General features: G+C 47.8%; 1 protein-coding gene across 2 annotated transcripts; it reads right to left on the bottom strand.

Moving 5' to 3' along the window:
• Positions 1-14,143: 14,143 nt before the first annotated feature.
• LOC140387704 (uncharacterized) lies at positions 14,144-59,939 on the bottom strand. Of its 2 annotated transcripts, XM_072470878.1 has the most exons (7): positions 59,826-59,939; positions 54,957-55,018; positions 48,373-48,495; positions 48,208-48,276; positions 45,234-45,329; positions 14,981-15,077; positions 14,144-14,547 (listed from the first exon to the last, which is right to left on the bottom strand). In XM_072470878.1, the coding sequence occupies exons 2-6, from the start codon at positions 55,011-55,013 to the stop codon at positions 14,994-14,996; spliced, it is 429 nt and encodes a 142-aa protein (XP_072326979.1). In that variant the 5' UTR covers positions 55,014-55,018; positions 59,826-59,939; the 3' UTR covers positions 14,144-14,547; positions 14,981-14,993. The 2 variants fall into 2 exon arrangements, with proteins under 2 accessions (XP_072326979.1, XP_072326980.1); XM_072470879.1 differs by lacking the exon at positions 14,981-15,077.
• Between the last annotated feature and the right edge of the window lie 12,150 nt (positions 59,940-72,089).

Below are 72,089 nucleotides of genomic sequence, written 5' to 3'. Positions count from 1 at the left end.
GTGCCGGCAATGAATAGCAAAGACCCTATGGCAAATGTGGCTCCCCATCACCATCCCCACCCAAGTTCTAACCATGCATCTTATTTTTTGTGTTGCAGGATAGCCTAGCAACTATGCAAGTCCATCGGGTGTCCCCTGCCCCGGCTGAAACCCCGTGACCCACCAACTAGTGACCCACGTCCAAGACGCAACCCCGTGACATATCACATATCACAGGCAGCCATGTACAGAGACCACATGGACATTGCTGCGGCGCTCCAGAGCATGACCAAATCACAACAGGCCATGGCATGTCGAGAGCATTGGCTTGGCACTGACTGACCTGGCACAGTCACTGAGTGATGTGACACGGTCTTTGAGTGATGTGGCCCAGGCCCAGAGGGATGTGATACAATCCCTGTGCTCCATGGCTGCGAGCATCGAGACCCAGGTCGGGATGAGTGCAGGCTTCCAGGTCTGGCAGCGCCAGGTGATGACGGAGATGCCAGAGCTCACACCCCATCACAAGGAGTAGCCCGGGGGCCATCAGTCACTCCGTGGGAGGAGGATGTGATGGAGTCCGTGCTGGTGACTCCCGCAGTGAAGGTGCTGGAGCACCTCAGGCCCCATGTCCTGCCCATGTTGGCCTTTCTCCGCAGCCTGGAGCCTGGCATTCATCCTCTTCCTCCAGCATGTTGTCCCACTGCTGCGCAATGTTGTGGAGGACGCAGTAGGCCACCACGATGTGCGGTGGCCTCCTGGGGCTATACTGGGGGACCTCTCCAGAGCGGTTCAGGCACCAGACTGCATCTTCAGGACCCCAAAGCACCGATCAATTATGACCCTGGTCGCTGCATGGACGTTGTGGTAGTGGGATTCCGCGTTGATCTGTGGCCTCAGCCACAACCACAGCGGATAATCCCTGTCGCCCAGGAGCCGACTCCTCACCCAGAGGAGGGCCTCAAAGGTATTGGGTACCGTTGAGTGTGCAAGGGTGAAGGCGTTGTGCACATTGCCTGGGCATCGGGTGCAAACATACATAATGTGCAGCTCGTGATCACACACCAACTGCACGTTCATGGAGTGGAATACCTTGTGGTTCGTGAAGTGCAGCCCCTCATGAGGTGCTGCTCGTAGGGGGACATGTGTCTGTGGCGGCACGGTGGCACAGTGGTTAGCAAAGTGGCTTCACAGCGCCAGGGACCTGGGTTCGATTCTCGGCTTGGGTCACTGTCCAAGTGGAGTCTGCACGTTCTCCCCGTGTCTACGTGGGTTTCCTCCGGGTGCTCCGGTTTCCTCCCACAGTCCAAAGATGTGCAGGTTAGATGGATTGGCCATGATAAATTGCCCTTCGTGTTCAAAAAGGTTGGGTGTGGTTATTGGGGATGGGGTGGAGGTGTGGGCTTAAGTAGGGTGCTCTTTCCAAGGGCCAGTGTAGACTTGATGGGCAGAATGGCCTCCTTCTGCATTCCTTCTGTCGATCATCTCCTGGACCAGGGGCATTCCCACGACCATCACGTTGTCGGCCACTGGGAGCGGGTGTCCTCCCCCATAGCCCCAGGTGCGCCATGATGCGGCAAATATGCCGTATGGTCTCTCTGGCCAGCAGGAGTCTGCGATGATGGTGCGGCAGGTCCTCGAATGGCAGGCGCTGTTGGTACACATGAAGTCTGATGTGATCCTCCATCCAACCTCCTGCTCGGCCTGTTGGGCGGCTGGCGCTCCATCCTCACTGGCTGACCCCTGTTCCTCTGGAGCATGTTTCGCTGCTGCAGGGCCTTCCCTGAGTAGCTCCTGCTCATACAGCTGCATTGCATCACCATGGCTGCAGCGGCTAGGCAGGTGCCAAACATTCCTGGTTGGATACCGAAATTCATTGTCTGCTGGGGGTGAAAGGCAGACAAGTTAGCATGGTGTTTACCCCCATGCACAACCGGGTCTGATTTTAAATGCCACAAGTGAACGTCACCTGGAATCACCAGGTAATTCCTCCTGGTGGAGACGGAGCACCGCGGGAGACCTGGAGAATACCGGGGCGGGCCTATTGATGATATGCCAACTGTCTTTACTGTACAATTTGCATGCCCATGCCGGCATGAGCTGTGGAACGCATTCATGCCGCTGTCAAGGCACCGGAGCATGGCATTCCATTGAGCACCTGGCGCCAACTTTGATTATCGACTCATGCACAATTCTCCGCCAAATCGCATTCCGCGATTGCGCAATTATAAAGGATCCAGGCCGATGTTTTTCATTGTAAAACCGCTATTGTCTTAGCTGTAAAACAGGCATGCAAATGTTATCTATTTTAATTAGTTCTCCCGATAATGAACTCTACTCAAACCTGAAAGTTAAGTTATCGAGCCCGGCCACCAATATGCAACACAACTGCAACAATTGTCCTGAATCATTAACTTTGTTGTTTTCCTCCACACATAACTTTGCTACCTGTTTGTATAGGTTGCAAAGTCATCATAGCCCCAGATGACCATAGGCTGCTTTCCCCTTTGAGGGGGAGAGTTGACTGGTGGTGATTTAACTTGAGATGAGGAGCAAGTTTGAGAAGGCCTCATGATAATCATTAACCTCAGCCAATATGGGAATTGAACCCACACTGTTGGCTTCACTCTGCATCACAAACCAGCTGTCCAGCCAACTGAGCTGAACCAGTTGTATAGATTCTACTTTGGAACTAGATTACCCCGCCTCCCTCCCATTAACTTGTCCATTCACATTGGTATGAGGCCATGTCAACTTGAATCACGGCAGGTCCCCCAAGTCATGGACCTGTGAGCAGGACTTGCCGGAAGCACGCAGATGAGTATAGCCCAGGGGAGAGAGTCATGCCTGGGCAGAGCTAGGGGATTGTTCCGTGGAGGGAGTGTTATTGTGTGGGTGAGTTTACAACAGGAGTGGGGTTCTGTCGGGACGGGCTCCGTGGTGAAAGGGGGGCTCAGTGGTGATGGGGGGGTTCCTTGTGCTGGGGAGGTAGCCTCTGTGAAAGGAGGGGATTCCATGGGTAGGGACTCAGTGTGGAGGGGGAGGGGGCATCCACGAGGTTGGGGGTTGTACTGTTTTTTAAATTCTCCCCAATCGTTTGAAAACCTAAGCTGCCTATCGAGGCCGCCTCGCCAGTGTGTTGTCATGGGACCTGACCCTTAACTTTATTTTTACTAAGAGCCTTAAAATATGGCGGAGGAAGCCGCCCTTGGTGCCGATGACTTCCACCCTGTTTTCATGCCCACTGGGACACTCTACAAAACAATCTGAAATTTCCACCCAATATCTTTTTATATTTGATGCCGGTATCGGCCATGTTATCCAGCATTTCATAACAATGAAGCAAGGATTCATACAATTCACATTGGTACAACTTCAAGCAAACACAAACCCAACAAGACTGGCTGAAAAACAATCAATGGCGGTGGGAAAATGCCACACGGTGATATCGCAAACTCTGTTTTGGTTTACAAAAGAAGGACTATTGGCAAGCCAAATTCCTGTTGCTAATGGGTGACTGGGCAAATGTTAAAGCTGCAATACCTCCAAAGGTTTTATCAATCACTTTACTTTTCCGAAGATGCAGAAAACCTATAGCCCAGAGCTGTAACATGGGAAGAAACGTTGCCAAATGTCTTCAATCAAACACTACTGAATCGACAAAGATGATACTCTTTAAGACTGGCTTGGATTTTCTTGGCCAGGATTTTCTGGCCAGGCAGCAGCCAATGTATGTGCCAGCCAAAAATCCATGGACCTCAGCAGGACTGGAAGATCCCGCTGGTGGTTTGGGCCAGAAAATCCCTCCCTAAATGTTACATATTGGATGGGGGCTAATTACAGGGATTAGGAAAATTCCAGAACTCCAGCATGTTCAGCAGTGGCCCAAATCTTCCGACCTCTCTGCATCACAATGGAGCTCCGAAATTCCAACCGTTTCTCCTGATTTTGCCTTCTTCAGAAAAGTGGAGCAATCTTCCGTTGAACTGCTTTATCGAAGCACCGGATCAGAGTGCGGAAGACAAGTCACATCCCCCTGCTTGCTGCCGTACCCTGGTAAGTATTCACTCACACACTGAATAACTTTGGGACATTTAAACAATTTTTCATTGTGTTCGTGAATGAGTGTATGTGTTGGTGTGTAAGTGGGTGGTTTGTGTGGGTAAGTGGGTCGGGTGGCAGCTGGGTTGGGTGGCAGGTGGCTTTTTGGGCATAGTGGATGAGTAGGTAGGCAGGTCGAGGCGTAGTCGGGTCAGGCTGACAGAGATTGTCAGGTCAGGTTGTGGGGCTGTTGGGTAGTGGGCCTAGCCAAGTAGAGTTGGGAGGTAGTTGGGGGTCAAGAGGGTGACTTCAGGCTGCCAGAGAGAGAGGGGTGGTGGTGCTGGTGGGGGGTTACAGTTGCATAGTTACTACGGAGTTGGTCTTGACTATTCTGACAAACCCCCAGACTACCCACTCCCTGGGTAACTATCCAGGTAAAAACTCGGACGTGTTTGATGTCGCCAACTCTAACTCAGGGACGGAGGTTTCTTCAGAAGGTGTCAGGGAGTGGATAATTACCCATCAGAAGTTCAAAGATCTGGGCCATTCCTATGGAGTCAGTGCGTTGGGATTTCCAGAGGGTTCCAAAGTACATCTTGGAGTTACGTCCGGTCTCCGACAATCCAGAGACCGGAAGATCTGAGGCGAGATTCTCCGACCCCCCATTGGATCGGAGAATCGCCGGGGGCTGGCGTGAATCCCGCCCCCGCCGGTTGCTGAATTCTCCACCACCGGATATTCGGCGGGGGCGGGAATCGCGCCGCGCTGGTTGGCGGGCCCCCCCGCGCGATTCTCCGGCCCGGATGGGCCGAAGTCCTGCCGCTAAAATGCCTGTCCCGCCGGCGTAAATTAAACCACCTACCTTACCGGCGGGACAAGGCAGCTCCGGGGTCCTGGGGGGGGGGGGGCGTGGGGCGATCTGGCCCCGGGGGGTGCCCCCACGGGGGCCTGGCCCGCGATCGGGGCCCACTGATCCACGGCCGGGCCTGTGCCGTGGGGGCACTCTTTCCCTTCCGCCTTCGCCACGGTCTCCACCATGGTGGAGGCAGAAGAGTCTCCCTCCACTGCGCATGCACGGGAATGCCGTCAGCGGCCGCTGACACTCCCGCGCATGCGCCGCCCGGAGATGTCATTTCCGCGCCAGCTGGCGGGCCACCAAAGGCCTTTTCCGCCAGCTGGCGGGGCGGAAATTCGTCCGGCGCCGACCTAGCCCCTTAAGGTTGGGGCTCGGCCCCCAAAGATGCGGAGCATTCCGCACCTTTGGGGCGGCGTGATGCCCGTCTGATTTGCGCCGTTCTGGGCGCCAGTCGGCGGACATCACGCCGTTTTCGGAGAATTTCGCCCTGGGATCGATAGGCCTGGGGTCCAGTCTGGTCTTGCATATGTAAATGAGGTCCAGGAGTGTAAATCCCTCCAGGGTCAACCTGAAAGCTTATCACTCACCATGACACCCAGGTGTTTGTGGGCATGTGTGAGGCCAACCTGGCAACAAAGATTTTGATCACCCTGACTGCCTTCTTTCAACTAAATATCATATAGAGCATGACAGATTGGGATGGTTCTGATGAATGACTGGTCGGGTGCTCATGCAGGAACTGCTTTTTGAGAAGAGCTATGTACAAGGACTTCAAAGTGAGATAAGCTTAGCTCCGTGCAGATATGATTGCAGGTGTTGGGGAAGGGCTCAGAAAGTCTTGTCAAACCCTGACATGCTTCACATTCCTCCATTCTTCCAAACATTTTATTTATTTATTAACGGGATGTAGGCTTCGCCGGCTAGACCAGCATGTATTGCCATCCCTAGTTGCCATTCAGAAGGTGGTGGTAAGTTGTCTTCTTGAACCGCTGCAGTCCCTGAGGTACAGGTACACCCATAGTGCTGTTAGGGAGGACATTCTAGGATTTTGGCCCAGCGACAATGAAGGAACGGCCAATATATTTCCAAGTCAGATGGTGAGTGGTTTGGAGGGGAGCTTCCAGATGGTGATGTTCCAGGGTACCTGTTGCTTTTGTCCTTCTGGATGGTAGTGGTCTTGGGTTTGGAAGATGCTGCCTAAGGAACATGATGCGTTCTTGCAGTGGTCCTGATACACATGGCTACCACTGTTCATCAGTGCTGGAGGGAGTGAATGCTTCTGGAAGGAGTAGCAATCAAGTGGGGTGCTTTGTCCTGCTTGGTGTCAAATTGCTTGAGTATTGCTGGAGATGCACTCATGTAGGCAAGTGGAGAACATTCCATTACAGTCCTGACTTGGTGGACAGGTTTGTCAGGAAGTGAGTTACTCGCCGCAGAATTCCCAGCATTTGACCTGCGCTTGTAGCCACAGTATTTATATAGTTAATCCAATTCAGTTTCTGGTCAATGGTAACCCCCAGGATGTTGCTAGTGGGAGATTCAGCAATGGTAATGCCATTGAATGTCAAGGGGCTAAGGTTAGATCCTCTATTGTTGGAGATGGTCATTGCCTGCCACTTGTCTGGCAAGAATGTTACTTGCTACTTGTCAGCCCAACCCTGGATATTGTTCAAGTCTTGTTGCATTTGGACATGGGCTGCTTCAGTGTCTGAGGAGTCACGAATTGTGCTCATCAGTGAACATCTCCACTTCTGTCCTTAGGGTGTAATGAAGGTCATTGATGAAGCAGCTGAAGATGATTGGGCCAAGGATTCTATCCTGAGAAACTCCGGCAATTATTTCCTGGAGCTGAGATCATTGAACTCCTACCACCACAACTATCTTCTTTCGTGCCAGGTATGATTCCAAACAGCGGGGAGTTTCTCCCCTGATTCCCATTGACTCCAGTTTAGCTGGGGCTCCATGATGCCATGCTCGGTCAAATGCTGCCTTGATGTCAAGGGCAGTCAGCCTCATCTCACTTCTGGCATCCAACTCTTTTGTCCATGTTTGAACCAAGACTGTAATGAGATCAGGAGCTGAGTGACCCTGGCAGGACCAATGCTGAACGTCCATGAGCATGCCAACTTGGAGAGAATCCGTTGGTAATCCAATAACCGGAATGGGAATGTAATACAACTTTAATATTTAATAATTAAATATTTATTAACAGCTGGCACTGTGAGTTATTAACATCAGATTGGAAAAAAGGTAAAAACAAGAAACGGCTGAGAAATAGCTGAAGATCACTCACTATTAAATTATGGACTTTTAAAATAATCCCTCATGGAAGGTCCGCCTCTGGAATTTTGACCCGCAGTGGACTGTGTTTAATGATGTGAGGCTGGTAACTGATCTGTGCTCACCGAGCTTGATTGGTTAAACCTGCATGTGGACTCAGTGATAAATATACCAACACCACAGAAGCTTCTGGAAGTTAGAACTGAGCTGTAGGCATGAGTGCAGAAGTTTTGTGACTGCAGAGATATTTAAAAACTCTTGTAAATTAACCTGTCGCACAATAAGAAACTGGTGTCAACTCTGCATTGCTATGAGATATATGAAATGTACAGCAGACACTCAATTTGCTGGGTGTTCTGTACATTAATATTCCAGAATGCACAACATTCTAGGTTGTAGGGGTGGCACGTGGCACAGTGGTTAGCATTTCTGCCTACGGTTCTGAGGCCCCAGGTTCGAATCCCAGCCCTGGGTCACTGTCCGTGTGGAGTTTGCACATTCTCCCCATGCCTGCGTGGGTTTCACCCCCACAACCCAAAGATGTGCAGGTTAGTTGGATTGGCCACGCTAAATTGCCCCTTAATTGGAAAATAAATAATTGGGTACTCTAAATTTATGAAAAAAAACACCCCAGGCTGTCAAAAGGACAAGGGGTTCTGCAGAAAGTTATCTGGAAAGGATTAATGTTCAGGGTTGAGCCCATATCTTCAGGGGCTGGTGGCCCCTTATGGGGAGAAGATGGGGGACAGGCACAAGATAAATTGCTCATTCGGAGAGCCGGTGCAGATGGAGGGGTGTTCCTGATTGTTAAATCACTGAGCATGGATGCAATGAGGCCCAAGCTTGAACTGAAAAGTCCACAATTGTGAGGTTTTGATAGAAAACTGGAGGACCTTTGTACATTGGAGGACAGCTGGGACACTGAGGAGAAAACAAAATGAATTCCAAAGAGCTGTGGCATAACTTGGTTTAAATCTCAAAGGAGAAGTGCGTGAACCCTCCAAATCTCTTGATGCCTACTCTTGGGTGGAGTTAGGAAGTAAAAGGGAAACTGGATTTCTACTCTCAGACCTGACAAACTATAGTGTTAAGTCAGTAGTGCTTGTTTTGTATAATTTAAAAAAATAAATACAATGAAGTATGTTTTTGTTTAAAAATGTGAAATTTTGTGTTGTTCTTTCAGTTAATCGATGTGAGTTTGACCATATGAATATACCTACAAATATGTGAATTGGGAACAGGAGTAGGTCATTTCACCCCTCAAGCCTGCTCCACCATTCAATAGGATCAAGGCTGATCTTATTGTGGCCTCAACCTTACATTCCACCAACCCATTAACCTTTGACTTCCGTGTACCCCATCCAAAATTATTCAATGACCTTACCTCCACCGCTCTCTGGGAGAGAGAATACCAACTACTCAAGATCTTCTGGGAGGAAAATAATTCTTCTCATCTCCGTCTCAAATGGGAGACCTCTAATTTTTAAACTGGTTCTCGTCTCTCCCACAAGGAGAATCATCCTCCCAGCATCCAACCTGTCAATTCGCCTCAGGATCTCATCTGTTTCAATGAGATCACCTCTCACTCTTCTAAACTCCAGTGGATACAGATATAATTTGCCCAACCTTTCCTCATAAGATAACTCTCAATCCAGGAATAATTTTTGTGAACCATCTCTGGGCTGCTTCTCAAACTATTATATACTTTCTCAAGTAAGGAGACCAAAACCATACACAATACTCCAGATGTGGCCTCACCAACACCTTGTAAAATTGTCCGAAAACGTCCTCATTTTTATATTCTGTTCCCTTGCAATAGACAGCAACATTCTGTTTCCCTTCCTTAATCACTTGCTGTACCTGCAGACTAACCTTTTGTGATTCCTGTACAAGGATACCCAGATCCTCCTGTACCCCATAGTTTTGCAATCCTTTTCCATTTAAATAATATATCGCTATTTTTAGTCTCCCTATCCAAATGGATGAGTTCGCATTTTCCCATATAATGCTCCATCTGCAATTTTTTGCCCATTTACTTAACCAATCTAAATCTGTTTATGGACAGTTTATGCCCTCCTCACAAGTTACTTTCCTACCTATCTTTTTATCGTCAGCAAATATATCAGCCATATTTGAATGAAATTCATTCATTCATCAGTCCTTTCATTCATGCCTTCTCTGCAGATTGTAAATACTTGAATTTCTCCTTTAACATTAACAGAGGTTATGACAATTTGCCTTTTAATAATAATAATCTTTATTGTCACAAGTAGGCTTACATTAACACTGCAATGAAGTTATTGTGAAAATTCCCTCGTCGCCACATTCTGGCGCCTGTTCGGGTACACAGAGGGAGAATTAAGAATGCCCAAATTACCTAACAGCATGTCTTTCGGGACTTGTGGGAGGATACCGGAGCACCCGGAGGAAACCCATGTAGACACAGGGAGAAAGTGCAGACTCCACACAGACAGTGACCCAAGCCGGGAATCGAACCTCGGACCCTGGTGCTGTGAAGCAACAGTGCTAACCACTGTGCTACTGTGCCACCCTTCACGAAATAATTTAATGTATGGTTGATAAATGTGCTGGTGACACAAAGATACGAAGGAAAGTAAGTTGTGAAGAAGACATTAGGGGCGAAAATCTCCGGAAACGGCGCGATGTCCGCCGACTGGCGCCCAAAACGGTGCAAATCAGACCGGCATCGCGCCGCCCCAAAGGTGGGCGGCATCTGTGGGGGCCGAGCCCCAACCTTAAGGGGCTAGGTCGGCGCCGGACGAATTTCCGCCCGCCAGCTGGCGGAAAAGGCCTTTGGTGCCCCGCCAGCTGGCGCGGAAATGACATCTCCGGGCGGCGCATGCGCGGGAGCGTTAGCGACCGCTGACGGCATTCCCGCGCATACGCAGTGGAGGGAGTCTCTTCTGCCTCTGCCATGGTGGAGACCGTGGCGGAGGCGGAAGGGAAAGAGTGCCCCACGGCACAGGCCCGCCCGCGGATCGGTGGGCCCCGATCGCGGGCCAGGCCACCGTGGGGGCATCCCCCAGGGCCAGATCGCCCCGCGCCCCCCCCAGGACCCCGGAGCCCGCCCGCGCCGCCTTGTCCTGCCGGTAAGGTAGGTGATTTAATTTACGCCGGCGGGACAGGCATTTTAGCGGCGGGACTTCGGCTCATCCGGGCCGGAGAGTCGAGCGGGGGGGCCCGCCAACCGGCGTGGCGCGATTCCCGCCCCCGCCGAATATCCGGTGCCGGCGACTTCGGCAACCGACGGGGGCGGGATTCACGCCAGCCCCTGGCGATTCTCCAACCCGGCGGGGGGGTCAGAGGATTTCGCCCACGGAGTCTGCGAAGCGCAATAAATAGGTTAAGTGAGTGGGCAGAAATTGGCAGGTGGAGTATAATGTGGGAAAATGTGAACTTGACCACTTTGGCAGGAAGGAGAGAAAATAAGTTTATTATGTGAACAGAGAGAAATTGCAGAACTCTGATGTACAGAAGGATTTGGGTGTCATCGTAGATTTTAAAAAATGATTGTATGGGATGAGGGCTTCGCCGGTAAGGTCAGCATTTGTTGTCCATCCTTAAACTGAGTCACTAAGCCGTTTCAGAATCAATGACTTTGCTGTTGGTTTGGAGTCACTTTGAGGCCAGTCCCGTTAACGATGACAGATTTCATTTCCTAAAGCGCATTAGGGATCCAGATAGATTTTTGCAACAATCAATGATGGCTGTCATGGTTACGATTAATGAGATGAGCTTTATATTCCAGCTTTATCCACCAGCTGTTATGGTGGAATGTGAGCCCCCCCCCGCTCCCCCTAGAATATTAGTCTGGGCCTCTCGGCTATTAGCCTGGGTCTGGGTCTCTGCATTACTAGACCAGTGAGTGACATTACCACTGTTGCAATCATTTCTCCCTGAATCACAATAGTATAAGGGTACAGTACGTGGTTAGGAAGGTAAATAGAATGGAATATAAAAGTAGGGTTGTTTTGCTACAATTGTACAGGGCATTGATGAGACCACACCTGGACTACTGTGTAAATGTTGGTCCCCTTATTTAGGATGTAACTGAAGTAGAATTAATGATTTTGAAGCAGCTCAGAGACAATTTACTTGACTAATACCTAGGAAGGGGCTGTGGTTATCTTATAGGGAAAGATTGGAGAGGCTGGGCCTGTAACCATTGAAATGAAATGAAAATCGCTTATTGTCACAAGTAGGCTTCAAATGAAGTTACTGTGAAAAGCCCCTAGTCGCCACATTCCGGTGCCTGTTCGGGGAGGCTGGTACGGGAATTGAGCCGTGCTGCTGGCTTGCCTTGGTCTGCTTTCAAAGCCAGCGAATTAAACATTGGAGTTTAGGAGAATGAGAGGTAGTTTTATTAAGATCCTGAGAGGTTTGACAGAGTGGATGCTGACAGGATGTCCCCTCTTGTGGGAGAGGCGAGAACTAGGGACACAGTTTAAAAATAAGAGGTCTCCCATTTAAGTTAGAGATGAGAAGAATTTGTTTCTCACAGAGGGTCGTGAATCTTTGAAACCAGCTCATTGAATATTTTTAACAGGTTTGTTTTGTGAGGGCCACGAAGAACCCAGCACGAGTTTCAAGGATACAAAGAAATAACATTTATTTACAATATATATACACAGCAACCTCGCTTGCTGCTTACTCCTGCCTGCTGGTTCTAAACTGGCCAGCTATATTTATACAGAGAGTCTGCTAATGATTTCTCCGCCCCCCTCATTGGGGAAGCTCATACTCTCACAGGATTGTGGGATTGTCATTAGTCCCCAGCCAATGGTAAGCAGGCAGGTTATAACAGTTTGTTTTGAATCACTAGCTTTCGGAGCACTGCTCCTTCCTCAGGTGAAATCACATTTGACCCCGAGATCAGCTTCTGCCCTCACATTCGTGCCATCACTTAGACTGCCTATTTCCACCTTCTTAACATCGTCCAGCTACCCTTGTCTCATCTGTAGCCGAAACCCTGATTCATGTCATTGTTATCTCTCGGCTCGAATATTCCAACGCATTCCTGGTTGGTCTCCACATTCTACCCTCAGTAAACTTGACGTCATCCAAAACTGATGCCTGTGCCTTCGCTTGCAGCATATCCCCTTGCCCTACCAACCCTCTGCTCACTGACCTAAGTTGCACCTGATCAAGCAGCATCTTGATTTTGAATTCCTTTCCTTGTTTTCAATTCCTATCCTTGAATTCATATCCTTGTTTTCCATGGCCTCACCCCTCCTTGTCTCTGTAAACTCATCCAGCCCCATAACCCTCTGAGATATCTACGCATCTCCAACTCTGGCCTTTTGTGAATCCCTGATATTAAGCAATCCATCATTAATGGCCCTGCCTTCAGTTATTTAGGCCTCAAGCCCAATAGTACCCACCCGACGTGTCTCTGCTTCCCAACTGCATTTCTTCCTTTAAGACACTCCTTAAGACCTACCTCTTTTACCAAGCTTTTTGATCATCTGATCAAATCCCTATTCATGTGGCGCAATGTTATACTTTTATAATGCACCTGTGGAGCACCTTAATTGAGATATTTTATTTCATTAAAGGCCCTATTTAAAACTAAGCTACTGTTGTTGATCTCCCACATTCAGCGGGATTCTCCGATCCCCCGCCGGGTCGGAGAATCCCCGGGGGGGCGGCGCGAATGCGCCCAGCCGCCGCTGCTGTATTCTCCGGCGTCGGTTTTTGGGCGGGGCGGGATTCATGCCACGCCTGTTGGGGACCGCCGCCCGTCTTTGGCCAGTCCCACCTGCGTGGGTTAGACATGTTCCCACACGTCGGGACTTGGCAGGTAAGTCAGCGGGGGCGGTCCTCGGGGGACGCAGGGGGATCCGAACCCGTGGGGGCTCCCACAGTGGCCTGGCCTGCGATCGGGGCCCACCGATCTGTGGGTGGGCCTGTACCGTGGGGGCACTCCTTCCTTCCTCACCGGCCCCTGTAGGGCTCCACCTTGGCCGGCGCGGAGAAGAGAACCCCAGCACATGCACCAAAGCACGCCGGCGGTTCCGCGCATGCGCAAGATCATGCCAGCCCTTTGGCGCATGCACGAACTCGTGCAGTCCCTTTGGCGCCTGGCGCGGCGCCAACCTCTCCGGCATCCACCTAGCCCCCAGAAGTGCGGAGAATTCTATTGACACCGGAGTGGTTCGTGCAGGTTTTCCCTCCGGCGTGAGGACTTAGTCCCCGGAAAGGAGAATCACGCCCAACAAGTAGAATCTTTGGTAGAAGGTTTCTGCCGGCAAGCGGTTAGCAGTGCTAATCGCTGTTGCCTCACAGTGCCAGGGAGCGGGATTCAATTCTGACCTTGGGTGACTGTCTATGTGGAGTTTGCACGTTCTCTCCGTGTCAGCGTGGATTTCCTTCGTGTGCTCCTGTTTCCTCCCACGGTCCAAAGATGTGCAGGTTAGGTGGATTAGCCATGCTAAATTACCCCTTAGTGTCCAAAGATGTGCAGGTTAGGTTACAGGATTACCACAATGGGGTGGTGCAGACTCATAGATCATAGAATTTACAGTGCAGAAGGAGGCCATTCGGCCCATCAAGTCTGCACCGGCTCTTGGAAAGAGCACCCTACCCAAGGTCAACATCTCCACCCTAACCCAGTAACCCCACCCAACACTAAGGGCAATTTTGGACACTAAGGGCAATTTATCATGGCCAATCCACCTAACCTGCACATCTTTGGACTGTGGGAGGAAACCGGAGCACCCGGAGGAAACCCACGCACACACGGGGAGGATGTGCAGACTCTGCACAGACAGTGACCCAAGCCGGATTCGAACCTGGGACCCTGGAGCTGTGAAGCAATTGTGCTATCCACAATGCTACCGTGCTGCTACCGTGACTCAATGGGTGGGATGGCCTCCTTCTGCACTGTAGGGATTCTATGGCTGTTCAAACTCTCCTAATCGCTGCGATCCCTAAACTGAGATAACCAGAAGGAAACATTCACACACCTGATTGTAAAGTGTTTTTTATTGGATACAGCAAACCCTTACAATGTATTGCTGTGGTGTAAACATGGAAACAATCTTCACTGTTTTAAGAGAATAAGTGTGAGCACTCGGCCAAGAAGCAATTGGGTTAAGAATTAAGATTCTAATGCATTAAAATTCTGCAGAGTCAGATTCATCTTGAAGCTGGAGAATATTTCAATGTTTATAATAAGCACATTTTCAGAATAAATCACAATATACTGTAATAAAGATGTTTGTGGTACATAGATGAATAATATGCCAGCTATTCAGTTAATGCTCCAACATCCTTTGAAAAATAATTTGTAAATGATTTCCATTTTTTCAAGGCTTGCAGCCAGTCTCGGGAACAACTGATTCCAGTTTGAGTACTTTTCTTTGGAATTCCTGTGAAGTAAAGTTGGAGGGAACCAACAGTTAAGCTGAAGTATCCCAGGATGGTAGACAATTCAGCACAGAAGGAAGCTATTCAGCACATTACCAATGCAATGTACTCTTCAAAGTACAAGGAAGAAACTTTATTTGGGACTAAACTGAAGGCCATGACATCGTATTGTGCATCGACAGGCGTACCATGTTAAAGATGCTGACAACCAATTTGTTCACTATTTTTCATTTTCCTCTTTGGTAAATCGTACCACCAGACGGGAGAAAGAGCAACTCTGGTAGAAGTGAAGGATTAACCGCAGCTCAAAGAATGCCTTAATCCTCTTCCGGCTAAGACTAATTGTCAAGTAATGTCTTTTTCCTTTGGGGACCAGGGCCACAATTGGGAGAGCAATCCCACAGTCCAGTCAAGCAACTGACATGACATACTCACCACATCATACCTATTAGCCAATGTCCCAGACTCCTCCACGACAATCCATAGGTACGTCTTGGCCCACCGGCAGGACAGACCCACCAGGTTGGTGGCACTGTTGAGAGGGAATGGACCAGGAGGTCTCAACATTAATTTTAGACAGTAATATCCAGGCCAAGCCTCCTGTTGATCATCTACACAGCCTTGCTCTGGTGATGATTCAGTATTCTTCCGCGTTGACCCACTATTGGAAGAAACTCTGAGGGGGACTTCAATGTCTCCAAGAATGGCTTGGTCACACCACTACTGACTGAGCTGTCCAAATACAGAAGGATCAGAGCTACTAAACTGAGTTACTGGTAGGTTAATGAGGGAACCAATACGAGGGGCAAAACCTACTTGATCTCATCCTCTTCAATGTACTTCTGGCAAATGCATTTGTCCATGACAGTACTGATAGGAGGGACCACCACAAGGTTCTTGTGGAGATAAGGACCTGGATACTCCGTTTCTGCGTCTAAGTGCTGACGTCAACAGAGGATCTGTGGTGTTTCACGATGGAAAATTTGGCGCCACACCCACCCCGATTCCGCTAACGATGAGGGGCTAGCACTAGCGACACGTGAAACACCCAAGGAACGCACGGTAAACGGTGGGATAAGGGCAATTAGGGATGGGCAACAAACACTGGCCTAGCCAATTGCACCCACATCCTGTGAAAATTAATTTTTAAAAAGGGATAGATTCAGAACCATTCTAGCAATTAAAACCTGGGCAGCCATGATGCTCTGTTGGCCATGAACAGCAGTTTAACTGTATTCTCCCACAGTCTGTAGCCCCAAGGTCCAGCATTTCCTTCACTTTGACAATACAATTAAGCGAGGGGCCAACCCTGGTTCAATGAGGAATATGAATCTGGTGATGCCACAACACAGCAGAAACATCCTGCTATAGACGGAGCTAAGCGATCTCTGAACCGATGGACCAGATCAGAGTTTAGCAGTCCTGTCACATTCAGTCGTGGATGGTGGTGGACAGTTAAACAAGGATTCAAAGGCAGAGGTTCGACAAACATCCCAATACTCAATGATTACCCATCAGCTTAAAAAAAAAACTTCTACTTATCTGTTTGGTTGTGGCTATTGACCACAGTATGTCCCAAAACCTGAGTGTAGCAATTGGTTCAGGGCTACCCAATTTCTTATAAAGGTCCTTACGCAGCCATGTGGCTACTTGTTAGTATAAACAAGGATCCAAATTCCTCGTTCCGGGCCCTGCCTCAGATGCCTGAGAAATGGTCTGACATTTGAACACAGGACATTGCACCTCAGAATTGACTCTTATGTTGAATTCCTTCAAGTGATAGTTACTGGCTGGTATAGCGAGCACATTGTACAAAGGATAGACACTGTCTGACATTAAACAGGGCCAGAATAATTGCCTGGATTGGTTAGGATCATGTCAGGGAGCCGAGAAAATAAATTCCGGGACTATTCGCCCCAATGGACTTTTTATTCTTATCTTTTTGCGTCTCCTGGGCGATGACATGGTTTGTGAGTGGAATAGTGATTGGCTGTATTGTGGCTGGGTTTCTCCGTTGCAAGTCTGCCTCACTACCGCTGCGAGCGAGGATGGAGAATTTGGGGCGGGATTCTCTGATCCTGTGACGGCGCCAACAGTCCCCCAGGATCAGCGATCCTGCGGCTCACAAGAGCCAGCACAGCACTGGAGCGACTCATGCAGCCCCAGCTGCCGATACCGCTGTCAAACGGGCGGCGCGGGTCTGCGCATGCTCGCTGCGGCTGGCACTAATTCACGCATACGTGTTACGGCTGGCACGAATTCACTCATGCGCGCTAGTTGCCTTCTCCGCACCAGCCCTGACGCAACATGGCGGAGAACTACAGGGGCCCGGCACGGAGTAAAATAGGCCCCCACGAGGAGAAGCCGGCCCATTGATCGGTAGGCCCCGATCGCGGGCCAGGCCACGGTGGAGGCCCCCCTCCGGGGTCGGATCATCCTTCCCACCCACCCACCAGGCCGCCCCGCCCCCCAGATTGAATGCCGAGGTCCGGCCGGGTAGGACCACACGTGAATGGCGCCGGCGGGACTCGGCCCAACGTGCGTGGAGAATTGCCAGGGGGGCTGCGTAGAGCGGCCCCTGACCGGTGCCGATTCTCCGATCACCGGAGAATCGGCGGAACGGCATTGGTGCGGCGTCGTGTGAATCGCCCCCCCCCCCCGGCGATTCTCCGACCCAGCCTGGGGTCGGAGAATCCCGCCCGCGGTGTTCAGCTAAATCTCCCATTCACTGCAGAGGAACCGGAGAATTCTGGATGGATCAGCAATGGCATTGATAAGGGTGTCTACAGTTCAATGCAAAAAAGCTACCTTTCATTATTCCCTTCATGTTAATGAGACAGTTAAAATGAAAAAAAGACGACAATCACGAAAGGTTGTGCTACAAGTTAGCAAGGATATAAGAAAAAAAACAATCCAAGAACAGGCTGAATTTCTAGAGGGATACAATTGAACAATAGGGAAGTTATGATAAACCTCTATCAAGCCTTGGTTAGACCACACATAAAGAATACTGTTTGCAATTCTGGCTGCCATATTAGAAAAGGAGAGAGAGGCACTGATGAGGGTGCAAAGAAGATTTACATGAATTACACCAGAAAAGTGTGAGTGTACATGTCAGGAAAGGGTTTACACATTGGGTTTCTGTAATTCATTGCTTATTCAATGAGCAAAGGGGGAAGGAGGTGTCAGTCTTTCTTTAGCAAAGGTTTATTCCCAAAACCCAAAGCAACTAGACTCATTCCTCCCCCAGCACAGGTGGAAACCGCTTCTTAAATATGCTTCTGAATAATGCCCTAACCTTTCCACAATGGGCAACAGCTGCTCCCACTTACATCTAGAAAATGCATTTCATTGTGACAGGATTGCAACAGTAACTTGGTCTCTTTTCTCATGAGAAAAGAAGGCTGAGGAGTGAACTAATAGAGATTTTTAAAGTTCTGAAAGGTTTTGTTTCATTCTAACATGGGATGTGATGTGTTAGGCAGGTCGGTTCGGTGTGGACTGCACTTGATGCAGCGATGCGAGAAACAGATTCAGCGATGCGAGAAACAGACCTCTAACACTGTAGAAGATCCAACACGGTTTTATTGAACGATAGAACTAACATACATATTTAACTGTGGGTCGACACGATACTGAGCTGACTGGAGACCTTGTGCTAGCCTGACCAGACTTACTGCCGACCGCATGGTGTTTGCACTGTGCTAGCTCGTGGACTCTGACTGTCTCAGTGGCTGGGTCCAGAGAGAGCAGGAAACCTAGTGCCCTCTGGCTTTGGTGGTGTCGTGTCCGATGATTGGCTGCACTGTGTTGTGTGCTTACTGGTCATCCTGTGTGTCAATCACTGCCTGTCTGCACTTCATTATATACATGCATGGATATTATGATAGGATGTGTTTGTTGCTGCCTGGGCAAGCGCTTATTGCACATCCCTAATTGCCTCAGCTCCTGGACTGTATGGATTGCTAGGCCATTTAAAGAGTCAATCACATTTCTGTGGATCTGGAGTCACATGTGGGCCAGACAAGGTAAGGGCAGCAAATTTCCTTCCCTAAAGTACATTAGTGAACCAGATGGGTTTTGAATGACAATTGGCAATGGTTTCATGGTTATCATTAGACTTTCAATTCCAAATTTTTATTGAATGTTTCCTTTTGTAGGGAAGTGCATAACTAGTGGCCATCAATATATGACAGTCACCAAGAAAATTCAACACGGAATTAAGAAGAAACTTTTACCTGCAGAATAATGAAAATGTGGCTGTTACATGGAGTGCTTGAAGTAAATAATATAAATGCATTTAAGTATATGTTGGACAAGCATAGAAGGGAGAAAGGAATAGAGAGTTGTGGTGATAGATTTAGATTAGAAAAGATAAGAGGAGGTTGAGTGGAGCATATGCACAAGTATGGACTGACTGGATTGCAAAGCCTCTTTCTGTGCTCTATATCTTAAACAATGCTATAAAGAATTTGTATTTCCTTCAAACATTAGTGACCAAACCTAACAATATGAATGACCTTCATGGGCAGTACAGCCACTGGCTCAGGCAGAGGACACAGCACTTGTAAATTCCTAGAAGGGGAAAACCATATCACCTGTGTTTAAATTCCCTCAGATCTTTGATTTGCAAGGCTTTCATTCATAACAATGTGAAATTAATTTTATCACGCAGTGATTGACAGCTTGCACACACCCATCTATCTGAACTTAAATCATTAATTCAAAATGTGATTATGTGGTTGATGAAACATTCCAGTCCCCTTGGTGCCCACTGTGCATGGAAGGTGTTGATTGTGCAGACATACATCATGTGCTCCCTCTTCAGGGACACTCAGCTGTGAATATAGCCACGGTAAAGGGTCAGACAGTTTGAAGATGGCCCCTGTAGTGATCTGTACATCTGTACATACATTTGCACATACACCAGGGACTACAGACAGATGTAACAGCCACAGCCTCACTAGAGGGCAGCATCAGAGTTGGGTATAAAGGGTCCAGCCCAAGGGAGGCTCCGCCTCTTTCAGAAGCACAGGGCTAGTGAGCAGCAGCAGACAGAGACAGCTCAGCATAGGCAGTTTACCTTAGCTTCCCTGGTCATACCTCTTGACTGAATTATATCTAGTTAAGCTCTGGAAACAGAACAAACCCACTGAATAACGTATTTGTGTTAACTGGAAGTCTACAATCTTTATTCAGACATAGAGAATAACATAGCCCCCTTGATCGCCTACTGCCTGAACCTGTTGGTGCTGGGCAGGCTCAGGAGCAGGTTTCTGGGGAGGATCAAGAAATATGGGTGAAATAAATTGTAGAGTAATGGGTTAATAGTTATGTTAATGAGACAATGAGCTTGTTGTTGATGTATTCATGACAGTAAGAGTCAGATGACTAGGGGGATCCAAGAGAACAAGGTATGGAACAGTCTGTCTCCTGAAAACCATGTGCTAACCTGAGGTTTTTGTAAAATAGTTCTTCATATATAGTTTCAAGAAAAACTATATCCCGACTATCTCAAGCTAATCATAGAATTAGCAAGGCCTCATCAATGGTCAGATTCTACAAGGGGCGGCAACAGATTGAAAGATGATGGCAGCGTTGGAGGCCACAGATTGTTGTTTGTATAAATCCACCGATTGTCTTTTTGCCCAATGTGCTGGTCGTACCTGAGCCAACCATATGGCAGCGTTTAGTCAGTGAATTTACAAGTAGAGTTGATTTTAATGGGAGCAATTATTTCTGACTTATTGATTCATCCAGCCCATTCTGCAAATTTCTGAGGATAGGTCATCGACCTGGAACTTTAACTCTGTTTCTCACTTCACAGGTGCAGTTTGATGCACTGGGTATTTTCAGTATTCTCTGTTTTATTTCAGATTTCCAGCATTCACTGTATTTTGTACTCTTATAATTAATAGTTCATGGTTTTGATGAAGGATAAAGAGTGGACAAAAGACATGGGAAATTACAGCATAATCTAAGTGCCATATGTCATGTGTGCTATTATTTGTGTGTCATAAAATTTGCAGAGCAATGTAAATGTCTCCTTCACAATGACGCAAGTCTCATGGAAATCCTGAGCCAATGCTAGTTTTAACGTGGGGCCGACTGAACTGTAATTTAAGGTGCAGGGGGTACCACTAAATCTTCCAATGGACCAGATTATGAAGAACCATTTCCAGATAAATATATTTCCAGGATTGTCAGAAGCACTGAGGTGATCAAGAGCGACAGCTTGTTAAATTGAAAGAAAATTCATGATGCATAAAGAATTGCCATCTTACCACAGTCATCGCCACCCATGCCTGCAGCCACACTGCAGAGAACAGGACATAGAAGGCAGCTGTCATTTTTGAGGTTTGAATTTAAATACATGGCACAGGGTCATAAACAGATGTTTTTCTCAGTGCAAGTGAACCCAAAAGAGTTTCACCACTGCTCGGCGAGAGGTGGGGCCTTGATCAAGCATTTGCTGAGTTTTGTGCAAGCTGAGAGTTCCACCTGGTGTGAGACTATGAAACTGACACTGCTCTATCCTGCTACTACCCCTCATCAAGTAACTAAGGCTTCAGGCTACATGCTCAAGTTACCAAAAGAGTTAAATTTTGTATTCTGGCATAAGACCTTAAACAAGAAATAACTAGTAGGGACTGGTTTAGCACAGTGGGCTAAGACAGCTGGCTTGTAATGCAGAACAAGGGGCGGGATTCTCCGACCCCCCCCGGTTGGGTCGGAGAATTGCCGGGGGGTGACATGAATCCCGCCCCGCCGCCCCGATGGCCGAATTGTCCGGCGCCGGGGTTTTGGCGGGGGGACGGGAATCGCGCCGGTCGGCAGCCTCTGGCAACAGCCCCCCCGGCGATTCTCCACCCTGCGATGGGCCGAGCGGCCGCCCGTTTTGGGCCGGTGCCACAGGTGTAAATCAAACCAGGTCCGTACCGGCGGGACCTGGCTCTGCGGGCGGCCTACAGAGTCCTCGGGGGGGGGGGGGGGGGGGGGTGCGGGGGGGATATGGCCCCAGGGGGTGCCCCCACGGTGGCCTATCCCACCGATCCGCGGGTGGGCCTGTGCCATGGGGGAACTCTTCCCTCCGCGCCGGCTGCTGTCAACCTCCGCCATGACCGGCGCGGAGAAGAACCCCCCTGCGCATGTGCTGGGATGACACCAGCACACCTGGCGTTCCCGCGTATGCGGCAACTCGCACTGGCGCCGGCTTAGCCCCTGAAGGTGCGGAGGATCTGGGCAGCCTGACGCCGGAATGGTTCACGCCACTCCTCCGCGCCGGTACAGCCAGCCCCGCCTGGTAGACGAGAATCCCGCCCAAGGTCAGCAGCGCGGATTCAATTCCCGTACCGGCATCCCCAAACAGGCGCCGGAATGTGGCGACTAGGGGCTTTTCACAGTAACTTCATTGAAGCCTACTTGTGACAATAAGTGATTATTATTATTAGTGTGTACTGATTATTCTGATTTTCAGCGAATAAGTTAAGAAATAAATACTCCCGGTTTACTTATTGATTGGCATTCTTAGTTTACAAGCCAGCTTTCAGGACCCTGTACATGTGTAATAATATCTCTGGTTTTTCACCTTCAATATGAATTAACCTAATCGCTCACCTTTAATATTTGTTAGCCTGGTTCCTGACTGATTATTCATGAAGTTCAGTATTACTACAGGCACAGGAACAAACACTCACAGTAATCAAGGTCAGCTCACTGATCTTTCCCTCAACCTTCCAATGTTGTGGTCCAGGATCATGGAGCCAAGTGCTACAGGTGTCTCATTAAAACAATAATTCCCACAGGAGCTGTCCGCCTGTCTCTACCAATTTTGTGTAAACTGACAAATTTAATTATATAACCTGGATTGCCCCCAATGATTACACATAATATGGTGCAATGGAAGAAGCTCAGCTGGCAGCCATGAAAAGAAAAAAACACAGGCCTTTTGGCTCACATGGGGCCTGTGGGTGGTCATTCTTTCTGTGGAGTCAGGCTGTGGTTTAACTAATGGAGACAGATGCCAATGATGACACAGGTGTGGAGGTAACGTGGTTACAAGTGTCAATTAGTTTCAGGGGAACCAGCTTAATGATACCCTGCACCTTTACCACCCCCGGACATGCACCTCCCAGCATGATGCACATGAAAATGTCATCGGTGAAAAAAAATAAGCAGACTGACAAGGAATTCCCCTATACCGTGCACTTGACCTCTGTGAGAAAAGTACTCAAAGGACTATTAAAGGGTGCAATCTTTTGACTCTGAACTTCCATCAGTAATCCTCCCTTGCTAACAGTGTTTATAGAAATGAGGATGCACAGGAGTCCAACCAAAGGGGAAAATAGGTGGGGCTCTGGGAGCGGAGTCCTGGGCAGGATGGACCCTGGAGCCAGAGGATGAAGACCTGGTAAGTGACTCTGTGCTTGTGAAAAGTTTATCTTTACTTGGTACCAGTAAACCCTTGTTCTGTTTTGCTAGAAGTCTCCCTGACTAGCTTCGAACGGCCACATTGATGACGAGTGTAACCTGGCTCGCTCGCAAATCCTCAACAGTTCAGAATTTGAGGGAAAAGGGAGAAGCCTCCAAAACAAACAGGGAAATCGAAAAGCATCGACTACATCATAAAATAGCGAGGGAAGTTTGCCCCATTCGACCAGTATATTAAGAGGCTTTTTTACAGCAAACAAAATAACAGGGGAGGATAAACAAAAGGTTTTTGTGGGCCCAGGCCTCTAAGGTCATATGGAAGTTGATGTCCCCAGAGGCTCCCGACACAAAGTAAATTGACCAATTGGTGATTGCCCTCAGGTCGGCAGACACAAAGGAAATTCAGCCACAAGCTCAGGAACAGGAACGTAGTCAATGGTCAGGGAGGAAATGGGTCACCAGCCCAGATGTCAAGATGATTGCTATCGATGTGGGGGAGACCACCTCCAAGTAGCTTGCCGCTGCGGAGAGTGTATTGTTTTCGGTGCAATAAGAAGGGCCAAAACCAGGCAGATTGCTGTGCCAGCCAGGGCGCACCAAATCAAAACAAAAACAAGTTATGATCCCAGTGAATAAAGTGGAAAGGGATTCAGCTGAAGAACCCGAAATGTACAGATTAAACATGGTTAAAGTGAGAAAAACAGCCCCAACTGAGATAGTCCTCACAGGGGGAGAAGGATTTGTGTTGTGGGAGGGTGGGTGTGGGGGTGGAAAGAGGTCCTTCCGATGGACTTTGGGGTCACCTCCATCATGCACTGACACCCCTTCACCCAATGCAGGGTCCCCCGCATCAGGGATATGCTTGAATATACTTCAACCAATTCATGCCCACCTGATTCCCGGCTGAGAGGGCTGGAGCATCATGGGAGCTGAAGATTCAGGCTTCCAGCCTGTTAATCAGATGCAAATGGATGCAAATATTTGCATGGTGTTCGCATTTGCATGGGGTGTGTAGCTCGCTGCTGCTGTCGGCAGGGGGCCGGAGCACAACTGGTGCCGAATCCATTTTCCAGCCATTCTTCGCTACATATGGAAAACCGCTACCGGCGGGGAGGGACAACCCCAATTTCGGAACAGTTGGGTCCAGCAGACAGCATCAATGTACTATGGCTAAGCCAGAAAGAACAGAGGGAACCTAAGAGTTCTGAGGAGGTAGTGTTGACGACCCAGGTGGGAGCTGGAGATGGGGATGCCCCTGCAATAGTGCTCGAATCTCAGAGACAATCTTCCACGGATGACAACGTTGCTACCTCAGAGTTGCAGGCGTCGGTTGGGGGACTAAGGTGGTCTACGAGACCGAGAAAATCCTCCGACAGAATAATGCTGTGATGAACTGTTATGGAATCTCTCCCCTTGCGTTTCCTCAAACATTTTGTTGTATTTAGTAAATTCATGCAGTCTGTTCTGTAAATATGTTATTGAGTGACGAAAGGGTGGAGGGTTATGGTAGTGCGGCCCCTTTAAGAGGGGGGCCATCGCAGTTCACGTGAAGAGTTCGGAGGCTAATGCACAGGAGCATGTGAACCCCGATCAATGGAGAAAAAGCACGGGGCTTGGGAACGGGGTCCCAGGCAGAGTGAACCCTGGAGCCACAGAGTTAAAAGCTGTTCAGTGACTGTGCGCTTGTGGATAGTTTACCTTTATTACCAGTAAGCCCTTGTTCAGTTATAGTGGAAGTCTCCCTCGTGTTGCCTCGAGCCACCACAAAAGCTAAGCCAGTTCACCAACTTGTTGGCAACTTTGACGTGTTTATCTCTCTGGGCAGGATTCTCCGCCCAGCAACCAGAGAATCCCGCCCGAGGTCAATGGACTTCTCCCATTGTCCGCGCCTCGCCCGTGGCGATCTTGCGGCGGGCGGGGCAGAAGAATGCAGCCTTCTGTCTCAGATTATAGTCTTTTCTTTGCATTTTTTTGTTGTTGCAGTGTCTGCTTTTTCCTACCTCAGTTCCTCATTCATGTTAAACGTGCATTTGTTTGATCAACGTTTTTGGAATTCATCTCCTCTGGTTACAACTTGCAAAAAAATTTTTTTGAGGGAAAAGGTCACTGAAATAAGATTCACTGACAAAGAATAAAAAAATTACAAGCAAAAAGGCTGAAATAACAATTTTTTTTTGATCATCACTAAAGTGCCACTCCCAGTACACCCACAGCTGTTCTAGCTGTGAGTAATGATCAGCCATTTCACCTCAGCTGTCATTAGCTCATTTTTAGATCTTTACTCCTTTTTAAATCAAGATCATTTCAGCTCTTGTGCTCAAGATCTCTCTCCCATGCTGAATCCAGGTTAGCTTTCATTCACACCCAGGATCACGAAACAGATGTTGGTGAATTGCTTTTATTCAGCGCATTTACCCTAAATACCTTCTCAGGACCTCTCTAATTTATGATGAGTGAACTCAGCAACAAATCAGCTTTTAAGTTTAAAACCACGAAGCAAACAGAAGGAGAACAATCAAATCAGCAACAGCTGCAGAATACAATTAAATATTCTGTTCAACATTCTTTCATCTTGAAGTCCTCAAGAAGAAACATAACCGGAGGATCAAAGCTCTATGCAAATATAGCATGAACTTGTTAACAATGGCAGACAGGTAAAACATATTTGATTCATCCAATCTGCCCCGCACAATTGCAATACTTTGTGAATCATAATAAATACTCTCCACCCACTTCTCCCAAAATCAAGGATCTCCTGGGAGATGTGAAAAACTGATTAAAGGCCAGGATGTTTGAAGGGAAAATTCTTTTCCCACCAAATTAGGTGATTAAAACTGTCTCACTATGAGATCACCTTGAAGTGTCACGTTTTTCTAAGAGGTGATGTGGCTCCAACCAGACACAGGGCCAGGTCTCACCTCAAGGAATTCAGCGAATTGGCACACTCTGCCCAGAGGCCTGCTATTTCTTGTGTAAAGAACTACATCCTGACATCGAACTATCTGGCCTGATACAAAAACACTGGGCGGAATCTGACCACGTTTTTTCAAAGTAACAGACTCAGCTGCACAGACCAGTTTTCACTCATGACCTTCAGCCTCTATAAGAAAACAAAAGAGTGCCCGTGGTTTATGTCACTGCTGGGTTGAGGCCTGATAGAGCCGGATTCACCTCCACAGATGTCAAGGCACCATCTTTGAACATTGCTGCGATCAAAACTGAAGTGGAACACCATCCCCCATCATAAAGGTATCGGAGCCACTTCCCCTCCTCACTGCCCTATGCTTGCACGTTCCATCCCTCACTGCCCCCCCCCCCCCCCCAAACTGGAAACCCCTCCATGGGGCTCCCACAAGGGCCTGCCTTGCCAACTGACAATGCCAGCCTGTGCCAGGACACTCCCCAGGCATGTCCATCTCCCGGGGTTATACTTACAATTGCGCTCCCCGCCCATCCCCCAGAGGCACCCCTCAACTGAATCTCATTTTTAAAAAGCTGTTGTCAACCTTGCCCACATGACGTTACATCGGCAAGCTTTGAATATTCAGTGACGGGAGGTCATGTGGCGGAATTGTGTAGCGATATTTAAATCCATTAAATTGAGGTTCTCGCCCTTTGTGGGCATCAACCCCGTGATGTCACTGGCGAGGGGTGGGGAAAATTGGGAAGCACAATCTCTCCGGAGAGAATCGCATTTCCTGATTCTCTCCCGATTTTCCGCCTGTGTCACTGTTCTCACTGACGGCGAATGCACATAGAAAATCATCCCCGCATCCCAAGGCAGTTCACAGGAGAGCCAAAAAACAAAGTACGACACCAACCACATAATACATTAGGGCAGATGATCAAAAGCTTGGTCATTAAGTAGGTTTTCACGAAGGTCGTATGAGGGAAAAATGAGATAAAGAGACAGAAAGTGTTAGGGAAGGAATTCCAGAACATAGCATCAAGGCAACGGAAGGCATGATCACCAATGTTTGACCAAAATCATGGATCTATAGTGTGTTAAATTAAAAGGCCGTAGAGCCGTAGAATCCCCATAGTGCAGAAGGAGGTCATTCGGCCCATCGAGTCTGCATTGACCCTCCGAAAGAGCACTCTACCTAAGCCCACTCCCCCTCCCTATGCCCGCAACATTGTTGATGTGTTAGGCAGGTAGGTTCGATGTGGACTGCACTCGATGCAGGGAAGCTAGAAACAGACGTCTAACACCTGGAGAAGATCCAACACTGTTTTATTCAACGATAGAACTGATATATATGTTCAGCTGCGGGTCGACACTATACTGAACTGACTGGAGACCTTGTACTAGCCTGACCCAGACTTACTAGCTACCGCATGATGTTTGCACTGTGCTAGCTTGTGGACTCTGATTGTCTCAGTGGTTGGGTCCCGAGAGAGCGGGAAACCTAGTGCTCTCTGGCTTTATAGTGGTAGTGTCCTGTCTGGTGATTGGCTGCACTGTGTTGTGTGCTTACTGGTCATCCTGTGTGTCAATCACTGCCTGTCTGCATCTCATTATATACATGAGTGGATATTATGACATCTTCCCCCTTTTTATTTAGATAAGTAAATAGTCAGGTGTGCGTGCGTATATATATATATGCCTGACTATATACAGAAAGTGTCTAAATGAACGTATATACATAGGAAGGTGTCGATAGTGCAGATACATGGCAAACGAAACAATATTTACAGAGGTTAAATCGATGAAGTCACGAAATGTACAAAAGTTCAGTCTACAGATTCAGTCTTTGTGGTGGGCGACAAATTCTTGTCGATCGCCGCAGAGGTGGATCAGGAGCCGCCTGCACGTGGATAGGCGGGATCGCTGCCATCGCGGTGGTCGCATGGGCCGGCAGGACTACTGGTAGATCGGTGGAAGAATGCTTGGTCTGGCACGGATGGTGTCGAGGTCGGATTTTGAGATGAGGTTCGCTGATGCGCCGGTGTCCAGTTTAAATCGGATGTGAGTCTTGTTAACTGTGAGGATAGCACACCACTCATCGTTGGGATCCACTCTGAGGATCGAGAGGCGTTTCGCCGTTGTGGTGGAAGGCAGCGCATGTGTAGTTATGATGCCCACCTGGTATGGGGACTTGAGGCACTCAGCATCAGGGTCTGTTGGGTCGTCGGGATCGGAATCTGGCATGCCTTGTTGTATTGAGCAGACACATCTGCGCCGCAGCTGGGATCGCTGGCTGCTGAGCGGTGGAGCAGATCTGCAAAGGGCTGCGTAGTGGCCAAACTTGCCACACTGCAGACACCGGCGTCCTTTTGCCAGATATTGCTGCTTTAAATGGGCGGAGCCACAATGCGGACATGTCATGACGCCGACGTCAGTGTGTTCCGTGCGCCATCGCGCATGCGCAGTGCGGTCGGTCGACGTATGCACCTGCGCAGTCGGGTTAACGGGCTTGTCGTCCACTCGGTCGTGGCGCGCATGCGCAGGGACCCGGGAAAAGCACGCGAAACGGCCACTCTCCTCGATGCTCAAGCCCTGCATTTGTGCAATGGCCTGAACCCGTTCCGCCTCGTGGGAGGCCAGCTTTGCAGTTTCTGCCGCCCTGATGTGGGAGTAACGATTCTTAGCATGCGCGTGGACAACGCACATCTCGATAGCGACAGAGAGGGTCAACTGTTTGACTTTCAGGTGCTGCTGCCGAAGGGAGTTGGAGTGGGCCCCGAAAACGATCTGATCCTGGATCATGGAAGCAGCCGTCAAGACTGCGCTAGGATGCGGAGATGGGTCACGAAGGACTGAAAAGGTTCATCCTTACCCTGAAGCCTCTGCTGGAAAACGTACCGTTCTAAGCTCTCATTCACCTCAATGTCGCAGTGGTTGTCAAACTTCAGCAGGACTGTTTTGAATTTCGTTTTGTCTTCGCCGTCAGCGAACGTAAGGGAGTTGTAGATGTGGATGGCGTGGTCCCCCGCGGTGGAGAGAAATAGCGCGATCTTCCTGGCATCCGATGTTGCTTCGAGGTCGGAGGCCTCGATGTACAAGAGGAACTTTTGCTTGAAGATTTTCCAATTGGCGCCGAGGTTGCCAGAGATGTGGAGCTGCGGAGGACGCTGAATGTTTTCCATTTCACCGGATGGCTGCTTGCTGGTCAATGCTGATTCACTTGAGGTAGGTCCGTCAAGATCAGTATCACTCCGGTACCATAATGTGTTAGGCAGGTAGGTTCGATGTGGACTGCACTCGATGCAGGGAAGCTAGAAACAGATGTCTAACACTGGAGAAGATCCAACACTGTTTTATTCAACGATAGGACTGATATACATATTCAGCTGTGGGTCGACACTATACTGAACTGACTGGAGACCTATTAGTAGCCTGACCAGACTTACTAGCTACCGCATGGTGTTTGCACTTGCTAGCTCGTGGACTCTGATTGTCTCAGTGGCTGGGTCCCGAGAGAGCGGGAAACCTAGTGCCCTCTGGCTTTATAGTGGTAGTGTCCTGTCTGGTGATTGGCTGCACTGTGTTGTGTGCTTACTGGTCATCCTGTGTGTCAATCACTGCCTGTCTGCATCTCATTATATACATGAGTGGATATTATGACAATTGTAACCCCACTTAATCTGCACATATTTGAACACGAGGACATTTCAGCATGGCCAATCCACCCAGCCTGCACATCTTTGGATTTTGGGAGAAAACTGGAGTATGCTGTTGAGTATCCAGTATGTCAGTTAAGCAGGCTAATACCAACAATGTAGGAGGTGTGTGGGGTGGTGATGAGGTGGAACTGGCTGTCGTCAGTGTACATTAGAGAATGTTGTGCTTTAGGATGATGTTACTGAGGGGCAGCATGTAGATGAGAAAAAAGACGGGGCCAAGACCCCAGAAATAAAGGTGTGGGAGCAGGAAGAGGAATCATTGCCAGCAACACTGATTAAATGGATAAAAATGGTAACAGTTAAGTGCCACTCCATTTAGCTGGATGACAGCAAAGAGGGGAGAATGTGGTCAACTATTTAATTACTTACAATTTGTGATAATTGGTCGTACCTAAAATATTTAATTAGACCTCAATTGGATCACACCTAAATCTAAACTGCAGTAAATCATAGAATCCCAACTCTCTTAAACCCATCATGAAATTCTTTAAATTAGGGATTGGCCTGGCAATCTTTCTGTGTACCCATTCCAAAACCTCAATAACACTCACCGTATGAAAAGACCAAAATTGGGTAAGGTCTTCCAAATGAAGCCCAACCATGAGCAAAATATGATGAATCGTCTTATAGCCAATTTTCTCATGAATGCACCCCAACACCCAACACTCTATTCAGTTTAGCCATTCCTTCACGGGGTTGTTCACATACATTTAGAGATTTATACAACTTCACTAAGGATGTATGAATGTTGAGCATTCTCCCCACTCACATAAAATGTTGCATTTATCCAAATGAAACATAATTTTCCAACCATGAGTCCAATCTCCCAACACATTAGAATCCACCTGAAATAGTCAAACATCATCTACAGACCTAACACTCAAAACAAATCTTTGCATCTTCTGCAAATTTGCAGTTCATTATCCTAATGCTGACATCCAGACCTTTAATAACAATGGTAAAGAGCAACAGTCATGACACTGATCCCTATAGAGAACCACTGAAGGCCAATCTTCAAACTGTCCCAAATCCATCTTGAACTGCCAGTCAGTTCTTAATCCAGCTCAATGTATTTCCTCTGGAATCAAATGCTGCACAGAAGCCCCATGAGTGTTACCTTAGCCAAAGCTTTATGTGATTCTAAGTAGGTAACGTTTACCGGGCATTACTCATTCACCATATATTATACATTGTTTCCGTTCAGCTTGATGAACACTGCAGGAGACCATAGAACACAGAACATTACAGCGCAGTACAGGCCCTTCAGCCCTCCATGGTTGGCTGAAAATTACCGGATCGTCGATGTATACCGCAAAATTGGGTAATCCTGAAACAACTTTGTTAGTTAACCATTGAAATGTGGCTGGGGCGTTTTTCATGCCAAATGGCATAACTTTGAATTGGTATATACCATCTGGAGTCACATAGAACATAGAACATTACAGCGCAGTACAGTCCATTCGGCCCTCGATGTTGCGCCGACCTGTGAAACCATTCTAAAGACCATCTACACTATTCCCTTATCACCCATATGTCTATCCAATGACCATTTGAATGCCCTTAATGTTGGCGAGTCCACTACTGTTGAAGGCAGGGCATTCCACACCCTTACTACTCTCTGAGTAAAGAACCTACCTATGACATCTGTCCTATATCTATCTCCCCTCAATTTAAAGCTATGTCCCCTCGTGCTGGACATCACCATCCGAGGAAAAAGGCTCTCACTGTCCACCCTATCTAATCCTCTGATCATCTTGTATGCCTCAATTAAGTCACCTCTTAACCTTCTTCTCTCTAACGAAAACTGCCTCAAGTCCCTCAGCCTTCCCTCATAAGATCTTCCCTCATACCAGGCAACATTCTGGTAAATCTCCTCTGCACCCTTTCCAATGCTTCCACATCCTTCCTATAATGCGGCGACCAAAATTGCACACAATACTCCAAATGCGGCCACACCAGAGTTTTGTACAGCTGCAACATGACCTCATGGCTCCGAAACTCAATCCCTCCACCAATAAAAGCTAACACACCGTACGCCTTCTTGACAACTCTCTCAACCTGGGTGGCAACTTTCAGGGATCTATGTACATGGACACCGAGATCTCTCTGCTCATCCACACTACCAAGAATCTTACCATTAGCCCAGTACTCTGTCTTCCTGTTGTTCCTTCCAAAATGAATCACCTCATACTTTTCTGCATTAAACTCCATTTGCCACCTCTCAGCCCAGCTCTGCAGCTTATCTATGTCCCTCTGTCATTTGTAACATCCTTCCGCACTGTCCACAACTCCACCGACTTTAGTGTCATCTGCAAATTTACTCACCCATCCTTCTACGCCCTCCTCCAGGTCATTTATAAAAATGACAAACAGCAGTGGCCCCAAAACAGATCCTTGTGGTACACCACTAGTAACTGGACTCCAGTCTGAACATTTCCCATCAACCACCACCCTTTGTCTTCTTCCAGCTAACCAATTTCTGATCCAAACTGCTAAATCACCCTGAATCCCATGCCTCCGTATTTTCTGCAGTAGCCTACCGTGGGGAACCTTATCAAACGCTTTACTGAAATCCATATACACCACATCAACTGCTTTACCCTCATCCATCTGTTTGGTCACCTTCTCAAAGAACTCAATAAGGTTTGTGAGGCACGACCTACCTTTCACTAAACCGTGTTGACTATCTCTAATCAAATTATTCCTTTCCAGATGATTATACACCCTATCTCTTATAAACCTTTCCAAGATTTTGCCCACAGTAGAAGTAAGGCTCACTGGTCTATAGTTACCGGGGTTGTCTCTACTCCCCTTCTTGAACAAGGGGATAACATTTGCTATCCTCCAGTCTTCTGCCACTATTCCTATAGACAACGATGACTTAAAGATCAAAGCCAAAGGCTCAGCAATCTCCTCCCTAGCTTCCCAGAGAATCCTAGGATAAATCCCATCCGGCCCAGGGCACTTATCTATTTTTACACTTTCCAGAATTGATAACACCTCCTCCTTATGAACCTCAAGCCCTTCTAGTCTAGTAGCCTGAATCTCAGTATTCTCCCGACAACATTGTCTTTTTCCTGTGTGAATACTGACAAAAAATATTCATTTAGCACCTCTCCTATCTCCTCGGACTCCAAACACAATTTCCCACTACTGTCCTTGACTGGCCCTACTCTTACCCTAGTCATTCTTTTATTCCTGACATATCCATAGAAAGCTTTAGGGTTATCCTTGATCCTACCTGCCAAAGACTTCTCATGTCCCCTCCTGGCTCTTCTTAGCTCTCTCTTTAGGTCCTTCCTAGTTAACTTGTAACTCTCGAGCGCCCTAACTGAACCTTCATGTCTTATCTTTACATAAGCCTCCTTCTTCCTCTTGACAAGTGTTTCGACTGCCTTAGTAAACTACGGTTCCCTTGCTCGACCACTTCCTCCCTGCCTGACAGGTACATACTTATCAAGGACATGCAGTAGCTGTTCCTTGAACAAGCTCCACATTTCCATTGTGCCCATCCCCTGCAGTTTTCCTCTCCATACGATGCATCCTAAGTCTTGCCTCATCGCATCATAATTGCCTTTCCCCCAGATATAACTCTTGCCCTGCGGTATATACCTATCCCTTTCCATCACTAAAGTAAACGTAATCGAATTGTGGTCACTATCACAAAAGTGCTCACCTACCTCCAAATCTAACACCTGTCCTGGTTCATTACCCAGTACCAAATCCAATATGGCCTCGCCTCTCATTGGCCTATCTACATACTGTGTCAGGAAACCCTCCTGCACACATTGGACAAAAACAGACCCATCTAAAGTACTCGAACTATAGCGTTTCCAGTCAATATTTGGAAAGTTAAAGTCCCCCATGACACCTACCCTGTTGCTTTCGCTCCTATCCAGAATCATCTTTGCAATCCTTTCCTCTACATCTCTGGAACTTTTTGGAGGCCTATAGAAAACCCCTAACAGGGTGACCTCTCCTTTCCTGTTTCTAACCTCAGCCCATACTATCTCAGTAGACGAGTCCTCATCAAACGTCCTTTCTGCCACCGTAACACTGTCCTTGACTAACAATGCCACCCCTCCCCCTCTTTTACCACTTTCCCTGAGCTTACTGAAATATCTAAATCCCGGCACCTGCAACAACCATCCCGCCCCTGCTCTATCCATGTCTCCGAAATGGCCACAACATCGAAGTCCCAGGTACCAACCCATGCCACAAGTTCACCCACCTTATTCCGGATGCTCCTGGCATTGAAGAAGACACACTTTAAACCACCTTCCTGCCTGCCGGTACACTCCTGCAACTTTGAAACCTTTCTCATGACCTCACTACTCTCAACCTCCTGTATACTGGAGCTACAATTCAGACTCCCAAGCCCCTGCTGAACTAGTTTAAACCCTCCCGAAGAGCATTAGCAAATTTCCCTCCCAGGATATTGGTAGCTTTTGGTCCAGGTGTAGACCATCCCGTTTGTAGAGGTCCCACCGACCCCAGAATGAGCCCCAATTATCCAGAAATCTGAAACCCTCCCTCCTGCACCATCTCTGTAGCCACATGTTCCAACTCCTCTCTCTCCCTATTCCTCGTCTCGCTATCACGTGGCATGGGTAACAACCCAGAGATAATAACTCTGTTTGTCCTAGATCCAAGTTCCCACCCTAGCTCCCTGAATTCCTGCCTTACATCCCTATCCCTTTTCCTACCTATGTTGTTGGTACCTATGTGGACCACGACTTGGGGCTGCTCCCCCTCCCCCTTAAGGATCCCGAAAACATGATCCGAGACATCACGCACCCTGGCACCTGGGAGGCAACACACTAACCGCGAGTCTCTCTCGTTCCCACAGAATCTCCTATCTATCCCCCTAACTATGAAGTCTCCAATGACTAATGCTCTACTCCCCTCCCCCCTTCCCTTCTGAGCAACAGGGACAGACTCTGTGCCAGAGACCTGTACCCCATGGCTTACCCCTGGTAAGTCGTCGTCCCCAACAGTATCCAAAGCGGTATACTTGTTACTAAGGGGAACAACCACAGGGGATCCCTGTACTGACTGCTTCCTCCCAGCCCCTCTCACCGTCACCCATCTATCTTTATTCTTCGGAGTAACTACATCCCTGAAGCTTCTATCTATGACCACCTCTGCCTCCCGAATGCTCCGAAGTTCATCCAGCTCCAGCTCCCTAACGCGGTTTCTGAGGAGCTGGAGATGGGTGCACTTCCCACAGATGAAATCAGCAGGGACACTGACGGCGTCCCTCACCTCAAACATTCTGCAGGAGGAACATTGCACTACCTTCCCTGCCATCCCCTCTAGATAAAAAAAGAAAAAGAAAGAAAGAGCTTACCTGTTGTTCACGCCCCTTCTCAGCAAGCACTCACTCAGCAATCTCTGCTCCCCGCACGATAACACCCGAGGGAAAATAAAAGAATAACTACTTACCAGTCACCAGCCAATCCCTTACCTGCAGGCTGTGACATCACGGTTCAACTTCTTTCTACTTCTAACTGCCCTCGAGCCTTCCTCTTGATCTTTACAGCGGTTGTTTTTTTTTGGTTAGAGGAAGGGGTAGGGAGGGAAACACTGAAGAAGTGTTTCGGGTTTAAGTGTCACTTGACAACAGCTCCTCCACAAACCACCTTCAAGTTAGGGTGACCACAACGGAGGTATGCAAATTTCCCCTGCAACTATCTGGCTCAGAAGTTTGAAATTCCTCTGACTTTTTCTTCTTGTAGAGATTTACAAGTTCAAACAGGACATCTCTGTCCATAATTCAAATAAGTATTACCAAATGACTTTCCGACAGGAGGAGACAGGAAATTCTGCTTGAGTGAGAGGCGGAAATTTGGCCAATGAGGGACCCTGGTGCATAGGACAAAAGAAGTGTTCCATCTGATAGATTTTGTATCAGTTTTCAGCAGTTGGAATAAGAGAACAAGCTGATTGGTGAGCAAGTCTATTTCACTGTCTCGTCTCCAGGTCGTAATGAACAGTTGAAAAGTAAGCTTAAGATTTGGTGGAGCAGATTGGACATACAGAATGCCCATCCTGTGGCATATGGGAAGTCGTGAACACTTCACATGGCCTAGACAGGCACATGTTCAGGAGGTGTCATCAGTGGTAGAAACCTGAATTTTGAGTTTGGAACTTGAGCTGCAGTCATTATGGCGCATTCTCAATGCGGAGGACTAGATGGATAGTATGTTTAGGGAGGTGGTCACACCGCAGGATAGGAGTGTGCAGGCGGATAGGGAATGGGTGACCATCAGAGAGTCTAGGAGAAGCTGGCAGGTAGTGCAGCAGTCTTTTGAGTCTATCTTGCTCGCAAACCTGTTTTCCATTTTGGACACTGGTGAGAGTGATGGTTCCTTTGAGGAGTGTCAAATAGGCACCAAAGGTGGCTCAGCTTCATGGGTGGGAAAGAATGAGAGCGGAAGAGGGGATTCAATAGTTAGGGAAATAGACAAGCATTTCTGTAGCTGTGGATATGACTCCAGGATGGTATGTTGTCTCTCTGCTGCAGGGGTCAAGGATAGCCCAGAGTGACTTCTGGATGTTATTAAGGGGGAAAGTTAACAGCTAGAGGTTATGGTTCACATTGGTAACACGATATAGGTAGCAAAATGGGTGAGGTTGTGAAAGCAGATTTTAGGTACCTCAGAGATAGTAATCTCTGGATTACTACCAGTGCCACATACTAGTGAGCTTAGACATAGGAAGTTAGAGCTAATGAATGCTCGACTTGAGAGATAAGGGTGGGATTCAGGTTACTGTGACATTGGAACTGGTTATGGGGGTAGTTATTGTCAAGCTTATTGGTGCTGTCAGCAGACCTGTCAAAGCCAACTGTCAAAATTGTCAGAAGCAGGGAATTATCAAATTTATCAAGAGGACCTGTCCAAGGGACCTGTTACGACATTTAAAATCCCTGCCTTTTAAGTCTTGGGAAAGAATTGTCTGCAGTGTTATAAAAAAATTGCTTGCTATTTCACTCTGTTGACATAAGCCTAAGGGTTTCCATTACTGGATTAGTGCTGCATGAATTATTTAAAAAACATCCGTTAACACAGCAAGCTTCCTTTCACAGCTTTGGGCAGTACCATGGCACTACTCCCTGGCACTGCCTCCTAGAGTGTGCTTCTATTGGGGAGGTTTGGGATGGGAGGGTTCCCTGGAAGGGGAGGCAGGTTATCTGTGGTTGTGGTTTCCATTGGGATGGTTTAGGTGGGAGGGGGACCCTGTGTGGGGGTGCACATATCCATGTTGGTGGTTATCCTTGAGGAGGATCGGGCATGGGGGGGTGGTCTCTGTCGGGCAGGATCAGATGTTTTTTTGTACCATATGCTATGGTGGGATTCGAACCCTGGCTCCCAGAGCATTATTACCCTGGGTCTCTGAATTATTAGTCCAGCAACAGTACCACTACGCCACTGCCTCCCCCATAATATGACCATAATATCGTTAGATTTAGCAATGTTATGGAAAAGGGGCTGTTTAGCACAGGGCTAAATCGCTGGCTTTGAAAGCAGACCAAGGCAGGCCAGCAGCACGGTTCAATTCCCGTATCAGCCTCCCCGAACAGGCGCCGGAATGTGGCGACTAGGGGCTTTTCACAGTAACTTCATTTGAAGCCTACTTGTGACAATAAGCGATTTTCATTTCATTTCATTCAAAAGGACAAAGATAGAAGAGGAGCAAAAGTTCTAAATTGGGGGAAGACAAATTTTACAAAGCTGAGAGATGAATTAGGGCAGCACGGTAGCATTGTGGATAGCACAATTGCTTCAGAGCTCCAGGGTCCCAGGTTCGATACCGGCTTGGGTCACTGTCTGTGCGGAGTCTGCACATCCTCCCCGTGTGTGCGTGGGTTTCCTCCGGGTGCTCCGGTTTCCTCCCACAGTCCAAAGATGTGCATGTTAGGTGGATTGGCCATGATAAATTGCCCTTAGTGTCCAAAATTGCCCCTAGTGTTGGGTGGGGTTACTGGGTTATGGGGATAGGGTGGAGGTGTTGACCTTGGGGAGGGTGCTCTTTCCAAGAGACGGTGCAGACTCGATGGGCCAAATGGCCTCCTTCTGCACTGTAAATTCTATGATCTATGATCTATGATCTATGAACTGGTGAGAGTGGACTGGATGCAAAGGAAAATCTGTGTCAAAGCAGTGGGAGACATTCAAATGCAAAATTTCACAGGCACAGTGTAGACATGACCCCACAAAGAAAGAGGGTGGTACTGCCAAATCTAGAACCCTCTAGTTATCCAGAAGCATATAGGTCAAGACATGGCAGACAAAGAAAGCTTATGGCAGTCACAAAAGACTTAATACTGTAGAAAGCCTGGCGGCGTATAGAAAGTTCAGGGGTGAAGTAAAAATGGAGATTAGGAAAGCAAAGAGAGGAGATGAAAAAATATTGGCAGCTGAAATCAAAGAAAATCCTATGATATTTTACCAATACGTTAAGAGCAAGGGAATAACTAAGGAAAAAGTAGGGCCTATCAGATATGTACATGGTAACTTGTGGGTTGGTTCAGAAGATGTGGGCAGGATTCTCAGTGGGTACTGTGTCTCTGCCTTCACTAAGGAGAGGAATGATTCAGGCATTCTACTTAAAGAGGATGAGTGTGAAATATTAGATACAATACGCCTAGTGAGAGAGGAAGCACTGGTGGGACTGGAATCCTTGAAGGTGGATAAATCACTAGGGCCTTATTTAAAAAGGGTGCGAGGGACAGGCCAGAAAACCAAAGACCAGTCAGTTTGACTTCATTGGTGGGAAAATTATTGGAAATAATTCTGAGCGACAGGACTTACTGTCACTGAGAAAGGCATGGATTAATCAGGGATAGTCAGCATGGTTTTGTTAGGGGAAGATTGTGTCTTACTAACTTAATAGATTATTTTGAGGAAGCAACAAGGAGTATTGATGAGGGTAGTGTAGTGAATGTAGTCTATATAGATTTAAGTAAGGCATTTGTCAAGGTCACACATGGCAGACTGGTTGGAAAACATAGATCTCATGGGATGCAGGGGCAAGTGGCAGGTTGGATTCAAAATTGGTTCAGTGACAGGAAACAAAGAATGAAGATCAATGGATGTTTTTCTGAATGGGAAACTGTGTACAGTTCTGGTCACCGCATTATAGGAAGGACATAATTGCTCTGGATAGAGTACAAAGGAGATTTACAAGAATGCTGCCAGCTCTTGAAAATTGCAGCTATGAGGAGAGATTGGATAGGGTAGAGTTATTTTTCTTGGAACAGAGGAGGCTGAGGGGTGACCTAATTGAAGGGTACAGACTTATGAGGGGCTTAGACAGGGTAGACAGAAAAGACCTGTTTTCCTTCGCTGAGGGGGTCAATTACCAGGGGGCATTGATGTAAGGTGATTAGTAGACTGATTAAAGGGGACGAGGAAAAATATTTTCACCCAGAAGGTGGTGGGCATCTGGAATTCACTGCCTAAGTTGGTGGTTGAGGCTGAAATGCTCAACTCATTTAAAAGGTACCTGATCTGCATCTGAAGTGCTGTAACCTGCAAGGCTAGGGACCAGGTGCTGAAAAATATTCTTCCCTTTTTTGGTCGGTGCAGACACAATGAACTAATGGCCTCTTTCTGCATAGTACGATTTCTAAAGTTCGAAGTCCAAACAATCTATTTTTTATAAGAATAAAAGTGAACTTAGCAATTCACTGCAGGGTACACCACTTGCAGTCCTTCTCCAATCTGAGCCACATCCATTAAACCTCACTCTTTGGGTGGGATTTTCCAGTTGGGCCCACCCCAAGACTGGAAATTCCCCTCCAAGGTCAATGGACCTTTAAATGGTCCATCAAATTTTCTGTCCCACCCACGAATATTCTTGCGGTGGGAGTGGCTGGAAAATGTACCCCATTATTTCCAACCAAGGTTCTATCTGTGCTATATTTGCTTTTACATCATACGCATTGTTTAAAACAATTCATGAGTGGTGGAGGCAGTGGATGTTGAAGGTGCTGGATAGGGTGTCAAATGGCTCCTTTGTCCTGGATGGTATTAAAGTTCTAGGGTATTGTTGAAACTGCATTCATCCAGGCAAGTGGGATGGATTCTATCACACTCCTGACTTGTGCCTTTTAGGTAATGGGCAGATTCTGGGGAGTTAGAAGGTGGGTTTCTTGCCTCAGAATTCCCAGCATCTGACCTGCTCATGTGGCCACAGTATTTATATGGCAGGTCCAGTTCAGTTTCTGGTCAATGGTAACCCTCATTATGTTTTTAGTTGGGGATTCAGAGATGATAATACCGCTGAATGTCAAGGAGAGTTGGTTGGATTCTCTCTTGTTGGGGATGGGCATTGCCTGGCACTTGTGTGGAGCGATTGACACTTGCTATTTATCAGCCCAAGCCTGAATGTTGTCCAGTCCTTACTGCATATGGGCACACAGTGTATCAGTATCTGAAGAGTGTGAATGATGCTAAACATTGTACAATTATCAGTGAACATGATTTATGATGGAGAGAACGTCATTGACAAAGCAGCTGAAGATGGTTGGGCCACGGACCACTACCCCAAGGAACCCCTGCAGTGATGTCCCTGGACTGAGCTGATTGACCTCAAACAACCACAACCATCTTCCTTTGTGCCAGGTATGAATTCACCCAGCGGAGGATTTCCCCTCTAATTCTTATTGACTCCAGATTTGCTAGGGCTCCTTGATGACACATTCAGTCAAACGCTGTCTTGATATCAAGGGCTGTCATTCTTACCTCACCTGATGGAGTGGTAATTGGCCAGGTTGGATTTGTCCTGCTTTTACGGACAGGACACACTCGGGCAATTTTCCACATTGCCATGTAGATGCTAGTGATATAGCTATACTGGAACATCTTTGCGAGAATACAGTTAGCTCTGGAGCACAAGTCTTCAATCCTATTGCTGGAATGTTGTCAGGGCCTTTGCAATATCCAGTGCCTTCAGCTGTTTGATAATAAACTATGGAATGAATCAAATTAGCTGAAGACTAGGATCTGTGATGCTGGGTACCTCAGGAGGAAATCAAAATGGATCATTCACTAAACGTTTTTAGCTGAAGACTTTTGCAAATGCTTCAGCCTTGTCTTTTTTTAGGTGTGTATAAATCACCTTACTGAATGCCTTTTGATGATTTCTCTCCATCACATTTACCATATTACGGGGAGGCAATGGCCTAGTAATGTTGTCACTGGACTGATGATCCAGAGACCCAGGTTAATGTTCTAGGGACCCGGATTCAAATCCCGTCAAGGCAGATGATGAGACTTGAATACAATATAAATCTGGAATTAAAAGTCTAATGGTGACCATGAAACCATTGTTGATTATCGTAAAAACCCCTCTGGTTCTCTAATGTCCTTATCTGGTCTGGCCTACACATGATTCCAAACCATCAGGAATTCTTAACTGTTGTCTGAAATGGCCGAGCAAGCCACACAATTCAAGGGCAATTAGGGATGTGCAATAAATGTTGGCTCAACCAGCGATACCCACATCCCATGGATGAATTTAAAAAATGTCTTTACCTAATTAATCAATTACTTCTTCAAGAAGACTTGCGATATATTCATCAAACAACACTTGCCTTGAACACATCTGTGCTAATTATTTTATGAGTATTCCATGCATATCTAAATTATCACTAAATGCTGATGATCACGCACCTAACAAGAATTGGAAAACCTGTGATCAGAACCACTGCTGTCTCCTCATTCATGAATGTTCTGCCTTCTCAACTTTGCCCCTCGCCTGAGGTGTGATGATCCTCAGGTTAAATTGCCACCAGTCAGCTCTCCCCCCTCAAAGGGGAAAGCAGCCTATGGTCATCTGGGAATATGTCAACTTTACTTTTACTTTACCTCTAACTCCTCTCCGACAGCTATAAAGAGTCCAAGGTGTTTATTGTGAGAATCTGGTCACTTTGAGTTTTGAAATTGTTTTTACAAATGGATAATTCTCAGATTCTTAGGTCGGAATCTTCCCTCCCACCGAAAGTCAATGGACCTTTGGCTGGCCTGCCGCATGCCTCGCGGTAGGTCCCAACGTGATGGGCCAAGAAAATCCCAGCCTTAGTTTAGTCATTTCTTTGTTGAGTTTTAAGATTCATCTTATGAATCTCTGAGCTTTTGATTGAAGGCTCAGGTGATTTCACCAGCTGTATTAAATTTCAAAATATCACCTCAATTTCCTGTAACTCAATGCCATGGCACCAAAATTACAGTAAAATTAACACTTCCCTTCAAATCAATGCTTACGCTTCTTCCCAGGCTTATTAATGACATATCATTTGATGTCCAAGGTTCAAGTTATCACCTTTTAATACAAAGCAACTTTTAAAAATCCCTCTTGGACTTTTCCTTGCTGAAGATGCGTTCCTAGAATCATGAATCATCCTGATTTTGTATGTGGGCTGCCATATAAATGAGTTCTTTTCTCGAGTCTCCCTCCTGGTTATTTGAAAGGCACTAGTTTGTCTTTAGTCAGTTCACTCAAGGGAACACAATTGCCTGGTTTCAACAAGCTATATTTAGACAATGCCTTTTCTGCCTTTAGAGCATCCCAAAGTGGCTCACAGCCAATTAATTACTTTGAAATGTAATCACTTTGTCTATGTAGGCAATGCAATATGGGCACAACAAGGTTTCACAAAGGCCAATAAGGTCAATGACTATGTTATCGATTTTAAAGTTGCTTGTTAAGGGATAAATATTAATTAGGACACCAGCTTCTTTGTTCTTCTTCAAATCGTGTCATGAGATCTTTAGCATGCAGAGAGGACAGACTTCGTTTCTTTTTTAAAATTAATTTAGAGTACCCAATTATTCTTTTCCAATTAAGGGGCAATTTAGTGTGGCCAATCCACCTAACCGGCACATCTTTGGGTTGTGGGGGGTGAAACCCACGCATACATGGGGAGAATGTGCAAACTCCACACAGGCAGTGACCCAGGGCCGGGATCGAAACCGGGTCCTCAGTGGCATAGGCAGCAGTGCTAACCACTGTGCCGCCCGAGGAGCAACTTTGTTTCAGTTGGATATGAGAGACGTCATCTTCATCCAGGGTCGGTCCACCATTTTGTAGTTACCACAGAGTCTCGCCCATTCCGTGAAAATCTAGGCCACTGTGTCCCTCTGAACAGAGAGAAGCAGACAGAGCATGCACATACCTTTGCCAGGATAGCGGTTTCCCCAAGGTACATTGACTGCACACATGTGCTTTTGCATGTGCTGTATCTAAATGTAGAGACAGCTAAAACGCACAAAATGTTTTACTTGCTGAATGCGTCATTCATGTCAGACTGAGCATGTCATGCTGATAAATGTCCATTATCCTGGCAGAAAATCATGATGCTTTTTTTTGTATTATTCCCCCCCATTCCCTCAATCTTTGAAACACCACGTCAAACCAGAGAGTGGTTACTGAGTGACGAAGACTATTTGCTTTCCACCTGATTCATGCAGCACTCCACAACCCAAACACATGTGACCACCACGTGTACAATGAAAGCCATGCTGACATTCAGAAAGCGGATCAACTGGCTGGACCACTCTGGAGGAATCCTCCAGTACTCACTAGGGTATGTGGGTCAAGTCGAGGTGGTACTGCTGCGTCCTTCACAAGCTGGCCATCGCGAGGGCACAACTCTTCCCACCAAAGATTCACTGACCACCTCAGGAGGAAGAGGAGGAGGAAGCTGGTTCATTCAGTTCATGTGCAGCCAAGTATTCATCCCCACTCATCCCGACAGGTTGGCATCTATACTGTTCTTTCCTCTTGGCCTGGGTGAAGCCCACTTATACCCAGTGATCCACCAGTGATTTTATTTTGGTGTCATGAATATTCGGTGTTGGAACAAATTTGTCAGCATTCATTGCAATTTCCTCACATGTTAAAAGCTGAGCTGATGTCAATCTCTAACCCTCATGATCTCTAAACATATTTTTCATCTGTGCCATACAGGGATTGCTGGACTTGAAGGTCAATCCACACAGGATGTATATTAAGCACTGTTGTTTGTTGATATATGTTTGGGTAAAAAGTGAGAGATTAATTCCATTATTTGGTGAATTAGTAACTGAGGATGGGCTCAGCAGTATACCCAGGGGAATGAAGGAGGAAGTTAGAAGATATTTCTCTGCACAGACTTAATTCGAAGGTGGAATGCTTTACACAAATGCCAACTGAGGCAGAGATCGTAAATCATTTCACATAAATTGAAGAAATATTTAATAAAGAGAAAACAGAAGATGTTCTGGCGAATCAGAAGAGAACTGGCATCAGAAGAAACAAGTCTTGCTGAAGAACTGCCGCAGATATAATAAGGTTAATAATCTCTCAGTTCTCTAATTTCTATGATTCTGTGTGAGGACTGTAAGCATTGGAATTTATGACCACCTTAGTCAGTTCCCACTCATAAGTTTACTTGGAATCTAGTAATGAGGGATTAGTGTCACAAACAAACAGATCTGTTGGTTGCAGGGCAGCATGGTGGCGCAGTGGTTAGCCAAGGTCCCAGGTTCGATCCCGGCTCTGGGTCACTGTCTGTGTGGAGTTTGCACATTCTCCCCGTGTTTGCGTGGGTTTCGCCCCCACAACCCAAAATGTGCAGGCTAGGTGGATTGGCCACGCTAAATTGCCCCTTAATTGGAAAAAATGGATTGGGTACTCTAAATCTTAAAAAACGATCTGTTGATTGCACAGAAAGAAGACTTTGTAGAATGTTTGAAGTTGTCTCTCCAGACACAGGGCCGGAAGAGGCGTTGCAGTAAGCTGCCTGGGGTAAGGTCTCGGGACCTGGAGGACAGATGTGTGGCAGGGGTCAGAGGGCAGGGAGGTTAGGGAACATCTGGAGGGATCAGAGGGGAATGTTTGGGGTCTCGAATGATAGGCCGAAGGGGTTAGTTGGGAGGTTTGGAGGTCATTGTGTCTTAAGGGGAGGGTACCCCCAGTGAGAAGGGGTCTTCTAATGGAACTCCCCTCCATCCACCTCGTGCATAACCTATTCCTGTCTTAGATCGAACTTCTGCACCTGAACTGTTATCCGCCTGCCAGTTTAAAAATTAAGCAGGATGGGAAAAGGCCCGTAAGTGGTCATTAAGTGGATGCATAAAGGCCTTAATTGGGGCAAGGGTAGGCTGCCTGTCCGAGGTCCTGTCCACCCCAGCATAAAATGACAACCAGGTTGGGGTGGGTGGGATCCCAGAAGGAATCCTGTCCATGCAATTTCATGCTCCATCTTCCTCAGAACCCACCGGGAATGGGAGCATAGAATTCTGGCCCGTTTGCCCTTTTCAATCTCACAGGACAATTCTTTCTATTTACCATCAGCTGGAGAATTCTAGTCAAGCACTGGCAGTAGGTATAAAGCCTACCAGTTTCCTTCACAGCATTATGCCATTGCTCCTTTGTACTTATAATTGAACATAAAAGAGATGCTATCATTCCACACAACACAATGCCAGACTTATATTAATTTTCATGCACAAATCGATACCAGACACGTTGCACGGCTGAACCTGCCAGTCTGCACCTTAGGCACATTCACCTTCAGCAAGTATATGTTATATCAGCAAGTTTACTGATTTTTTAGTCGGATGTTTTCCAAGATACTTACACGGAATTGTTTCAGTCTATCCGCTCTCTCCCGTAGGACTTGTTCTTGCAAAGCTGTCTTCTTTGCTCGTTCAGTTCTCCATTGTTCTTGTTTCTTCTGATCAAAGGAAATGTTATTAGAGTCAGGAGCTAAATTTATTGCAGAAGCAAGCAGGCGTGAAGCTGGTTTGCCATTGAGATTGTGTTTCACTGTCACACTATAAATGCCATGGGTTTTTAAATACGTGAATAAATATTTGCCTTTGACACCTCAGCATAATGAGTTTTTGGTGCAATGTTACCTTTTACTTTAGATCCAAACTTCTGTCTGTGATTTACAACAATCCAATGCAAATTGGTGAGATTTTCCAGCCATTCCCGCTGGCGGGATGTTCTGGTCCCACTGGCGGCGACCCGCTACCGCGGGTTCCACGCCGCTGGAATGGGAACACTGGAAAACCCCGTTGACAGCAGCGGGACCGGAAGATCCCACCACTGGCCAATGGCGAGCCACCTCCGCCACCATGGGGGGGGGGGGGGTAATCCTCTCCAAGGCAAAAGTGAAGTATGTTGAGTGGGATTTTCCAGTCCTGCCATCCCAGGGGTCCAGAAATTCCCGCCCAAGCTCAATGGACCTTTAAATGGTCACAACCGCGCACGATGATTCCTGAGGCGGTGCGATCGGAAAAAATTATCCCATCATTAACTTTACTCTTTTGTAAACGGTTACCATTAATAATTCTACACTTAGAAATTTAGGGACCAGAAGGCTTGCAGACCAATTGATAAATATAATCTCGAAAGCTTCTGCCTGGCTTTGGCATCTTCTAATGTTATTTCTCAAAATATGAATTAAACCCAAAATAGTGTGAAAAAAATACCCACTTTTTTTGTTGAATCTACTAAAAATTAAGGCCTGTCAGACTATTGGATCTTTGCTGCTAGCTTTTGCATGTTATATATTAAGTCGGGTTGTGAAGTATGCGCTCCAAATTTACAAGCAGATTTATAATGAGTGTGGAGCGTACTTGCTAATACATGGTAACTTCAAAGCTATGTCGTTCATGTTATCCAATTAATTCTGACCAGCAGTCCTTATTGGCAGGACTTCAGAATGAAGGTTTCCCTATGGCTTTCACATTTTATCCTACTCGGATGTGATTACAATATTTATCTCTGGAATCAATCCAGCAGAAATGAGTTCGTTGGAGGGTAATCAGGATTATTTTAGGGGGTCATGTGATATAGTGGGTAGCATCCCACTCTGCCTCTGGCCCAGAAACTCCGGGTTCGAGTCCCACTCCAGGATTTGATGACTAAGGAAGGTGCATTCATAATGCGGTCAAACAGATTCACTATCAACCTATAAATCCTTCCAGCATGCCAATGGCTGCCGGTAAGAGTGGGAGAGTCTCCTGGTCAGCCATGCTTGATGTGGAATGGCACTCCTCAAGCTATTAGCCCCTGGTGACAGACGAGTAAACTGTTCCAGCAATTAGTAGCTATGGAAACAGATGAAAGTTTGCCTTGGTGCATCACTTGGTGCAGAAAGAGAAATGAAATGGGAATATTAAGAAATCAAGAAAGATGGTTTGGTCAAGAAATAACACTAAACATGAAGATCCAAGTAATGCAATAGCCATGGTTTGGGCACTATGGAAACAGCCAGAATATCCTTCATGGCTTTGCACACCCAGATACAGGGAATAAGAAGCCAAGCTAGGGGACCAAGGGTGACTGAATAAAAAATGTCACAAGCGATTTGTCACAAAAAGGGCCCAAATGACTGAAGACTAGCTTAGAACTAGCTACAATGGAATGAATTTACTCAGCACTACCATTATTGCTAACAGAGCAGATGGAAATTTAGTTGTAGTACTAGGTCATCCCGGAACGGGGTCAACTCATTGACCCTTGCCCAACTCATGAGTTCTCTGTGGCCTGGACTTTGAGTGGATGACATCCAGTTGCTCATGAATCTTTAATATGCTACTGGGATATAGCAATGTTTTTTTTAACCCCCCCTCTTGGAGTATGTATCAGCTGCAGTTGAAGAGAGTGGTACACAAGTTAGCAACATTTGGCAGGCATGGGCCTTGATTTTTGTAACGACAGAGAGCCTCTCCATCATTGCAAAAATAGCAGACGAGCCCGAAATTTGCAAGTTCCCGCCCTCAAACACAGCACCTATCCCAGGCAGTGGGAATGGGATCGCGTTGTGTTTCACTCATGGAGGCAGCTGGTCATAGAACTCAGCAGCTACCTCCACTCATGTAATTTAGAGGTGAGAGGTGTGTGAAATTTGGTATGGACAGATTAGATTTGGTCTGAATGTTGTGAAGTTATTTGGATAGCCAGGGTACACAGGGTTACATGAGCGTAACCCCTCAGTGCAGGAAGAGATTGGGACACAATCTCTTGACTCTCTGATGTGACCCCCAGAACCCCTAATGCCTCTGTTAGGAGGTCCTCAAACACCCCACACCCCACCACATGCCACCATGTAAGGCTGTCAGGAATCCCGATAGAGGCCTCTTCCAGGATCTACCGGCCGCGTACCGACAGATTCAGGCGCTCCCGGTAAATTGCACCCTTAGTTTTTGAGAAACCTATTTCCAGTTGTGTTCATCAAACTACACCAGTTCACCACTCTTAAATATAACTAGGAATAATATTTAATGTAAAATCATATTCTTGAAGTAGTTCATGCAAGTTTTCATCTTCGGCAATACGCAAATAGGTTTGAGCAGAAACATGCACAAAAATTTCACCTAACACACCCAGCAGAATTTTGAAAGTAACTTATGGTCAGATTGCTAATTGTATCAAAGCAGCAACTCTTGGGTGTTTTGAAGGGCTTGGTAACTTGGGTTTGGTAATTGTGCACTAATAAACCATTGTGAAAAGCTTAAGCTATATTCACTACATTGATAGTGTGAAATGGCTTCCTTACATACACCCATTGTGCATGATCATTCCAAATTTTATTCCAGTACCATTTTCATTTCTTTAAGTTCCTTCTGTTTTTGCCTTTCCTCTTGTTCTCTTTGTTGCCTCCTTTTCATCTGAATGAATCGGGGGGAAAAAAAGCAAATTTGATTCTGAAATAATTCAGACGTCTCCAAAAGAATATTAGCATTGAGAAGAAAGATGCTGGGTACTCTTTCCAGATGCTGTTGACTGTCTAGTTGTTCTGTCTGCTGGATATCGGATATCAACCAAAGCCTCTTTTCATCCAGTGTCCTTAGAGATACATTATCCTCCACTTGCTGATGCTTCACCTCCTGATCGAGAAAGGACAAATAAGGTGAGATTCATACCAATCATTATGGGAATTAGTGGTAAGATCAACTCAATGTTGCCAAAGGAAAATAATTATGAAAGACAGAGATCATGAGGAGTGAATATATCTTAAATGTATTCAGACTCAATTCTTGAGCATAGGCATCTGGTGTATGGGGTGCTACACTTAACCTCAGTGTCTCCTCTCCAGGTTGCAGAGGGAACTGTCAGTCATGCTCTCCACTCCTAACGTCTTGCTTGAGGATGGTGATATGTCCCCAATCGTGAATGACTTTTCAAGACTCACACAGTAAGAATGGGCTATCAAGAGAAGAAAGACAGACTAAGCAAAGTTAAAGGAACCTAACTCTGTTGTTCTTAAATCTTTGAGAAGAAGTTAAAGGAAAAAAAAATGGTAAGATAAAATTAGTTAGAAATACTGACTAAGGGAGTGGACAGTTAGCAGATTTATCGAACATAAAAGCAAAATGCTGTAGGTGCTGGCAAGCTGAAATAAGAACAGAAAGTGCTGGAAAAACACAGCAGCTCAGGCAGCATCTGTGGAGGAAAGGCCCAGAGCTTCTGATCTCTGGATTGGCGCACCCTGGAGGTACCACCCAAGATGCACCAGGGAACCATTTGGCGATCTCGACGCACTGACTACGCTGGAATAGCCTGGGAAGTTTGGAATTCCAATGCCCGAAACTCTGAGTTAGAGGCCGAGGCTTTGGATGGTTCAGACTCACGCACCAGAATAGTTGCTCAGGGAACGTTCGAAGAAACAAAACCAATTCTAACACCTGGCTAACTAGACTACTGAATCCCTAGGACAGCATGGTGGCACAGTGGTTAGCACTGCTGAATCACGGTGCTGAGGACCCGGGTTCAATCCCGTCCCGGGGTCACTGTCCGTGTGGAGTTTGCACATTCTCAACATGTCTGAGTGGGTCTCACCCCACAACCCAAAGATGTGCTGGGTGGGTGGATTGGCCACACTAAATTGCTCCTTAATTGGGAAAAAAAAAATCCTAAAAAAAGTATACTACTGAATCCCTGACTTCCTACTGGACTCCCTGACTATGGATTACCCCGACTACACCCCTTAACTTTTTTCCCTGACCACCTAACTACGTCCCCAATGTGACTACCCTCCTGATTCATAGATCCCATGCCAACCCGATTATACCCCCAACCCCTCTGAAAACACCTCAATTGTCCAACCACCCACTACACCCCCACCCCCAACTGCCCACCCGATTCTCTGACTACCCCGAAATGCCAACCACCCAACTACATTCCCAACCCCCCGATTATAACCACTGCCCATCTGATTATCCCCTCCGACCAGCCAACCCCATCAGCCACAAACCTGCCAACCTAATCCCTCACCTACCTGCCTGCTACCCTACACTCCCAGCCATTTATCTTACACACTTCGATCGACTCTCAAAGTGACTTTTGGACCTTTAAACTTGCTGGGATACAGCAATTAGTGCCATAAAAAGGGGTATGACATGGCTTCTCCTGAAGCCCCTACACCATGAGGGTAAGACTCCCAGACAGGTATGCTCCGCATTTCTGAAGAGACCCAGTTTGGAAGTCGGGAAAATAAATGTGCAGCTCTGGTGTAAGGTACGAAAGCAAAAGTGGAGCGGCAATCCGACAGTGATTGCCGTTCCACGGAAGATTCAGTCCAGAGTCAAGTCCAACATAACTCTCCCAAATGGCTCATTTGCGTATTTGGCTAGAGTGTGGTCCAGAATAACACCAACAGAATGGGTTCAATTCTTGTTCCAGCTGGGGTAGACTTGGCACCTGCCTCCTTGTCTATCCATGCTTGATGCAGAATGATGCCCCACTCAAGATAAAGAAGCAATTGTCGATCTTTCATAGAGACAGATGCCTATGGTCCCTCATGGCTAAATACCTACCTACCATCCAACTCAGGGATATTTAATCTATAAAACCAAACAAATCATAAGCGAAAGAACAGACAGGATTTCTTACTTCCCAAAATAATAGAATTACTGTTCATTGATAATTTACCCACAAAATATTTTATTTTTGCATCACAAGTGAATAGTAAGCAAGATTCTATTTGCTAAAAAGCTTATGACAAACATGCAGTATTTTAACATTGATTAATGGTCTCTTCTCTCTGTCCTTGTACGAACTGCCACCTTCTTAAAAATCCCACAGCAAGGCGTGAACAGTTATATTTAAACAGAAGTCACAGACCAAAATAGAACATACGGTGTCAGTGAGCAGCATGGTTAAAATGAAGGAGTAAATTTGTGATTTCATATAAAGTAGTGTGTTAAATTTATTTTAATAATTTAAATCAGTCATTGACTGAAATTAAACGGACAGCAGCATGCTCTATTTGATCATCTAATCCAAAATGTAATTGTTGTTTAAGTACAGAACATTCTTTTTCATCTTGTCACTGTTCACAAAGCTGAAATTTTGCTCTAGTGCTACAGTGCAACATTTACATGCTTGGCAGAAATAGTTCTGCCACCAACAGGTTAGAGTCATTTCGAGATGGCAGTTCTGGGGCGAGATTCTCCGACCCCCCACCGGGTTGGAGAATTGCCGGGGGCTGGCGTGAATCCCGCCCCCGCCGGTTGCCGAATTCTCCGGCACCGGAGATTCGGCGGGGGCGGGAATCGCGCCGCGCCGGTTGGCGGCCCCCCCGCCCCCCCCCGCGATTCTCCGGCCCGGATGGGCCGAGGTCCCGCTGCTAGAATGCCTGTCCCGCTGGCATGGGTTAAACCACCTCTCTTACCGGCGGGACAAGGCGGCACGGGCGGGCTCCGGGTTCCTGGGGGGGGCGCGGGGCGATCTGGCCACGGGGGGTGCCCCCACGGTGGCCTGGCCCGCGATCGGGGCCCACCGATCCGCGGGCGGGCCTGTGCCGTGGGGGCACTCTTTTCCTTCCGCCTTCGCCACGGTCTCCACCATGGTGGAGGCGGAAGAGACTCCCTCCACAGCGCATGCGTGGGGATGCCGTGAGCGGCTGCTAACGCTCCCGTGCATGTGCCGCCCAGCAATGTCATTTCCGTGCCAGCTGGTGGGGCACCAAAGGCCTTTTCCGCCAGCTGACGGGGCGGAAATCAGTCCAGCGCGGGCCTAGCCCCTCAAGGTTAGGACTGGGCCCCCCAAGATGAGGAGGATTCCGCACCTTTGGGGCGGCGCGATGCCCGACTGATTTGCGCCATTTTTGGCGCCGGTCGGCGGACATCGCGCCGATACCGGAGAATTTCGCCCCTGGAGTCGGTTAGAGAGGGAAGTGATAGCAAGTTTACATGCAAGTGATGGACTTTTATACAATTTTTCAATTGAATCCATTTTACTCCTTTATGTTTGTGCACAGGATAATCTCTGATAGATAAAGGATGGCAGCGTTCATGAAGTTGTACTGTTTACAATGTAGTACAGGCAATGTGTGTGTTACATGCTATACGTGCTATGTGTTATACGGCAATGTAAAGACTTGAATTCACAGATATTAAAATGCGGGCACTTGAACCATCACTCCTGTGCTCGTGCTAACTCTCCAACATGAGCTGTCTACTCTAATCCCATTTTCCTGCCTTCTCATGTATCCTTTTGTAATCTTCCTTTTCAAAAACATAGTTCCATTTCCAAGTGTGAATAATGAGATGTGAGTGCATTGCTCAACTCCTTTGAATTCAGAATCTACTGAAGTTCTTCCCTCTAGATCTCAGCTAGCTTATAGGTGTATAACATGTAATTAAATCAGAGCCATAAGACTACAACCTATGATGTACAATACACATATCCACTTACTATTGATTTGATTACCTCATATTGCTAATAGACATTTCGTTTTTCTAGCAATTGGCATGAGTAATTTAAATAACATAATTTATTTTACACCATCACCCTTGGTAATGGTTAAAAGATTTTTTTAAATTAAGTTGGCCACATGTTTCAAACCAGCAATGAGGAAAGGAAAGGTTTGTTCTCCACATATCCCACAGGGCTGGCAGGACCCTCTTTTACCATTTGATCAACATTTCAGCTCTCCCTTGAATTACTGCACATGTGTTTCTCTTGTTGTTCTTCGCAGTTTAAAAAAAAGATAAGCAAAGAACTATCCATTATCTCTGAAATGGTAAATGAAGGTAGTTACCCATTATATATTTATGTACCTCCTGTGAATACCTTTGATTGAAATAAACTGTCCTAAATTATGGTTACATTTTTTGCCTCAGCCAACTTTCATTGAATTGTTTCAGTGTTAGTGCTTTAGCGTTATTCATTATTTCAGTTCCGGCAAAGGGACCAGGATTTTCTTTCAGGCAGAGAATGGTACAATTTGAGCTTGTTGCTTAAGCAGAGCAGAGGCTGTACACTAGAATGTGGAACTGGAAATGATTGTGGGCATAGGCTCTGGGGGAGCCTAGCAAGAGGAAGTGGGCATTGCTGGCTGGGCCAATATTTATAGCCCATCCCCTAATTGACCTTGAACTGAGTGGCTTGCTAGACCACTTGAGTAGGCATTTAAGACTCAATCACATTGCTGTGGGTCTGGAGTCGCACAGAGGCCAGATCAGGTAAGGATGGCAGATTTCCTTCCCTTTCTTAAAGGACATTAGTGAAGCAGATGGGTTTTTACAACTATCAACAATGATTTCATGGTCACCATCAGATTTTTAATTCCAGATTTTTGTTGAATTCAAATTTCAACACCTGTCACAGTGGGATTTGAACCCATGAACCCCCAGAACATTATCCTATCACTCTGGCTTACTCGTCCAATGACAGTATCACTGTGCCACTGCCTCCCCTTCAGATGTAGGTTGAATTATGAGCTGGAGGAATTTGAAGAACGGTTATCCAGACAGGTAGATGCCAGGCCTAGGCTATGGAGGAATTTGAATAGAAGAATAAAGACTTTTAATCAACACATCAAGGAACCAGGAGCCGGAGAAATATGCAGTTCATTAGTTGGCAGGGTAAGAAGCAGGTAGTGAAGTTCTGGAGGAACCTGCCTGGGGACAATTGGCCAGGGAAGAAGCTGTTGCAAAGGTCTATGCTGGAAGTCACTGAGCAGAGTGAAGGATTTCAGCAGGATTGAGTAACTGGTGTTGGGCAATATTACAGAATGTAAAGTTTGAAGCTGGGTTCAGAGTCAAAAACAGGATTTGTGTATTGTCAGAGTTAATCTCAGCAAAAACTGGGAAAGAGGAATTGAAGAGCTGTTAAGGTGAAAAGTTTCGGACAAGAGCTGAAATTGATGGTTCAACCTTCCCAATGAGCAGTGGGGAAAATTCTGGCTCAAGCACAACTTCATACTGGACAGAGAGTTACACAACAAAGCAATACTCCTTTGATGAAGATGTACAGATGTGAGTGTCGTCACTTCAACCCCTTCAATCACGGTAGCACGGTAGCATTGTGGATAGCACAATTGCTTCACAGCTCCAGGGTCCCAGGTTCGATTCCGGCTTGGGTCACTGTCTGTGCGGAGTCTGCACATCCTCCCCGTGTGTGCGTGGGTTTCCTCCGGGTGCTCCGGTTTCCTCCCACAGTCCAAAGATGTGCATGTTAGGTGGATTGGCCAGGATAAATTGCCCTTGGTGTCCGAAATTGCCCTTAGTGTTGGGTGGGGTTACTGGGATATGGGGATAGGGTGGAGGTGTTGACTTTGGGTAGGGTGCTCTTTCCAAGAGCCGGTGCAGACTCGATGGGCCTAATAGCCTCCTTCTGCACTGTAAATTCTATGAATCCACTAGCACAGGCTGGGTTGAGTGACTTGTTTTTGTGCTTTAACATTCAATGGGCTGAATTTTATGGATTACCTATAGTTGGAAGAAATGTTGGGTGACCTGTAAGTTAGGGCACTATCTGATCAGCAGCATGCCCGCCGCTGGCCAGCCCACCAATGCCCCGCCATCATGTAGGCCACACACCAATTGAGACTGTTAGGTAGATTTGGCACAGAGTTGCTGGCCTCCGATTAGCCAGCAGTTCTATGAGCCAAGACTTGCTTCTGAAATGGATAGAAACTTCACCTCATACTAATTAAAGGACCATTACCCAAAGAACTAAAGTGGTGACGGGCTCACCCCCAAAATAGATGCTGGTAGCCATTCCTTAGTGTATAATACAGCACCATGCTTCTCTTCTATAACTTATATGCCTCTAATAGTTTATTTTAGATACCTTTGTTCAAGATTCCACCATATTTAATTGGTCAGAAACTCCACAACTGTTTTTACTCAGGATAAGTTATTTTGATGAATATAGATTGTCACACATCTGGATTGTGCCCGTTGCCACTTAGACTGATACTTTGGTACGTTAGACTGATACTTTGGTACGTGACCAATCAGTTGATACATCTTTCGTAACAAAAGCTATGATCATCATGTTTCCAAATAATCTCAAACAACTGATAGACGTGCTGTTGTTCTAATAGTACATCACTGACCTGTGCACCAAGAGTATCTCCCTTTAACTTTGGGTAGTCCATCTTCGCATTTGTCATCTAAACTGCAGTAAAAATATATATTATCAAAAATAATGACCAAATATTTCTGACTGAGATGTAGAATATTGTAAAATGCAACTTATCTACTTTCTGAGTAGAGGGCATTGGACCTGGTCGATGGGACCTAGAGAGCGGGCAATCGCCGAGGCGGAGATCGGCATTGGGGACGCAAGTGAGCTCCTGATGGATTGTGATGTTCCTAACAAATGGCTCCCCATCCCTTTCACCCTTCCCCCCCCACCCCTAACACTCCCCGCAACCCCCCACTCCCGATTTAACCATGCGTCTTGTTTTATGAATTGCAGGATCATCTGGCGATGAGGCGGGCCCATCCGGGAGTCCCCTGCACCATGTCCCAACCCCAAGGCTCATCCAGCAATGAGATGGAACCTGCTGGAATTGTGAGCCCCCAGCTGCAGCCCCATGACACCCCGGAGGACACCTTCGGGGGGGGGGGGGGGCAACACTGACTCCACTGCACTACTGTCACCAACACCCTTCACCATCACCATCCCAGCGATACTCACCTCAGTTGGGCATGTTAGTGAAGAGGGTCCTGGGGCACTCTCTGGTGCACACCATACACGTGCTGCGGTACATAAGGTGGAGATGGGAAACCATGAGGTCGCGGATGGTTGGAGGGCGGCCCGACCCCAGAAACTAGCTGCTGTACAGATGGGTCTTGAGCTTCTGGAAACGGCGGTCCCATCAATGCTGGAGTTGCAGCAGCAGAGCCAGGGACTACATGAGGAGTTCTCCGCAACCATCCAGTGCCAGCAGATGCAGTTGGAGGAGTCCAACCTCCTGCAAAGGCAGGAGACGGTGCTGACAATGCGTGCATCTCATGGTCACACACCAGCTGCACATTTATGGGTTGGATCCGTTTTGGTTCGTGAAGACCAGCCCCTCATGCACTGGTGCTCGTAGGAGGACATGTGCCCCATCGATTAGCCCTGGACATGGGGCACCCCAGCGATGGTGGCGAATCCCGCTGCTCGCGCTACCTGGTGGCCTCGGTCCATGTCAAAGGTAATATTTGTGCCCACCGGGCATACGGGGCAGATGCACCTGTGCACTGAGGTCTGCGAGATCTTGGACAGATCCCCACTCGGTGCCTGGAAGATCCTCTTGGTGTAAAGGTCCAGGGCCACTGTCACCTTGACGGCCACCGGAAATGGGTTTCCTCCCCCATGCCCTCGCTGTGCCAGGTGTGCCATGATCTGGCAGAGATGTAGCACTGTCCGCCTGTTCAGCCTGAGTTTCAGCAACACACTACGTCCGGCAGGCCCTCGAATGACAGGCGCTGCCAATATCCATGAGGTGTGATCTGCTGCCTCCTTCCCACCGCCTCCTTGGCCTGTTGGGTGGCCTCCTCTCCACCCTCACTGGCTGGCCCCTGTTCCTCTGGGGCAAGCTCCGATTCTGAGAGCCCTCCACAAGCAGCTCCTGCTCTTACAACCTCAGAGCATCCGCCAGGGCAGTAGTGGCTAGGATGATGGCAACAATAGTTGGAATTAGTGGGCAGCATGGCAGCATTGTGGATAGAACAATTGCTTCACAGCTCCAGGGTCCCAGGTTCGATTCCGGCTTGGGTCGCTGTCAATGCGGAGTCTGCACATCATCCCTGTGTGTGCGTGGGTTTCCTCCGGTTGCTCCGGTTTCCTCCCACAGTCCAAAGATGTGCAGGTTAGGTGGATTGGCCGTGATAAATTGCCCTTAGTGTCCAACATTGCCCTTAGTGTTGGGTGGGGTTACTGGGTTATGGGGATCGGGTGGAGGTGTTGACCTTGGGTAGGGTGCTCTTTCCAAGAGCTGGTGCAGTCTCGATGGGCCAAATGGCCTCCTTCTGCACTGTAAATTCTATGTTAATTGATACAAAAATCCATTGTCTGCAGGGGTAAAGTGCGGACATGTTAGCATGGTGAGTAGCCCATGCCTGATCAGGCTCAATGGGCTACAGTGGCCCTGGCATGCATTGTAGCCCCTGTCCCAGGGGTCCTCCTCCCACCCTCCTCTCCCATCCGCACATCTGCCCTTGGCTGTTCCCCTGGCACTCTGCCTTCTGCACCGCACCTCTAGCCCCTGTTGGTGGCTGGCACCGAGAGTGGCCTCTGATCTCGGCACCCATTCCTGCCGGCAGAGGTACCAGTGGCTGGCCCTACACATGCCAGCTGTACACTCGGGGCCCCTGTCCGGCACCCTCCTGTGGGATCTACTGTGGCCGTCCTCCTTGGGTGGGTTGCATGATGCCTCACCAGCAGGCTGGTGCCTGGGTGTGGGTGGGGGAGCACCCATATGGCTGGTATCGCTCTACATGACCACAGGCCACAGTAGGTGGTCAGTGGGATGCGCGGCAGCATTGCTGCCTTGTAGGCCACGGCAAATCAACCCTTGCCTCGACACCCCGGTCCCAGGGAGGTGCGATGGGATCACCCAGACCCTACGGTCCATCCCCTGGTCACCCCCGCTATCTCACCTAGTCCTGACAGACGCTCCCCCCCACCACCACCTCCGCCCTTCCAGCAGCAGCACTGGCAGCCCACGGTTGAGCCTCCTCCCTCTCAGCAGCCACGGTGCCTGCTTCCCAATTTTAGATACCACAAGTGAATCTTCCGTCGGGCGGAGACGGGTATCGCTGGAGGCCCGGAGAATACCGGGGCGGGCCTGCTAATATGCCAATGGCGTTTACTGTATAATTTGCATGGTCATGCCAACGTGCAGCATAGAACGCATTCACGCCGATGTCGAGGGTCCGGAGCATGGCTTTCCATTTGGCATCCGGCGCCAACCACGATTTTTGGCTGACACGCGATTCTCCGCGCAATTATGTTTCCCTATTCTGGCGTCAGCTGATGGAGAATCCCGCCCATTGTCTCAGTAACAGTGACCATGATAGATGTACCTGATTCATGGGGGCAGGTTTAGCTCAGTGGGCTAGAAGGCTGGTTTGTGATGCACGACAAGGCCAGCAGCATGGGTTCAATTCCCGTCCATGAGGAGCTTATTCACCTTCTCAACCTTGCCCCTCACCTGAGGTTTGCTGATCCTCACGTTAAACTACCACCAGTCAGCTTCCTGACTACAAGCTGCTGTTGGGGAATAAAATTCATTGGCTGTGAAAATTGGAAAATCCCTTGTTTCAGAACTGCAAGGGCAACAGGTAGCATTCTATTGCCAAGAGTTGCCACTCTAAAGCCAACATTAATCTTCACAATTACAAGCGTTTGCAATGGGATGATTTATTACTTTGTTTGCAAGCAGAGAGTCTGAAGTTTGTGTAAAAACCAGCATGGGACATAGGAGGCTTGATTCTCCGTTCCCCGACGCTGAAATCGCATTCGGCGACGGGGCGGAGAATCCGTTTTGCCACAGAAATCGGGAGCGCCGCCGACTGCTTGGCTTGCGCGTGCTCACACTATCTGGGATCCTCGCGTGGTGGCTATGGACTCGGACCAGGGCTGCCACAGTCGGGGGAGGGCCGATCAGCAGGCAGGGGGGGCTTTATTTCAGGGCTGAGGGCAATGTGTGCGGGCGGTTCGGGCCTCACGAGCGGCCGATGCGGGGCACTATTTTGGCAGTCCACATCTGCAGGCTGAGTCCGCCATGAAGCACGGCGCGGTCGCTGAAGCGCTGGAGGCCGTATTGGCAGCTAGATCTGCGAGTTCTACAACGGCTCCCTGCTAGCCCCCTGCAAAACGGGGAATCTGTGGCCTTTTGACGCCAGTTTTCCTGGACTAAAAGACCACAATTTTCCCGATGGCGTGGGGGCTTAGTTTGCACAACGGAAAATCCAGCCCATGGTGTGGGGATGATTGTTTTCCCCATGCTCCTTGAGGAGAACGAGCTCCACCACGAGGGTTGGGGTAGGTTACCCTTACTTGTATAAAAGGTCGGCCAGTCAGGAACAGACTGACAAGAGAGTACACGGTGAGGTTCTACCGGTACTCGTGCATATAATTATTGTAAAATAAATGTTGTTTACTTTTGCTTATTTTGGATTTCCCGAGCCTTATTAAGGTTTGATTCTCCACAGTTTGACTAATCTCAATCGACAGCAGAACCAGCACCATCAAAATAAACCCAGAGCAGAGTCAGCACTCACCATCAGGGAGAGGAGAATTAAATCCAGTCTCCTATTGCTGATCCCTACCCACCTCACAAAATGCACGTGGGCTGCATGCAAATGATTTTCCACTGATTAAAATGAATCGATTTACTTCAACATGTTCCCAGTGAATGCAACTCCCCTCTGGACACTCAAGACCAGCGAATTATCCCTTGCAAGAGCAACGACACTTCAAACATACATCATTGGCTGTAAAGCGTTTTGGGACATCCTTTTATTGTGAAAGATGCAATACAAAAACCAGCCCTTTCTTCCTCAGGTAAACCTGAGGAAGGCGTAGTGCTCCGAAAGCTAGTGATTCGAAACAAACCTGTTGGACTTTAACCTGGTTTAAAAATCAGTCACAGATATCTAACCAGAATGATATCACTTTAAAGATAGATAATGACGAGAGTGAAGACCACACTTTCACACTCTCACCACTTTAGATTCAGTAATTCGAATTAGGATCTGATAAAGGATTCTTCGATTGACTTTAAAAGGTTCAGAGTGATCAAAGTCTAAAATACCACAAACATTGTTAAGGACCTTTGCATTATTCTAACTTGGGGTGTATTCTTTTGTTGGCAACTAATTATTAAATATTTCTAGATGTTTTAACTAACGCTTTGACCTAAAAATGCAGAAAATATGTACTTTTCTTCTTGGTAACTTTTCAGATTGAGAAGAAAACAATAACTTACCTCAAACAGATGTTTGCTTGGAAAATACGTGAGGATTCAGCCAGAAAGAGAAGCCTTTACTTGTGTGCGAGTTCCAATGATATGGAAATACAGGGCGACTGTTTTTCAATCCCATGGCTACACCTCAGGGGTCAGGGATGTTTCGATAGCAGTTCTATACTAAAAGTGGCAGATCTGTGTTAATAAATCGTCACAAATCTGCTTGGAATTCTTCAGTGTATCTAAAAATGGAAACATTACAAATCTAACATTTAACTGAATGCTTAGTCATCTAGAACCCTGGACAGTAATCGGGGGTGGAATTCTCCGTTTTTGAGACTAAGTGCGATGGCAGTTGGCTCCGACTGTGCCTTTCCCGCTAGCCATAAGGGCAGGACCCCGCACCAGATTCTGCACTCGTAAGCTGATTAATGATGCACAGGCGAGTTCCCCTCTGAATCACCTGGCGGGCTGGCAGCTGATTTGTCTGCCTGCCATCAGTCTTCAGGTTCAAAGGGCCCTGCGCCATAATTAAATACGAGTTCAACCCACCCATGACACTCTTTCCAGCCCACCTGACCTCGCCACCCGTGTCACCCGTGAAGAAGGCTGCGACTGCTTTCAATGCAACAGCCTCCTTATTCGAGGTTTCCCCGGCCCGCAGGCACGTCCTCTACACCAGCAACAGCTCAAAGAAGCACACTAACCTCACCTCTCCAGCCTGGGATGGTGTTGCCCAGGAGGTTAATGCTGCTGTCACCTGCCCATGAAGCGCCATCCAGTACAGGAAGTAGATGAATGATCTCATCTGCTCTGCTGGGGTAAGTCTTCTCTCAGCTCCCTCCACTATCAAACTCTCAGTGTGGCATCATGCACACTAACAGCTGCTCTCTTCATGGATCTCACACATTCAGCCACGGGAGACACATATCAACATTCACTCTCTCAACAAGACTTTCATGACACCACCATCCCATCTGTCTTGTTGCTCTCACTCCATTCTCTGTCACTTACAGGTAAGGCTTACCACACACAGGGGGCATGCATCTTAAGCAACTTCTTCTCCATCCCCTCTCATCACATCTCTTTCATATGTCTCCATAGAGACCAAACCTCCACACAACAAGTGCGAGCGAGCCGAGACAGGGGAAGCGACAGCCATGATTATCGGTCTCACAAAGTTCGAGGAGGCTGGTTCACTCTTGTGCAAATGCAGAGCTTGGCCTCTTCCAAAAACCTAGTACAGATCTCAGCCCCACACTTCACCCAATCCTGCAATTCACACTGAATGAAACACACTCTGGATTAGCTTCAGATCATCCACTAAAACTGTCCATTTGTACTTTTTAGGTACCAGTAGACTGCGACCAGCTCACTAACTGAGCCCCCTGGAGCAATGGAGGCTGAGGGGGCTCAGGGAGAACCATCACAGCACTCACTCATGCCCTCCATCAGCGCAGAGTGTAGTTCAAGGTTAGACTCGGGGTCACTTTCTGGAGAACACCTCACAGACACATCCCTACAACAATTACAAGCAGGGAGAGCCCAATGGCGTCATTCTCCGACCCCCCAGCGGGTCGGAGAATGGCCGTTGGCCGCCGTGAATCCCACCCCCGCCGGTTGCTGAAGTCTCCGGTACCGGATATTCGGCGGGGGCGGGAATCGGGCCGTGCCGGTTGGCGGGCCCCCCCGCTCGATTCTCCTGCCCGGATGGGCCGAAGTCCCGCCGATAAATTGCCTGTCCCGCCGAAGTAAATTAGAGTACCTATTTACCGGCGGGACAAGGTGGCGTGGGCGGGCTCCAGGGTCCTGGGGGGGGCGCGGGGCGATCTGACCCCGGGGGGTGCCCCCACGGTGGCCTGGCCCGCGATCGGGACCCACCGATCCGCGGGCGGGCCTGTGCCGTGGGGGCACTCTTTCCCTTCCGCCTCCGCAACGGTCTCCACCATGGCGGAGGCAGAAGAGACTCTCCCCACTGCGCATGCGCGGGAAACTGTCAGCGGCCGCTGACGCTCCCGCGCATGCGCTGCCCCGACATGTCATTTCCGCTCCAGCTGGCGGGGCAACAAAGGCCGTTTCCGCCAGCTGGCGGGGCGGAAATCCCTCCGGCGCCGGCCTAGCCCCTCAATGTTGGGGCTCGGCCCCCAAAGATGCGGAGCATTCCGCACCTTTGGGGCAGCGCGATGCCCATCTGATTGGCGCCGTTTTGGGCGCCAGTCGGCAGACATCGCGCCGTTTGGGGAGAATTTTGCCCCGGGTCTCTGGCACTCGGAGAGCAGCTGGAGACCAGTCACCTGCTGAGTCCCAGTCTGATGATGATGAACCTCTGGAAGCTGCCATGCTCACTCGTGGAGGTGCAAAGGGAAGCAGCAGAACATTGATCAGAGTTTTAACAGTCTCACACAGAATGCTGCACACGATGGAGAAGACCCTTTGTGTTCTGTCTGATGCCGTGCGTGCACCTCGAGTTCATCACGGGAAGGTTGGCGACCACCATGAAGACCCTGGTCCAGCAGATCCTGCAGAATTTGCACTTGACCATTCTCTCAATGACTACACACTCTGGTGGGCACCATCAGGATGTACGCCACATGGAGAAGAGGCACCTTGACCTCCCTCCAGGTGCCCCATCTCCTCCAGGAGTCATGCCCAGGGCCCTCTGGCATCCACAGTCAGACTGTAGCCACCTGGGATGGCCACTTACAAAGGAAACATGGATACTTGCAAAGACACAAGGAAAATATGGCCAATACAGGATTCAGGCAAACTAGAGCCTATATGTATATTTGCTAACAGAGAACCAGACTGTATCGAAACCCCTAGCCGATTTGCATTCTAATGACCCATTTCCCCAGGACAAAGGACTGGTACTCAGGTATCAGATACAATTCCAGATACATTGGCAGCACTCCCTTCACCCAGGAAGCCCAAACAGCCAAGGTCAATGACCGCTCAGGACGTGCCCAGCCGTCAAGGCACCCGCCCCTTTATTGGCTCAAATCGAAGGCAGTAATCGAAGCCTGCCGACTTATTGCGTCCAAAGCTAAGGACCGTCCAAAAGAGCGCGAAACCCCAAAGGATAAAGAGAGACACTGCCATGTGTTCGATCTCTTTTGGCCCTGGCACACCGGCACTCTTCGGCCCGGCCTATACCTGAAGCCAACTGCAGCACCACGACCAGAAGCAAGTTCAAGGTCAACGATCACTACCAGACGGATGAGCCCAGCAGAGCCAAAGTTACTTCTCCAGACCCAGCCACTCCAGATCCGAACAAAGGCCTTTATCCTCTGCCAAAGCCGGGTGTCTGAAAGCTAAGTACAGGTTGTTGTAGTGTTAGGTGTAATTTAGCTTGTAGTGTTTTTATGTTGCATGTGTGAGTTAATCTTGTGTGTAAATAAACCATTATTGAACTTGAACTAACTGACTGGTTGTTGGGTTAATATCCAGTTGAACCTTGTGGTGGTATCATCTGATACCTGGCAACTCTGAAAAGCAATATCACTCAATATTAATAGGGGCAACCTTATTGACATCTCCGGCGCAAATTGGCAACAAGACACCCTGGGGAACCACCATTCAGAACACACCTCTAGTTGTGTCTGCACCAACTCCAGCAGCACAAGCAGCTGAGGGTGCTTCCACCCCTGAGCAGGAGATCCGAATAAGGCTGAGCCCCTCCTGGGCTCTGGTCACCAGAGGGCCTCCAGCAAGGCCATCACAGGCATCAGGATGTAGCTGTCAGCAGGCTGCCTCCGCCTCTGCTGTAGGTGTCAGGGCTGCACCAAGGTGTAGGGGTAGGATTAGGAAAGTTCAAAAGTTTTGATGTCACCTCAGGGTCATGAGTAATATCACTGTAAATAAATCGTATTTTCTGAAAACCATTCCATGGGTATATGAAAGTTCTGGACTGCTGAAAGTGCTTTGGTTTAGATCTTTGCAATCCTCTTATCCTGAGTTTAAACTTTCTCACACTCAGTGTCCCCTTTTAAGATTAACATTCATGTGATGCCAACCTCAATGCCACTTGGTACCAGAGCCTTGTGTATCGTCGGGGAGATGTGTGTAATTCTTCATTTAGACTGGATGATGGGTAAGTTCTCAACCCTTAATCTTCGAGGGAGAGCAATGGCTGAGGAGGGTTCATTAGATATGTGACTCTCTGCGCATCTGGGTTTCCTCATTGATTGGATCCCAAACCAAAAAAAGCATGTTAGGATAAGAGCCCGGGGGCTGGATTCGCCGCACCCTGACACCGAAATCGCGTCCGGCGCCGGGGAGGAGAATACACTTCCGCGCATGGAATCGGGACCGGTGCCGGTTTTCCGATTCTCCAGGCGCCGAAAAGCGGCGTACTCAGGAATCTAATGTGGTCCTGCCGTTCGGGATCCTCGCGTGGCGGCTGCAGACTCAGTCCGCGACCGCCATGTTTGGGGGCGGGCCGATCGGAGGGCAGGGGGTGGCCTCATACGGGACCGGGCTATTTTTGGGCAGGCGGTCGGGCGTGCGGCCGATCGGGGGCACTATTTAGGAGGTCCAGCTCCACGGTCCGAGTCTGCCATGGAGCACGGCGCGACCTCTGGAGGCCACCGCCGTGCGCATGCGTGGCCTCTGACCCTTCAGGCCCCTGCTAGCCCCCTCCAGGGCTATGAATAAGTGGCCTTTTCACGGCGTGGGGACATAGTCTCAAAAACGGAGAATCCAGCCTCTGGTCTCTATTTCCTTTGCAGCAATGTTTGCATCCTTACATGGCATAGGAAACATCCAGCCTCAACTCACATCACTTTTCTTCCTTGCTGGACTTTAAGTTGTCAGAGTGAGCATATTACCAGGGCACTGATGACCACAGTTAATATCTGCCTTAGTGAGTTGTGAGCACTTAAGTTTTCAAGGTGAGAATGCAGGACCTGTCCTCTCAGCGATGGTTCAGCTATTTCCTCAGAAGTCAGAAAATGGCTTGGAGGCTGAGAGGAGATGTCTCCAAATGGTCTGGCTTACTTTTACTTCTCTTGAAACCTTTCAGAACAATCCCCACACATCTCCTCTCCTCCATGGCATCATACCATCATGTTGTCCCTCAATAGCCCCCTGGGTCTCCTGTAACTCCTCATCTTCATCTTCCAAGGAGGGCTCCTCCTCCTCCAATTCACCTTCTGGCAGGACCTCACCTCTCTGCAAGGCAAGATTGTCAAGGGCACATCAAACTACGATTGTGCGGCAAACCCTCTCCGGCGAGTATTGCAGACAGTCATCTGAGTGGTCCAGCCATCTGAATCACATCTTCAGCAGTCCTGTGGTCTGCTCAATGAAATGGCGTGAACAGAGTTGTACCTTTCCCCGGCTGGAGGAGCGACTCACCAGAGTCATGATCCAGTGTTTAAGTGGGTAGTCCTTATCCTGCAGCAACCATCCTAGCAAACTTTCTGGCCCCTCGAAGATCCCAAGCACCTGGGAGTGATTGAGGATTTAGGAGTCATGGCAACTCCCAGGCAACTGTGCACACACGTGTAGTATTTGCTTTTGACGGTCACGCACCAACTGCACGTTAATGGAACGGTAGCCCTTGTGGTTGATGGAAATTCAAGGGTGCTGCCAGGGGGCTTGTATAGAGACATGGGTGCAGTCTATTGCTCCCTGCACTCTAGGGAACCCAGAGATACGTCTGAAGTCTGTGTATCTCTGAACCTGGCTATCCTCATCCGAAGAAAGGTTTACATAATGATGGACCCTCCTGCAAAGGGCATTGGTCACCTCCTGAATGTTTTGCCAGCTAAGAAATGCCATATAAATCCCCAGTTTTCCTCTGAAAGACCCAGAGGCAAATAAGTTGAATGCTGCCATCTTCAGGGCGACTGGCAGGGGGAACCCTTCAAATCCACGTGGCATCAGGTCTTCACTGAGAATGTAGCATATGTGGTGGGCGAGATTTCTGGACAATCTCAACCTTGCCTGCACTGCCTCTCACTCATTTGTATATAGGAGATTCGTCGATGATGGACCCTCGGTGTTGCCAGTTATCTCTGTAGTCTGGGTCTCTGCTCCTCAGCCTCTGCTTGATGCTCACGGTAGGGCAGCACAGTAGAACAAGTGATTAGCACTGTGGCTTCACAGCGCCAGGGTCCCAGGTTTGATTCCCTGCTGGGTCACTGTCTGTGCGGAGTCTGCACGTTCTCCCTGTGTCTGTGTGGGTTTCCTCTCACATTCCAAAGACGTGCAGGTTAGGTGGATTGGCCATGATAAATTGCCCTTAGTGACCATAAAAGGATAGATGGGGTTATTGGGTTACGGGGATAGGGTGGACGTGAGGGTTTAAGTGGGTCGGTGCAGACCCGATGGGCCGAATGGCCTCCTTCTGCACTGTATGTTCTACGTTCTCATGCTTCTCCCTGGCCTTGTCCCACATGCAGTGCCTCCTACTGGAACCTACTGCATGCAAACACCTTTCCCTCCTCCCCTTCCTGCATCGACTAGGATTCTGAGAAAAGCTGCCTAGACCACTGGACCCATTATCACTTTTGCAGCTCTCTGAAAAGATACATTGAAGATCAGAATGCTAAAAGGGTGCTGAAAAGAAGGGTATGAGCGAGGGGCCTACGGGGCAGCTAAGCATTGTCAGCCTCGATTGAATTGTTCCTCTTGCCATCATACCCCTGGGACTCTACAACACACATAAGTGTGAACCGCATTCCACTCTACATTCTACCGGGGGGTGAGAACTTGTGAATTACATCATTGAACTACTGTGGCTCTGAACTCCACTCATTGACTTGACATCACTATGAGCTTTCGCTTGCTCATGGCCAATGAATGGAATGTATTTGGCTACTGATGAATGGCATTAAATGTTACTCGGGACTCCCCTTCACTGATGAGATGGCAGAATTGACGCAGCTGTGCTCCCTTCACTATAGCCTTCACTACCCCAGGCTGCCTTCCACTATGTTGCTTTTTAAACTTTTGACCCTCCCAGACAGAACTGATCTTACTTTTGATTTAGAAAGACTCCATTTTACCTGAGTGTCGAGATGGTGGTGCTCGAACTTTATTACGGAGGTCGACACTTCCTCCCTCACTGTCCGTGCATGCCTCTGGTTTACCTGGAGCCTCACAATGTGCAGGTAGAGATGCCACCCACCCACTAATACTGGATCCTGTCATTGTGGTGGTGGACAATGACTCATTCTCCCCTGAACCTATCACCTGTGAGGTGCCCATGCCACAAGTGGACCTGTACCCACCCCAATTTGGAGGCCCTGTGCACCGTAATTTATAATCTTTATTATCATCTTTATTAGTGTCACAAGTAGGCTTACATTAACACTGCAATGAAGTTACAGTGAAAATCCACCAGTCGCCACAATCCAGCGCCTATTTGGGGACACAGAGGGAGAATTCAGAATGTCCAATTCACCTAACAAACACGTCTTTCGGGACTTGTGGGAGGAAACCGGAGCACCCGGAGGAAAACCACGCAGACACGGGGAGAACATGCAGTCTCCGCACAGGTAGTGACCCAAGCGGGAATCGGACCCGGGACTCTGGCGCTGTGAAGCAACAGTGATAAGACTGTCCTATCATGCCGCCACTTTACAGAGGTCCTCCCCTACATGGCAGCTTCACATTCCCACCCTGCATTACGTTCCTACCTACAGGCTGCAGATGCGCTCTGTGACCCTCACCATACCGTCTGCAGCACATTACAGTGCCGCCAAGCCCAGGGACATTGGCTGTAGGACAGCCCTGCACAGCAAGCTGTGTACTTTTCCTGTAGAACACACAGCGCTTGCCCCTCCCTGTAGCTGAGGTGCATCCAGTGATTGCTCCTGCTGTATGCCCGCTGCTCTCTACACATGACCCCTGCACTGCCTGTCATCGTGACTCCTTTCCATTTCACAGCAGGAATGCCTGCACTGTGTGATTCCTGTCTGCCAGCCCCTGAACGTACACAGGAGCCTTGACATAGTTCCTGTTTCCAAAGAAGACGAAGGGCAACAGTGACCTTCACAAATCACTGCATCCCGACTTGTTTAGTGCGAACCATCCTTAATGTGCCACATTAACGGGCACCCACCCCATAATCTAGAGTCTGTGTGCAGCTCCTTCCAATAAATAATGTGCAATCAATTTGACCCCCTTGCTTGTCTGCATTTCATGCAGCCTTCTCGGGGTCCAGGTTCCCTCCCTTTGGTCTTCCCTCTGCCTTCCATTGTTTGTTCTCTTCATCCACCTTCCTGCCCCTCTGTCTGCCATCATAAGCCCATGCCCTTTCGCCTTCCCCCCAGCTCCCCCTCCTTGCACAGCCCTCATTCGCCACTGTCCCCTAATGTTTGCCCTTTCCACTAGCTCCTTCCACATTGCCCCTCTCGTCTTTATCAGCCCATCTCTGACCTCACCTCATAGTCCAGGCCCGGTCGAGCTCCAGACCTTTGTGGCAGTGGTTGCATGAGTACCACAACAGAGTGCTGTCTAGATAGATATAGGGGTAGGAGACCACTGTACTCCCCAACTCCATACTCAATAATCATCCAAATTGGTGACACAGGAGGGTCCATGTGTCCAGCAGGATAGTGCTGTCCATGAAGACCAGCTCAGCATGGAGATGGAGGGCAGCAAGCAGTCTACCCTGGCAGAGCGGTTAACAGCGCAACAGCAACAGCACCATGGCAGGTAGACTTTGTATGCTGCACTCTCCTCGATGTTCCTTGTGAACTGAGGACCGCTTTGTACAAGCCACACTATCTGTCAAGTTCTAAGCAATGTTATTTCCCGCTGGCATGGTGCAAGATTGAAAGGCCTGATGGGATTCTGGCAATCAGCTGTTTTAATGAGCATTCATGAGAGGCAAATGAATGTAAATCATGTTCACGCCATCCACCAGCGGGAAGGCTGATGCGCCATTAACCTGCCATTGGGAGAATTGCAATAGGTGGAACCTTACCATATTGTTTCAAAATGCCGGTGCCGGTGAGAAAACCAGGGAGAATCCCATTGACGCCAACAGTGGGAAAACTCACTTGTGCTCATATTAGCTTGCCTCTAATTCACTCACTCTAGGAAAAATTAATCTTTTGTGATCAGTGGGGTGCACCATTTAAACCCCTCTAAGCATTTGTCCCATGTCCAATCGGGGGGGCGGGGGCAGGCTGCCAGAAAGACTGCACCACATTTTACAAATGTCGCCTCCCACTCACAACCCACGCATGTCAGACTTCATCCCCATCTGACATGGCCCAACTCCCACCTACGCTCTCCCCATCTTCCTCATTGCAAGACAAACTCGAGTACAACAGGCATGAGTGGGCACAGCCGGGCGGCATAAGAACATAAGAACTAGGAGCAGGAGTAGGCCATCTGGCCCCTCGAGCCTGCTCCACCATTCAATGAGATCATGGCTGATCTTTTGTGGACTCAGCTCCACTTTCCGGCCCGAACACCATAACCCTTAATCCCTTTATTCTTCAAAAAACGATCTATCTTTATCTTAAAAACATTTAATGAAGGAGCCTCTACTGCTTCACTGGGCAAGGAATTCCATAGATTCACAACCCTTTGGGTGAAGAAGTTCCTCCTAAACTCAGTCCTAAATCTACTTCCCCTTATTTTGAGGCTATGCCCCCTAGTTCTGCTTTCACCCGCCAGTGGAAACAACCTGCCCGCATCTATCCTATCTATTCCCTTCATAATCTTATGTTTCTATAAGATCCCCCCTCATCTTTCTAAATTCCAACAAGTACAGTCCCAGTCTACTCAACCTCTCCTCGTAATCCAACCCCTTCAGCTCTGGGATTAACCTTGTGAATCTCCTCTGCACACCCTCCAATACCAGTACGTCCTTTCTCAAGTAAGGAGACCAAAACTGAACACAATACTCCAAGTGTGGCCTCATTAACACCTTATACAATTGAGTATAACCTCATTAGTCTTAAACTCCACCCCTCTAGCAATGAAGGACAAAATTCCATTTGCCTTAATCACCTGTTGCACCTGTAAACTAACTTTTTGCGACTCATGCACTAGCACACCCAGGTCTCTCTGCACAGCAGCATGTTTTAATATTTTATCATTTAAATAATAATCCCTTTTGCTGTTATCCCTACCAAAATGGATAACCTCACATTTGTCAACATTGTATTCCATCTGCCAGACCCTAGTCCATTCACTTAGCCTATCCAAATCCCTCTGCAGACTTCCAGTATCCTCTGCACTTTTTGCTTTACCACTTATCTTAGTGTCATCTGCAAACTTGGACACATTGCCCTTGGTCCCCAACTCCAAATCATCTATGTAAATTGTGAACAGTTGTGGGCCCAACACTGATCCCTGAGGGACACCACTAGCTACTGATTGCCAACCAGAGAAACACCCATTAATCCCCACTCTTTGCTTTCTATTAATTAACCAATCCTCTATCCATGCTACTACTTTCCCCTTAATGCCATGCATCTTTATCTGATGCAGCAACTTTTTGTGTGGCACCTTGTCAAAGGCTGTCTGGAAATCCAGATATACCACATCCATTGGCTCCCCATTATCTACCGCACTGGTAATGTCCTCAAAATATTCCACTAAATTAGTTAGGCACAACCTGCCCTTTATGAACCCATGCTGCGTCTGCCCAATGGGATAATTTCCATCCAGATGCCTCGCTATTTCTTCCTTGATGATAGATTCCAGCATCTTCCCTACTACCGAAGTTACGCTCACTGGCCTATAATTACCTGCTTTCTGCCTACCTCCTTTTTTAAACAGTGGTGTCACATTTGCTAATTTCCAATCTGCGGGGACCACCCCAGAGCCTAGTGAATTTTGGTAAATTATCACTAGTGCAGTTGCAATTTCCCTAGCCATCTCTTTTGAAACATTGGGATGCATTCCATCAGGGCCAGGAGACTTGTCTACCTTTAGCCCCATTAGCTTGCCCATCACTACCTCCTTGGTGATAACAATTCTCTCAAGGTCCTCACCTATCATAGCCTCATTTCCATCAGTCACTGGCATGTTATTTGTGTCTTCCACTGTGAAGACCGACCCAAAAAGCCTGTTCAGTTCCTCAGCCATTTCCTCATCTCTCATTATTAAATCTCCCTTCTCATCCTTTAAAGGAACAATAGTTACCTTAGCCACTCTTTTTTGTTTTATGTATTTGTAGAAACTTTTGCTATCTGTTTTTATATTCTGAGCAAGTTTACTCTCATAATCTATCTTACTCTTCTTTATAGCTTTTTTAGTAGCTTTCTGTTGCCCCATACAGATTTCCCAGTCCTCTAATCTCCCACTAATCTTTGCTACTTTGTATGCTTTTTCCTTCAATTTGATACTCTCCCTTATTTCCTTAGATATCCATGGTCGATTTTCCCTCTTTCTACCGTCCTTCCTTTCTGTTGGTATAAACCTTTGCTGAGCACTGTGAAAAATCGCTTGGAAGGTTCTCCACTGTTCCTCAACTGTTTCACCATAAAGTCTTTGCTCCCAGTCCACCTTAGCTAGTTCTTCTCTCATCCCATTGTAATCTCCTTTGTTTAAGCACAAAACACTAGTGCTTGATTTTACTTTCTCGCCCTCCATCTGTATTTTAAATTCCACCATATTGTGATCGCTCCTTCCGAGAGGATCCCTAACTATGAGATCCTGAATCAATCCTGTCTCATTACAAAGGACCAGATCTAGGACCGCTTGTTCCCTCGTAGGTTCCATTACATACTGTTCTCGGAAACTATCGCGGATACATTTTATAAACTCCTCCTCAAGGTTGCCTTGACCGACCTAGTTAAACCAATCGACATGTAGATTAAAATCCCCCATGATAACTGCTGTACCATTTCTACATGCATCAGTTATTTCTTTGTTTATTGCCTGCCCCACCATAATGTTACTATTTGGTGGCCAATAGACTATTCCTATCAGTGACATTTTCGCCTTACTATTCCTGATTTCCACCCAAATGGATTCAACCTTCTCCTCCATAGCACCGATGCCATCCCTTACTGTTGCCCGGATGTCATCCTTAAATAACAGAGCTACACCACCTCCCTTACCATCCACTATGTCCTTCCGAATAGTTTGATACCCTCGGATATTTAACTCCCAGTCGTGACCATCCTTTAACCATGTTTCAGTAATGGCCACTAAATCATAGTCATTCACGATGATTTCCACAACCACTCATTTACCTTATTCCGAATACTACGAGCATTCAGGTAAAGTACACATATGTTGGCTTTTTTACCTCTGTTCTGAATCTTAACACCTTGATCAGTAACGTCTCCTAAGTTATATTTCCTCTTAACC

Source organism: Scyliorhinus torazame, chromosome 13, assembly GCF_047496885.1.
Source record: "Scyliorhinus torazame isolate Kashiwa2021f chromosome 13, sScyTor2.1, whole genome shotgun sequence".
In the NCBI taxonomy this organism is placed as follows: domain Eukaryota; kingdom Metazoa; phylum Chordata; class Chondrichthyes; order Carcharhiniformes; family Scyliorhinidae; genus Scyliorhinus; species Scyliorhinus torazame.
Note: the sequence above shows the minus strand (reverse complement) of the source record. Positions and strands in the feature narration are given on the sequence as shown.

Coding starts and splice junctions, on each gene's coding strand:
- LOC140387704 (XM_072470878.1), bottom strand. CDS start 55,013: ATGACAAATGCGAAGATGGACTACCCAAAGTTAAAGGGAGATACTCTT. Junction 45,330..48,207: donor AACTTAAAGAAATGAAAATG/GTACTGGAATAA, acceptor TCCTTTGATCAG/AAGAAACAAGAACAATGGAG. Junction 15,078..45,233: donor ATAGACTGAAACAATTCCGT/GTAAGTATCTTG, acceptor CCCTCTCAACAG/TGCCACCAACCTGGTGGGTC.